Source organism: Euleptes europaea, chromosome 13, assembly GCF_029931775.1.
Source record: "Euleptes europaea isolate rEulEur1 chromosome 13, rEulEur1.hap1, whole genome shotgun sequence".
NCBI lineage: Eukaryota > Metazoa > Chordata > Lepidosauria > Squamata > Sphaerodactylidae > Euleptes > Euleptes europaea.
This window is the reverse complement of record NC_079324.1, coordinates 35632326-35704414: the sequence shown is the minus strand read 5'-3', so window position 1 is coordinate 35704414 and position 72089 is coordinate 35632326. Positions and strand designations below refer to the sequence as shown.

The 72089-nt window shown below is 43.3% G+C and overlaps 2 protein-coding genes across 2 annotated transcripts in view; one reads left to right on the top strand and one right to left on the bottom strand.

Moving 5' to 3' along the window:
* The window catches only part of FHL1 (four and a half LIM domains 1), a 16445-nt gene extending 3217 nt beyond the window's left edge, over window positions 1-13228 (top strand). The window contains exons 2-6 of the mRNA XM_056859366.1: window positions 6375-6556; window positions 9476-9653; window positions 11165-11334; window positions 12025-12211; window positions 13052-13228. Coding sequence (XP_056715344.1) covers window positions 6375-6556; window positions 9476-9653; window positions 11165-11334; window positions 12025-12211; window positions 13052-13206 — 872 coding nt within the window. The 3' untranslated portion in view covers window positions 13207-13228. The remainder of the gene's footprint in view (window positions 1-6374; window positions 6557-9475; window positions 9654-11164; window positions 11335-12024; window positions 12212-13051) is intronic.
* Window positions 13229-18475: 5247 nt separating this feature from the next.
* On the bottom strand, window positions 18476-66157 carry MAP7D3 (MAP7 domain containing 3). Its single transcript, XM_056859943.1, has 20 exons — window positions 66082-66157; window positions 51354-51458; window positions 50443-50523; window positions 47759-47922; window positions 46152-46263; window positions 42308-42403; window positions 40330-40428; window positions 39317-39415; window positions 38086-38211; window positions 36625-36764; window positions 35911-36041; window positions 35113-35360; window positions 26254-26389; window positions 25717-25897; window positions 24958-25062; window positions 22896-22949; window positions 21360-21438; window positions 20807-20978; window positions 19115-19410; window positions 18476-18483 (listed from the first exon to the last, which is right to left on the bottom strand). Exons 1-20 carry the CDS (start codon window positions 66137-66139, stop codon window positions 18476-18478), a joined length of 2490 nt encoding a protein of 829 aa, XP_056715921.1. The 5' UTR covers window positions 66140-66157.
* Between the last annotated feature and the right edge of the window lie 5932 nt (window positions 66158-72089).

The following is a 72089-nucleotide window of genomic DNA, read 5'->3' as shown; positions in this document are numbered from 1 at the left end:
AGCAACAAGCTTCCTGTGCTATAAGTCTCTGGTTATCAGTTAGGTCCCTGTTCTATTTGTTGAATGTGTTCTGAAAGCCGTTGCCATGACAAGGTATTCTTTATATAGAGAGACCAAATTCCGGGTAATCGAGTTAAAGGGCAAGTGAGTCAGGAAAACAATGGGGTAATGTGCTTATATTTAGACTGGAGAGAGAGAACGTTGCAGGAATGAGCTAGCAATTAACGCATTTGTTTTTCTTAGCCGTCCCTTGCTCTACAAGGGAACTCTGTAATAGTATTAATTTGTTAGCTTCTGTTCTTAGATTTCGTTATCTTATATTTTTTTGTAACCTAAGGCTAGAGTGGCAATTGATAAGCCCACGGACCAGATCTTGGTCTCAGGATCCAAGTGGCTCTGAGAAAGCCAAAGAAGTATGAAAGAGGAAGCACACTGAGTTTATGTGTCCCCTGTGTTCCCTCTGATGATTGATGAGGTGGCAGCTCCCGGATAAATGGAGACAGGTCAAGGTTAGCATAGCTGGAAATTTTGGCAAACGGGAAAGGTGGTGGTATCCTAGCCATGGAAGCAACATGTTACTAAGCGGATTTAAAAAGCAAACTATTTCATATCCAAGAGCTGCTGGAGCCTGTCCAGAAGGGATTCAGTTGCCCGTGCTTTCCCCAAATGCCTCTTTCACAGTGAGATTGGCTTTGGAGACCACCGATCGGATGGAGAGCAATGCAACGGCACCTTAACAAACATTTCAGATAATGATGAATAGAGCCAGCACTCCTTTCTCGAATGCAATCTGGTAGTTCTAACTGTAACCTCTCCCACTGGTGCCCTTGGGGCCTGATAGGACCTGCTCACAAAGCATCTTTTAGGACAAGGCACTTGCAAAAGTATTTTCCCCCCGTCCGTTGCAATCACATTCTTGAGTGTAATGAAAACAAAACCACTGATGTTTTAAAAAGGGGTTAGAGAGATTCATGAAGGAAAGGTCCATCAACAGCTGCGAGCAATGGTGAGCAAAGGGAGCCTCCATCTACAGAGGCAGGAAACCTCTGAACACCAGTGGTGGGAGCAAGGTTGCCAATCTCCAGTTACTAGCTGGAGATCTCCTGCTATTACAACTGATCTCCAGCCGACAGAAATCAGTTCACTTGTATAAAAGGGACGCTTTGGCAATTGGACTCTATGGCATTGAAGTCCCTCCCCTCCCCAAACCCTGCCCTCCTTAGGCTCTGCCCCAAAAACCTCCCGCCGGTGGTGAACAGGGACCTGGCAACCCTAGATGGGAGGCAGCAGCTAGAAAGGGTCTCAGCCTCTGTGCCCTGTTTGTTTGGCCCTTCAGGGAAACTGGTTGGCTGCTGTGTGAAACAAGGCAGCGGGACTAGAAGAGCCATTGGTCTGATTCAGCAAGTTCTACTTATTTTCTTATGATGTGTCATTAGGGTTGCCAGCCTCCAGGTTGATGAATGCATGATTTATCAAGATAGCAGCCCGTTAGGGAGCTCCATATTAATCCTAAGAATAGAAATACTAAGCCTTTGTGGCTGATGAAGCTACCTTTGTAGCGAAAACGCTGGAATACGTCCGGAGCCGCGTTACCACCTGCGTCTCCGTTGCCTGAAGACGAACTGTATCGTATGAACTTTTTCATAACTATTTATCAGCACTCGAGCTGGTTCCTTTTCTTATCGTTGTTGTCACTCTCCTGCTTTGTAACCTCGGTTGCTTAGATCGGTTATAACTTTGTTCTATTTGTAATATAGTGACAGCTTTTGCTGTTTTTGCTGCTTGCATTCCATTGCCTATTGCTTTATTATTTAAAATTCTTTAGCCTACTACTGTCCAATTTGTTCCTATACTTCTTACAGTAGAGTGAGTTGTTTGCATAACCTCCAGGTGGTGGCTGGAGACCTCCCTCTATTACAACTGATCTCCAGGCGACAGAGATCAGTTCCCCTGGAAAAAATGGCTGCTTTGGCAACTGGACTCTATGGCAACGAAGTCCCTCCCCTCTCCAAACCATGTCCTCCTCAGGCTCCACCCCCAAAATCTCCTGGTATTTCCCAACCTGGAGCTGGCAACCCTTTGTTTCATGCTGACTTTTCTAAAGCAGCTTTAGTTATTCTCCCTCTAACCCCTTGAAAGAAAAAAATCAATAATTGGATCGATATACAGATTGTATTTTATGATCTGGTGATGGAAGAGCACTTTTGGTGGAGAGGAGAGAAATTTCTGCTGACCCCTCCCCTCGCAGACTTCAGTCCTCCCCCATGAAAGTCCTCTGACATGCAGGAACAAAATTCTGGAGGCTCAATGGGCCACAGCAGGAAGAGGATGTGGGAAAGCCCTACCCCACAGGCTCTGGTTGTGGATGCAATTGGATAGAGGCCCACAAATTCAGTAATTTCAGTTTCTATCCATTTGTTTTTTAAAGAGTTTGGAAGACCTCTATGTCCTGACCTGGATAACCCAGGCCAGCCGGATCTCATAAGATCTCAGAAGCTAAGCAGGGTTTGGCCCTGGTTAGTATTTGGATGGGAGACCACCAAGGCAGTCCAGGGTTGCTACACAGAGGGAGACATTGGCAAACCACCTCTGAATATCTCTTGCCTTGAAAATCCTACAGGGTCACCATAAGTCAATTGCAACTTGGCAGGAAAAAAAATCCATTTGTTTTTTTGTAAGTGTTTGGATGGAACTTACAGCAAGAATGTTTAGCCTGTCACCACTACCCACAGTAAAATCAGACTATCCAGCTGAACTCTGCAGACTGGAATTCAAAGAGGTATTCAGGCACTGCTAAGAATGGATTCCCGATTCTCCTCCCACCTGCCCCCAACCGCAAGCATCCTTCCCATACTACAGACTGAAACTCCCTTCACATTCGTTCCACTTTGTTTTGTTTCTTATTGTGTATTACTGAATCCTATTGATTCAGAGATAAGCTACAAAGCAAGACCATCTGGGCCCGTTTGGAATACTTTCTGCCATCTTGTTTTTGTTGGCAAGTTCTGTGGTTAGGAAGAAAAACAATCTTTTTTTTTTAGATTACAAACTTCAATAAGGTTTAACCACAGAAAAGGGCTGCAAGTTGGCTCTTATGTGTAAGCGTGATATTAAAGGGACCGTAAAATTAAGAAAGCAAAAATGATCTAGGGAAGAATTCAGTCTTGATCTGGAACAATCAGAGTTCCATTAAAACAAGAGAGAAATAGGCTGTGGGCAAGAAAAGCCATTCAGTTTACAAGGCAGAACATAGTTGGCTCTGTAACAGCATAACTTGGATGTTTCAAGACTGTTTACTTGTTTATGGGAGCGAACCCTTGCCTTGATTTTGTGCATCCTGTCTTGGCAACAATACTGGGGGAGAGTAACCTTTGCTGCTTGGCCCAGTGGCACTAAACTTTGAAGTTTGTCTTCAAATACGATCTTTCAAAACATATTTTTGGAATTTTATTACATCCACGTGAATAGAATCCATGTGGTTTCTGGATAGATCAGTAATTTTTTTTGAAAACTTTAACCTTCCCTGGTTAGTTTGCTTCCAGAGTCTTCTGGGGTTAGCAATTTCTCAGTCATTGCTCAACACAAAGGGTGAGGGTCTTGACCCGGGGTGATGTTGACAAAGGACAAAATTAATGGCCTGTTGTAAGATCTGCTGCAATACAGCCTGAGATTGAGTCCCAGATGCAAGACGGCTGTTGGGTGGATGGAGCCAAGGGTGGCCAAGTGATACTTGGGGGGCAGTTGCAATAGAACTCTTTCCAGTTGCTCGTATTCTGATGAAGGTAACTACCACCCTAGAGATCAGCAATCGGTGGCCTCTGTTTCTCCGAATGATGTCATTCTCTCATTTTTTTGGGAGAGGGAAATGTCTCAGTTCCAGCGAGGTGTGGTGCTTAAGAGTGGCAGTAGGGTTACCAACTACCAGGAAATAGCTGGAAATCTCCTGCTATTACAACTGATCTCCAGCCAATAGAGATCAGTTCACCTGGAGAAAATGGCTGCTTTGGCAATTGGACTCTATGGCATTGAAGTCCCTCCCCTCCTCAAACCCCACTCTCCTCAGGCTCTGCTCCAAAAACCTGCTGCCAGTAGTGAAGAGGGACCTGGCAACCCTAAGTGGTAGACTCTGATCTGGAGAACTAGATTTGATTCTTCGCTCATCCACATGAGTGGTGGACTCTAATCTAGAGAACCAGGTTTGATTCCCCACTCCACATGAAGCCAGCTGGGTGACCTTGGGCCAGTCACAGTTCTCTCAGAACTCTCTCAGCCCCACCTACCTAACAAGGTGCCTGTTGTGGGGGGCGGGGAGGAAAGGCGACTGTAATCTGGTATGAAACTCTTTATGGTAGAGAAAAGCAGGGTAGAAAAACCAACTCTTCTTGTTCTTCTTTTTTTCCCCTCCCAAAGAAGCATGGCTGAGCAGCAGTTAGGGTTGCCAACCCTAGGAGATTTGGGGGTAGAATTTGGGAAGGGTGGAATTTTGGGAGGGAGAGGAGTCGTGTTTCAGGAGGCAGATTTAGAAAAGCCATTAATAAAAAGCAACAAATATGTAAACCATTTAATTTATAATTAAAGTATTACCATCACTGGAGGACACCATTTGAATTTTCTGCCTCATACACCAAAAGGTTTTGGGTTGTCTTACTTGGCCATTCTGGTCTAAAACTGGTTTTCCACCCGGTGCAAAGTGTCATTAAGCCTGTCATTAGGGAAAGGACGGTTTTTTAAAAAAACAACAACTTAAATGAGCAAACATGGTTTTTCACTATACAGATACCAAGGGGGAAAAACCACTCTGTGCCCCTAGTGTCAAGAATCCACAAACTTTTGCCAGGAGCCCACACTTAACATTTTTTATTTTCAATTCTCTGTGGTGACCACAGCATGCTCTTCTGTCGTGTTTCCTGGACATGTGAACTTTTCTGAACCCATGTGCTTTCTCTCGCCCTTTTTTATCAGCTCTTCCTGCTGAAGAGGAAGGATGTAGCCAAAGACCTTTTACTGCCCAGTACTGCCCAGCCCATTTCTGGGGACATGGGTGTCTAGAGAAAGTTACGAGAGAGAAGGAGGTGCAGTGAGAGAAGGGACCCTTGCCTCGGACGTGATCTCTTAACAGTAGCTGGGGGATACCTCCTGGCTCAGTTTGTCCCTGTTGATTTATTGCTGGTCAGTCATGAGAGGCCAGCAATGGCACTGCACCACCCCCTGGTGACACAGGATGGGAATGCAACCACAGTCATGCTTTTGAGGCGCATTAAAACGTCTGCCCCCAGATTCTACACATCTGTGCTTTGCATCATAAGGCTAATGATGTACGTGCAAAAACTCATGAGTCTGATTCTTCTCTCCCCCAATTAACCACCTCATGTTTTTCTTTTTAATCTATTGATGAGTTGATCAAAAATAACTTTAAACACTCCTCTTTACAAAGGATGCTTTGAATATATCTACCAGTAGTTGTGGTAACAAGCAGGTACACTCTGCCTATCGTTCAATTGAAAAGAACAGGAATGGGATGCTGGGGGTTGTCTATAAACCACCTCCAAATTGAGAAGAAGTCCCATCTCCCCAACCCAGGTCATTTCCACATATGTAGCCTCAACTGTTAGCTGGAAGGATGCTTGGTATTGAATGCAAATAGAGCTTCAAATACTGGTGTAATTATTTTCTGTAAACTCATCAACATTGATTTTCAGACCACATAGGCAAGCAGTGTGGTGGTCTCTTGGCAGGTGTTCAAACGAGGGTGTACTTTGTATGCTGAAGGTCCCAGATCAGTCCCCAGAACCTCCAGTTAAAAGCGTTTCAGATAATAGAAGAAGAAGAGTTGGTTTTTATATGCCGACTTTCTCTACCACTTAAAGGAGAATCAAACCGGCTTACAATTACCTTCCCTTCCCCTCCCCACAACAGACACCCTGTGAGGTAGGTGGGGCTGCAAGAACTGTCACTAGCCCAAGGTCACCCAGCTGGCTTCATGTGTAGGAGTGGGGAAACCAACCTGCTCCATCAGATTAGCCTTCGCTGTTCATGTGGAGGTGAGGGGAATCAAACCTGGTTCTCCAGATTAGAGTCCACCACTCCGAACCACCACTCTTAACCACTACACCATGCTGGCTAGGAAGGATTCTGTGCAAGACCTTCAAGGGTTGCCACTAGTCAGAGCTAATAATTTGGGCTGGATGGACCTGTGGTGTGACACTAAAGGCAGTGTGAGTAAATTGGCACACCCAATTCCCATTTGTGTGTGTGTGTTGCTGATTGGGTAAAAGGCCAGCCGAGCATTCAGCGTTTCCAGCAGTGCTTGCTGATTTCCTCTGTTCCTCACAAACTAACAATGGGATTTGCTGTTCTTTTTCTTGACCCCACAGGGCCCGGCAGCTATACTGTGGGCACCATGTCAGAACGCTTCGACTGCCACTATTGCCGTGACGCACTGCAGGGGAAGAAGTACGTCCAAAAGGAAGGCCGCCACTGCTGTGTCAAGTGCTTTGAGAAGTTCTGTGCAAACACCTGTGCGGAGTGCCGAAAACCCATCGGAGCTGATTCCAAGGTGGGGGACCAGGGTTGTCCGGAAGCCTAAATTATGCACGATTAGGAATACGACAGGCAGTAGAACAAACTTTATCCTAGATGGGGTGAACATGCTTCGCTTGTAAGAAAGAGAAACCTATAAGCTGTCTGGGAGGAATAGGGTTGCCAAGTGCCAGGTGGTGGCGAGCAAACCCCCGCTAATCCACCTGGCTGCCCGAGGCGACATGACACTTCCGGTTGTAAACCGGAAGCGCCGCTAGGGTTGCTAACTGCCAGGTAGTAGCAGGAGATTTCTTGCTAATTCAACTGATCTCCAGCCAATAGAGATCAGATCACCTGGAGAAAAATGGCCGCCTTGGCAATTGAACTCTATGGCACTGAAGCCCCTCCCCTTCCCAAACCCCACCCTCTTCAGGCTTTGCCCCCAAAATCTCCTGCCGGTTGCGAAGAGGGACCTGGCAACCCTAAGCGCTGCATCGCAAGGGGCCGTTTACCACTCAAACTCCCAGTTTGAGTGGTGAAGGCCTCGTTGCAATGCAGCACTTCCAGGTGTAAACCGGAAGTGCCGCAATCGCTTTGGCATGGCCCTGCGCACGCGCAATCTCACCTCCACCCAAAAAACCTCCCTCCGGAGCAGAGGACCGACCTGGTAAGCCTAGTGAGGAACGTATTCCATGCTATAACATTACATTTCTTTTCTGGTGTTATGTGCCATGTCTGATAAATATGTGTGCCCTTTACTAGTAATCATGGAGATTCACACCTTCAGTCCATCAGCAGAGTTATGTCAGGTGGTGCAATGTAATTTTTATTTACTTAATTCATACCTTGCCTTTCTCCCCAATGGGAACTCAAAACGACCGACATTATTATCTTCTCCTCCATTTTATCCTCACAACAACCCTGTGAGGTAGGTTAGGCTGAGGGTGTGTGACTGGCACATGGTCACCCAGCAAACTTCCACGGCAGAGTGGGGATTTGAAGTTGGATCTCCCAGATCCTAGTCCAACACTCTAACCAAAGTGGGTTGGATTCAGCCAGCTTTTTTGCTCAATCTCAGCCAATTCCCCTGTTTACTACAGCCTAGGTCCCACATAGTTTTTGTCTATACAGGCCCATGATCATCAGCATAACCTTTTTGGTGGCCAAAGGGAACTGCTCCTCCATTATCACCAGCAGAATACTTGGTCGGGTCATCCAACTCAGTGTATTTCCATCCTCACCTGTCAAACGGAATGCTTCCGCCCCAAATATAGATTTCTGGCCATCCTTGCATTAAATTCTACACCAGATGCCTTTCATAAAATTATATGATCACCTCTCTGACAGATGAATCCCCACATAATCTAGATTACAGACAACTCTGGATGTGATGAAATAAACACATCACTGATAGGCAAATAGTGCCCACAGAAGACTGCTCATCTCTTCCCAAACAGAAAAGTTATGTTGGCTGAATTTACGGGGTTAACCTGAGAAGAGAGGCTGAGCATGTGTTCAGCGGTTACCTCTTTAGTCTACCTCCTAGCCCTCTCCGCTCAACTCATCTTTTCATAGAATGAAGCCGGAATAGCCTTCTGTTTCCTGTGCCTTCTCCCCCAGGAAACCCAGGTTTGACTTCAGTGAGCCTGCCAGTCGTCAGATGACTGCAAATGTTTGTAGTGCACTTAATGCAGTATAGGTTACTGCCAAACAATTGTTGTGATCGCTGGGGACAAGATAAAATTGGCTTGTGGGCCAGAGCTCTTCTACATGCGTCTTTACACATGCTTCCTTCCTAATCTAATACAACTCAGTTCCCCAGAACAGTATTTTCTATAGCTGAGGCAGCCACAGTAGTTGACTGATGTGAAGGATTGCATGTGGGAAGAGCCATGGCTCAGTGGTAGAGCCCAGAATGTCCCAGGTTGGATCTCTGGCTTGTCAAGTTAAAGAGCCTCATATAGCAGGTGCTGGGAAAAACCTTTCTCTAGCTGAGATGTTGGTGAACTGCTTCCAGTTTGAGTAGACACTTGATGCAGCCTACAGTCTGACGCAGAATGAACAATTTCCTTTGGAGGAGAAGGGACATTGTTTGGTAGTAGAGCATGTGCTTTTCATTCAGAAAGCCCTCAGTTCAATCCCCCAGCAGTGTCTCCAGTTAAAAGAATCCCAGGTGAGGGAGCTTTCTCTGCCTGAGACCCTGGAGACACACTGCCAGCCAAAGTCAACAATACTGAGCAAGATAATCCAATGGTCTAACTCAATATAGCCCTTTTCAGCCATGACCATTTTGCCACTCAAACCACGGATAAGGGGAGAATGTGTTACCCATGATCCTCCTGTAAGACATGGTTACCATTTATATTAATAGGGCACCAAACATTTTCCAGCTTCAGTACTCGTGATTAGATAACCGGATTTTTTGTGGGGATGCGTTCATATGTGCCTAAACTGGAAAATACACCCACTGCCCTGCTCACACAAATTGGCAACCACACTGATTGGGATGGTCATGGGTCACACAATCTCCCTTACTTGCAGTTTGGGGGCTAAAATGGTAACAACTGAAGAGGGCTTACGAGGTACACATGAACACACATGAAGCTGCCTTATACTGAATCAGACCCTTGGTCCATCAAAGTCAGTATTGTCTACTCAGACCAGCAGCAGCTCTCCAGGGTCTTAGGCAGAGGTCTTTCACATCACCTACTTGCCTAGTCCCTTTAACTGGAGAGGCCAGAGATTGAACCTGGGACCTTCTGCATGCCAAGTAGGTGTTCTACCACTGAGCCACAGCTCCATCCATTCAAATCTGTGCTGGTTTCCCAGCCCCAAGACTCTCTGGCTCTTCAGTCGTGGCATTCTGACCTTCCTGCAATGGGAACCCAAGTCCATCAGGCCTGATTTCCCTTCGCCCCACTCCCCAGTAGCTGATGTTCTTCTTCCCCGCCTGCAGGAGCTGCATTTCAAGAACCGCTACTGGCATGACAGCTGCTTCCGCTGCTTCAAGTGCTCCACCTCTCTGGTGAACGAGCCCTTCATGCTGAAGGAGCACAACAAAGTGTGGTGCAGCAAATGCACTACCCTGGAGGAGGCGCCCCGCTGTAAGGGATGCCTGAAGCCCATCGTTGCAGGTAGGCTGTCCGGTGTGCCTTGGGAAGACAGGGTAGTGGCCTGCTTCTGGTGGCTGAAAGTGGCATTGCTGTTGCCCTGGGACATACGGAACACATCCTGCATGGCTACAAGGTCAAGGGCTGCTCTGTGCTCTTCACATTCGGAAAGGTCACTTGTTCCTTGGTGGTGGTGGGGACAGCACTACTTCTGGATGCAAGTGATGATGGGGGTGTATGTTAGGATGCTTTCCTGCATCAAAATCTGGTTAAGAGTGGTGGGCTGCTTCTGGGCAGTCTTCAGGGGTAGCACCATGTAGAGTACATTGCAGTAATCTAATCTAGATGTTACCAGGGCATGCATCACAGTGGCAAGACCTTTTCTGCCCAGGAAGGGCTGAAGCTGGTGAAAGGTGCACCTGACCACTGTTGCCAACTGTTTATCCAATAAGAGACCCTGTTCCAGCAACATGCTCCCCCCACCGCCCCCAAGCTATGAACCTGCGCTCCTTTAGGGCAAGGGCAACCCCACCCAGAACAGAAGATGTTGCAATCAGACAACCCCCGCATAGCATCTCTGTTTTCTCGGGAGTAAGTTTCAGCTTGTTAGCCCTCATGCATGTCAAAACTGCCTACAGGCACTTGTTCAGTTTCCAGAGCCTCCCTGGCATCTTCTGGAACAACAAAATAGAGATGTCATCTGAATACCAGTGGTAACTCAGTCCAAATCTTTGGATGACCTCTCAAAGCAGGTTCAAATAGATGCTAAATAGCATAGGGGACAAGAAGGAACATTGTGAGACCCTGTAGGCCATAGGCCAAGGGGCTGAGGAGCAACCCCCCAGCACTGCAGTCTGAAAAGACATACATATGAAGCTGCCTTATACTGAATCAGACCATCGGTCCATCAAGGTCAGTACTGCATACTCAGACTGGAAGTAGCTCTCCCAGATCTCAGGCTGAGGTCTTCCACTTCACCTACTGCCTGGTCCTTTCAACTGGAGATGCCAGGGATTTAACCTGGGACCTTCTGCATGCCAAGCAGATGTTCTGCCACTGAGCCATGGCCCCTGCCAGGGTCCTAGCTTAGGCCATGCTGGTTTTCTAGGTATGGGGAGTCTTTGACATGGGGGAGCGCTCAAACATCTTGGTCCCCATCTCCATTTTAAAGTGTTACAATCTCAGGAAGGCTATACCATGTGACTTTCCCCCTCTGGTCGTGTCCCTTGGCCCTGAGCCAGGGCCCAGGCTAGCCCGATCTCGTCAGATCTCGGAAGCTAAGCAGGGGTCGGCCCTGGCTAGTACTTGCATGGGAGACCACCAAGGGTCTAGGTTTGGTGTGCTGCCGTTGCCACCTCCGCTCATCTCTTTCCTTGAAAACCCTACAGGGTCGCCATTAGTCAGCTGCGACTTGACAGCGTTTTCCATCGTAATGTCCATGGGCTGAAACCATGGCTTTCGTGGTTTTGTTTCCACCGCAGCTGACTGTATACATGCTAATGGTGGGTCCCCGTCTTCTCTTTTCTCCTTGAAAGGCGATCAGAATGTGGAGTACAAGAAGACCGTCTGGCACAAGGAGTGCTTCACTTGCAGCCAGTGCAAGGGGGTGATCGGCACAGCCAGCTTCTTCCCCAAAGATGACGAAATCTACTGTGTCTCCTGCCATGAGCATAAGTTTGCCAAGACCTGTGTGAAGTGCAAGAATGTAAGTTGTAGTAGTTTCTGTTGTTGCAAATGAAATCGTTATCGGTTTCCCTTTCTGACTCCCCTTCCGAGGGTGTTCCCATGGACTCTTATTCCCATTTTGCAGATGGAATTCTCTAAGTTCTATGAGAGTGACTGGCACAGTCAGGAAGCCTCCGTGGCTTGTTTGAATGCAGGTCCTTTGCGTTCCTTTCTAGCACCTTGTTAACTGGGCCACATGCTGGCCCTGACATTAAGGACCGAATGGAAGAGCAAAGCCTTCCTCAGCCAAAAGTCTTCCTCAGCCAGGCAACATCAGGGGAAGGCCTCAGCCTGTGTGCCCTGTCTGTTGGCCCTCTGTAATAACTGGTTGGCCATTGTGTGAGACAGGATGCTGGACTAGATGGTCTGATCCAGCAGGGCTCTTCTTATGTTCTTAATAGGGGTTGCAGGGGAGAGGGTAGGGTTGCCAGCTCTGGGTTGGGAAATACTTAGAGATTTTGGGGATGGAGGGACTTCAGTGGGGTATAATGCCATAGAATCCACCTTCCATTTTCTCCAGGTGAACTGATCTCTGTAGCCTGGAGATCAGTTGTAATAGCGGGAGATCTCCAGCCACCACCTGGAGGTTGGCAGCCCTAGGAGAGGGTGGGAAAATGTAGCCAGGATTACAGACAAAGCACCAAACCACTGGCTCCTTTCCCTAATCCAGGCTATCACTTCTGGAGGGGTCTCCTATGAGGAGCGGCCTTACCACGCAGAGTGTTTTGTGTGCGCCACTTGCACAAAGAAGCTGGGTGGCCAGCGCTTCACTGCTGTGGAGGACTTGTTCTATTGTGTCGATTGTTACAAGAACTTTGTTGCCAAGAAGTGTGGTGGCTGCAAGAACCCCATCACAGGTAGGCAAACAAGAGTGTGTGGGCAGACTTCAGAGGGGTTGAAATGCCGGTTAGGCAAAGCATCGCTTGAAATCTCAATGGCTCTGATCCTGTGGTAAATCTCTGCTAATCAAAGCCATTTCTGTCAGCAGTATGTAGGGTTGCCAGGTCCCTCTTTGCCACTGGCAGGAGGTTTTTAGGGTGGAGCCTGAGGAGGGCGGGGTTTGGGGACGGAAGGGACTTCAATGCCATAGAGTCCAATTGCCAAAGCGGCCATTTTCTCCAGGTGAACTGATCTCTGTCGGCTGGAGATTAGTTGTAATAGCAAGAGATCTTCAGCTGGTACCTGGAAGTTGGCAACTGGGGATGCCAGGTCCCTCCTCGCAACCGGTGGGAGGTTTTTGGGGTGGAGCCTGAGGAGGGTGGGGTTTAGGGAGGGGAGGGACTTCAATGCCATAGAGTCCAATTGCCAAAGCGGCTATTTTCCCCAGGTGAACTGATCTCTATCGGCTGGAAATCAGTTGTAATAGCAGGAGATCGCTAACTAGTACCTGGAGGTTGGCAACCCTAGCAGTTATGGGACTTTTTCACTTCCCTCCACTGCCATCCAAACGTGCTCCCTGAAATGAAGCTTCTGTGGGCTGGAGGCTTTATTGCCTTATAATCCTCCATTGACCGTTGTCAGGTTTACTAGCTGAGTTAACAATATCTGAATTTGTGCCTCCTGGATCAGGGCCCACCCTTTCTCCACTTGGATAATAGCTGCTCTTATGTCCATGGGAATACTGCAGGTGATTTTTTTTTAGCTGAAAGGGTAGCACCTTCCTCTGTCCTAACTCTCCTCTTTTATGAATTCAACAGGCTTCGGGAAAGGCTCCAATGTGGTCAGCTACGAAGGTCGATCCTGGCATGATTATTGCTTCAACTGCAAGAAATGCTCCATCCCGCTGGCTAACAAGCGTTTTGTCTGTCAAAACGAGCAAATTTACTGCCCTGATTGTGCCAAGAAGCTGTAAGGGATGATCACAGGGGTGCCACCTGGGGGCACTTGCTGCAGCGTGGATTTCGAACCTTACCCTTAGATATGATGTGCTGCCTGGCTGTGGATTTTGCATTGTAGAGGCCCACTCTCACTTGCTCTTAGAAAATGTAGGGTAATCTCTTCTCTCTACCCCTTCCTGCCTTCTCCCCGCTGCCTGCTGGGGATGTTAAATAAAGCCTCTGTCGTAACATCTTAGTTGCAGATAACTTTGCTTTCTTGCACTTCTTAAGGGGCCACCTGAAGTTTAGGGTAGAGCCGTGCCTATCTAAATATACTTAACTGCCTGTTCTGCATGATTGTTGAGCAAAGTCAACCAGCGCTGATAAAGAACTAACAGTAGACAGTAAACGGTGGGTGGATTCACATGGCTGCTTTTCAAGAGGACTTGCTGGTCTCCCGTTCATGGGATAGTTCCTTAGGAATGAGTGAGAGCCTGCCTTTCCAGTACTGCAGACCTGGGCCCTTTACCTTAAACCAAACATTTGTTTTTAAAGCGGTGTCTGCCTTTCCTTTATTGTGCACGTTCCTGTTGATTTGCCTAGAACCCCTTTGTGGTAACCACCAAACTGTAAAACGCTGAGTTCCAGATAAGTATATGATTGTAATATGTGCCTTGTTTCAAAAACATTCCTGTTCTACCAAGAAGAGATTGCTGTTTCTAGGGAACAGGCTCTCCACTCAGTGTAAACATCTTGTTCTTTCAGCAGTGAACCTGGAACACAGGCAGGACGGTGCTGCTGCAGTCGTCTTGTTTGTGGGCTTCCTAGAGGCACCTGGTTGGCCACTGTGTGAACAGACTGCTGGACTTGATTGACCTTGGTCTGATCCAGCATGGCCTTTCTTATGTTCAATCATCACCATGAACGTTTTAGTTTTTACAGAGTCTCTCAATGTCTCCATCCTTGCAAGGTACTTCAGTGGATCATAGCTACTTCTAGCATGTTATGAGCTGTTGTTGCTGTCATCACCTCCTTTCCTTACTTCCTTTTTTGGCCTAGGTAGGAGAGCATCCCAGCCTGCACTGTGGTAGTCTTCCTGCTCTTACTGCCTTACTCTTCCCTTACTCATGTTGCCAGATACCATAAGAAGCATTTTCCTGAGCTTGTCTATCTACCAGTCAAGTCAATTCTTTGTAACTCAATTTATTAAGGTGCTGAGCTAAGAAGAAAAAAGGATAGCTAAAAGTAGACAGCCAGAGTAGTGTAGGTAGACTAGGATCTGGGAAACCCAGGTTCGAATCCCCACTCTGCCATGGAAACTTGCTGGATGACCTTGGGCCAGTCACACACTCTCACCCTCGACTCTGGCCAGTATTTGGATGGGAGACCGCCAAGGAATACCAGGGGTGTGGCGCAGAGGCAGGCAATGGCAAACCACCTCTGAACATCTCTTGCCTTGAAAACCCTACAGGGTCACCAAAGTCAGCTGTGACTTGGCAGCAAAAAGAAGGCGGCAGCTTCTAGCTGCCTACATACACATTTATAAACCCGGGAAGATCATAAAATGCTTACTGAGCTTCATCACAGGCCTCAGAAAGGTTATATTCCACCTCACCCCACATCACACTTTGTGAACCCTGGAGAGTTTTAGAGAAAGGCGGATGGGCTGAAGAGAATCGATAGCCCAGTACTTCCAGGGGTAGAGAAGAGTTCCCTTTAAATACTATGGCGCCATCATCCTTGTTCAGCGGAAAACAGAAAAAAATATAATCTTTGAGTGTGTGAGGAAGCTTCACTTACGTAATTTGAATTGCCTCGGCTGAATTAGGTGGTGATTAGTGCTTCCTGATGGAACCAGAGCAGAGGGACACTTCAATAGATTTATTTTGCCTAATGTCATGATTTAAACCACAAACTTATAGGTAGCTTAAAAAGATGGTGTTCATCACAGTTCCTCCCAGATTCTTTGTTAGCCTTTGACCAATTTAAAGAGTCCTGGATTTCAGCATGCCTTCAACCTCCCCCCACCCTTGCTAGATGAAAGGCAAATAAGAGCAAGCTAATTTACTCATGGGATTATGTCAGTCACCTGGACAGCAGCTAATCATCTTGCAGGGTACAAAACAAATGGCCATTTGACTTCACTCTCCAAGGAAACCAGATTAAGTATGATGCTTCCATTAAGCATGCCTTCATAATAATCCCATAGGCAGTTGATAAGGATATTTAAACATGTTTTCTTAATCTACTATATGAAAATACAGGATAGCAATTGTATTAGTAGTACTCAGCTTTGTTTGTGCCCACCCTTTATGGTTGTCACTGCTGACATTAGAATAACCTAGCCATAAACACATTTAGGAAGCTTACTCCTTTAATTTTGCTGGATGGCCTGCCTTACTAGTTTTTGTACTTTACTATGCCTTCTGCAGAGGCTTTCATCATTCATTTTCTGTACAAGTTGTTTGCCTGGGTAGCCTGCTGGAAAGATGAGGATGCTGGGCAGGTGGAATAGAGGAGTGTGGTGTGATTACAGCTGTGTTTATCCCATGGCATTTTCTCAAATAAACAGATCACTGCTTGCTCATTTTCACTGTAGTGATTTCTTCCCACTACTCCTTTTGTGTTCAGGAGACGTTTATCTCCACAACAGGATCACTCAAGCATACTATGAAAACCCCTGTTAAAACAAGTAGGCAGAGGACCTTTGAGTAAGGGAGACCTGGGTTCAAATATCACTGGGTGACCTTGCGCCTGTCATTCTCAGCCCAACCCAACCCACCACACAGGGCTGTTGTGAGAATAAAATGGGGGAAAGGAGATCCTGAACACCACACTGAGCTCCCCTTGGAGGGATAGTAGGTGAGCTCTTCAACAAACAGCCACTGCTCAAGCAAGAGAGAAACTGCTGTGAAGACCACAGATCTTCACAATGAGTTTATGCTGCTGATCCTTGTGGTGAGAAAACCAAGTAGGTAGCATTACCTTTGTGGCTATCTAGTCAGTTGTAACACATAACTTGCTTCTGAAATGCTCGGGTATGCTGGTGTCATTTACTTGCTAACTCAGTCTGAACACACGGTCTGGAAGCAAATACATCTTTTTGTAAAGTAAGGGTTGCGAAAAAAAATCAAAGTGCAAAACTGCAGGATGAGCATCAGGCAGCTTTATAAGCTGTATGCCCTACTTTCTACACATGCGCGCTTTTTTGGGCCTTTTCCCCTACATGGTTTAGGAACAAAAGGAGAAAAAGTAACTCTAGTTTGAACCTTACAGTGTACTACAGAACTAGACAACTGAAGGCCAGTATGTAACATTAGGGCTGAGGGAGTGCCTGTTTTTTTCTCAGAAAATGGAAGGCAAGCTCAGACATTGTATTTAAAAACAGGGGAAGCATCTTTGAGATCCCCCCAAAACCTACCACAACCAGACACCTTTCAATTGCAAAGTTTATTTAACAGTGCATATGCATGTACATATAGCTGTAAACAAAGCATTCAACAGGCAACAGTTTGGACAGAAAAATATCAGCATCATGCTTATTAGAGCGATTGTCTCTGCCAGAATGGAAGAGCTTTCATATAAAAATACTTTTTTTTTTAAACCTAAGGCACTGCTCTAGTTTCTAATAGTTCCACAATATTTGGAAACAGCAAAAGGGTGGTGGGCAAGGCAACGGGAAGGGTCTGGCTCCTAATTTCACCAGTGTGCCGAGAAAGGGAACTTCCTTGGTTCCAGTTGGAAACCCCAAAACACTGAGAAGGCAGTAGCTGGGTTGAAATGACTGCTGCTGATTCAAGCAGTCTTTTGTGGGAGCAGCTCTTTGAGAAGGACAGCTAGCTACTTAAAGACAGTTGTCAGAGCACAACACGGGTCATCTCTCAAGTATCTGCACAGCAGCCATGGAAGTCATTCCTCCATGCTGGACACAGTTGGGGCTAAATAGGTAGCTCAACAGAGACAGCAGCTTTGAGGACAGCGGCAAGCATGATAAAGCCAGCAGACAAACACATATCAAATAATTAACATGGACAAAAAGAAAAACACACAACTGGAAGGGTCTAATACTGGTTTTATGTACACAAAAATACTTACATGTGTGAAGATGAACTTAAATACATGTAATTTTTTTAAAAAAAGGAAAAACAAAGCTGTTTAAACTCAACCAATGACAACAGCACAATGGGAAGAATCTGCCAAGCGCTGCTCCCATGCAGATGCCACCAGTTTCACTGGGGTTTTGCACAGAGATCCACACAAGCCCCATGAAAAGGACCAGAAGCTGCACAACAGCAGCACAGCTTGGTGGACTGTGCATGGCGCCAACACAACTTGCTTCTCCTCCACATTTTAGAGTGCACGCTGGCTTAAACCGAGATATGGAGCTTCACCTATTAAAATGGATTATAGAAAGGCTGCTCTTTGACAGGCTTACGTGACTTAAAGATATGGGTTAAGGTACGTCAGCTGTCATGCTCATTCGACTGGTTCCCCTGGGCCCGTCAAAGGGGGCCTTGGTTCCTCCCACTCCGCGGAGCAAGTTCTAACCATGCCTCACTCTGACACTGTATGTTGCGCGACGTGTGCAGGCACTGGGGCTAACGAACAGGGAAGATACTGGAGAGGATGACCCCAGAAACTGGAATTCTGACCATGTTCTAAAATGTTCAACAGATGCAGAAGAGGTCTGCCTCTGTGGCTAACAGGATTTTTTAAAATCAAAACTCACCACTCTTAAGGACTTAGTGCTTGATTTCAAGTGTTGACAGAGACTCCTGAACCTATAAACTTTTTTTTGTCTTAAACAATCTTTTATAACAGTTGCCTGGCCCACACTGAGGGGAGACACCGCCCCCTGTAACAAGTGGGCAAGGTTACGCCAGTAACGGAACAGTGAGCTTGGTTTTAATTATCAATAGGATTAGGTCTCCCCCCCCCCCAACTGTCTGTGCAATAGTTAGTAAATCTCCAGAGTAAGCCACCATATCTCATGTTAAGAGGGAAATTAAGGACCCTTAGGCAATTTAGTGAACATTTCCTCAAAAGGAGTACAAGTTGCATTATAAAAGGAAACTTTGTTAAACAGATCCAAGAAAGCAACCAGAGAAACAACAATGGCAAGAATCTCCCTGAAGAAGTTTCAAGGTGCAAGGTGAGGTGGGGGAGCCCCCTCGGGGAGGGTTGCGAGGAACTTGGAGGCGGGCAAAGGTTCACAAAGCAGCTTTTTCAAAACAAGGCCTTCATGACTTGAAAAAACCCTGAATTCCCGAAGTGCAACCAGGAGACTTCCAGGATTTCTAGTGTTCACAGTTCTGTTAAAAAGAGAGACGCATTTTTAGCACCCTCGTGCCAAACAGAAGGACTCTACATGAAACCATTTTTGACTATAGACAGGAGACCAGAACCAGTTTGGCAGGCCTTGAGGTCTAAGAGCCCCTGCAGAGGAAACACTTCTGCCCAATGAAAACCAGGAAAACCGCTTTCCCGCCAGTGCGTGTGACAATGTTAGCCTGTTAATTTTTCTGCAATGCGGTGGAGGCATTCGCTTTTCCATTGAGAAAACCGCCAAGTACTCAGTTGATGGGTGACTTTCCACCAGGAAGAACCTTCTAGCAAAATGGCCCTAAGGGGGATAGGGCTAGGCATGCCATACATTATTTTGCAGGGTACAGCAGAAAAATGAGAGAGGTTAACATGGCTGACTGCTTAACCAGCCATCTCCATTAACACACTCAGTTTCCTTCCTGCCTCTGGCCAGTTTGTGTCCTTCCTTTTATCATTCCCTCCCGAGCTCTTTGCCCCAAGATTTCAACTTCTTTTTAAAAAATCCTTGAAAACAATTATCGTTCAATACAAAGTTTAAATTAATAAATGACTGAGTTTCCTCTGCTATGAATGTAATTTGGCTTTAACTTGAGAGACCCTGTTGGAAAGATAGATTACCTGATGCAGTCTCTATTGGTTTGGTCAAGGAGTTCATTGTGCTCTCTTCCTCAAAAACCAGCTTGGGACTTGGAGGTACTGCAGTAGCATCTTTCAAGTTCTGGTTCGATATTTCAGCAGCGATGCTATCTGCGCTTTGCCTGGTCGTCTTGGGAATCACTCCAAGATCAATTATCTCCTCAAAATTCCATGCTAGAGATTTTCCATTCAGATTTGACAGGAATCCAATTGGGTGATTGGCTTCATTAACATGCAAAATTCCAGAGTTCTCAATTACTGCTTCCTTTGCTGGAGGACTGAAAAAAGAATTGGGCAGAACAAGATTTGTTTTCAAACTATTTATTCCACTGAGCTATTCAGGCAGCCCAATCTACCTTCTCTGGTTATCTCTATCTGGAGATAAAAACAAATCCAATTGCTCGTAGTTCCTGCCCGTTAGCCAAAGAGCTGCTACCCTGTAAGATGGTATTTCTAAGAACCAAATCTTCACAATCCACAAGCATCACCTTAACTATGGTCTTTTATGCGTGGCTGTTTCCCTCACGGTCACCCCTCCGACAATTTTGGGGCTTTGTTTGGATTATGCATGCCGTTTCTGACTGTCAGAGGCTGCCTCGCTCTCCCCCTGCATTTTGCCTGCGTTTCTGAAATTTGAGATAAAACAGGTCCTTGAAAATGCAGGCAAAATGCGGGGAATGGCAGGGGGAGAGCGAGGCTACCTCTGATGGCCAGAAACGGCACGCATAATCCAAACAAAGACCCAAAGTCATTGGAGGGGTGACCATGAGGGAGACGTGTGTGTGTAAAGTGCCGTCAAGTTGCAGCCGACTTATGGCGACCCCTTTTGGGGTTTTCATGGCAAGAGACTAACAGAGGTGGTTTGCCAGTGCCTTCCTCTGCATAGCAACCCTGGTACTCCTTGGTGGTCACCCATCCAAATACTAACCAGGGCTGACCCTGCTTAGCTTCTGAGATCTGACGAGATCAGGCTAGCCTGGGCCATCCAGGTCAGGGCAGGGAGACAGCCATGCGTTAAAGGCCTGAGTTTACTTCAGGGCTTCTGTGCAATTCTTACATTTAAACAACTTGCATTATTTCATAATTAACTTGGCACCCCCAAACCCTTGCAACTCAGGTGAAGGCTTCCTTCAGCCAGTCAAGGACGACTGAAGTACAAAAACTAGCTACACTCCAAAATCAACATGGCTTTCAAGTAAAGAGCTGCTCTGATGCACCAGGAAACCTCAGCAGCAGCAGTTGAAGGCAAATCAAATAGCAGGCACCAAACAACCGTTGCTTCTGTTCACCAAATCCCCAATATTTCATTATGAACAAAGTGACTTTGGCTAATTCAGACAGGAATGTCCTGTTGCCTCACCATCGCCACAAATAATAAGTCATGCACCAACACAACTGACAGAATTCACTTCCAGAAGATATGTGGTCATAGCCATTGGCTTTGGTGGCTTTAAAAGGGGATTAACCAAGTTAATGGAGACTGGATGTACAGTGGCTATAGCTAAAAATGGAACCTCCAGGTAAAAGTGCTGTGTACCTCTGAACACCAGCTGTGGAGAAAAAACAATGGCAGAAGGGCTGCTGTCTTCATACCATGTTTCTTAAATGTCTTGTGCACACCAGGTTTACCTTTCACAACTGAGAATGCTGAAATCTATTAAAGTAAATACATACCTGGCCTCTTTTAACTGGGTACAATGCTCAGAATTCTCATCTTTGTCTGTCTGATTAACCTCCAGCTGCTCATCACCATTTATAAAGACATCATCTGGGTCTATTTTTGATGCTTCTTGTAATAAACTCTGAGGAGCACCTTCTAGGGGTGAGTCAACGTAATTCGCTTTTTCTGAAATTTAGAGTTTTGCAAATAGTTCAAATTCAAAACTGAGCAAAAAGGAACACATGCCTAGCTATTGCCAAGCAAATTATGGGGAGCTACCATAAACTGCGCAAAAAGATGGAAAAACAAACTACATGTTTACCTTTCCCCATTTTGCTTTCCATTGTTGAGGTGAGACTGGGAATTAAGGTTTTGTTTGTTTGTTTGCCTAGAACTACTGGGGGATCACTCTAAGGCCTGGCTCACACATGCAGAGAAAGAAGTGGCAGAATCTACCACTTGCAGTTTGAGATGATGCAGCCCACCCTACAACCTCCTGTGCCAACCAGCTCTTAGATGCTGCCAATGTGGGCCTAGCAACTTCATATGCCCAGAGCTGCTACTTACCAGGCTGGTCTTGCTTTTCAAGGCCCAGGTCATCCTCCTCCTCAACATCCTCATCCTCCTCATTTGATTTCTCTTCATTCTGTGGCAAAGACAACAGTGACAGCTACCTGCAAGGAACTACATCTAGTTTTCACATGTTGAACCTTGAAAAACAGTCAAATCTCCAAGCTCTGCAGAACTTTCAGAGACATTCAAGCCTTAACAATGACATGCCTACACATGAGTTGGCACCACATGGGGGAAACAGAAAACCTAGCTCTCCTTGCTCGATTCCTATTTACTAGCTGAAGCAACTTATATATCCAGGGAGGGAATCAGCTGTGTGCAGGTATGGGGAGCGGGGGGTGGGGGGGTCTCAGAGGAAGGGTGAGAGTTTTTGAGCTCCGAAATGAAGCCTTCATACCATTATAAATACCTAATAATTTACCTGAAAAATCTACAGTCAGTCTACAACAGGGATGGGGAATCCAGGCCCGGGGGCCGCTGAGGACATTTTTTGTGGCCCTCGGGAGCTCTGGGAACCCTGCCGCGGAGGCGGGGCACAGGGCGGCCCTCCCCGATGGTGTTCCTGGGGCCATGGCTTACAGCGCCTTTGTAGTGCCCTTTGGACCTCCTCTCACCGACTGTCGGTTGTTGGTCGGCGAGAGGGGAGGGGGAGGGACGCTTCCCCCAAGGCTGCCCCCTACAGCTGCAGCGTGCAGGAACGCTGCGGCACATTGTAAGCCCCTCTCGCTGCCTGTTGACTATTGAGAAGCGGGGGGGGGGGGGGGAGGCCGGCAGCTCCCGGCAGCAGAGCATGCATGCGGGAGCCGATTGGGTTTGGGGGGGGGGGGGCTTTTATGGACTCTGGGGGGGGAGGGCATGGAGCCTGGGGCCGGGTTGCTTGGGGCTCCGTGTGCCACCGGGTGTGTGTGTGTGGGCGGGGGAGGTGGGGAGGCTGGGGCCCGGTCGCGCAGGCCGGCATGCACAGGTGTGTGTGTGTTGGGGGGTAGGCTTTTCTCTCTTTTCTTCCTCTTTTTCTGTCACTCTTTCTCCTTTCTCTCCCTCTCTTTCTCCCTCTTTTTCTGTCTCTTTCTTTGTCTCCCTCCGTCCTTTTTTTCTTTCCCTCCGTCCTTTTCTTTCTTTCTCCCCCTCTCTCCATTTCTTTCTCTCTTTCTTTTTCTCCCTCCCTCCCTTTTCCTCTTTCTCTGTTTTCCTTCCTCCCTTCCTCCCTTGCCGATCGACTGTGGGCTGCGCCCCCCTGGCGCCTCGTTTGCTGGGGCCCACCACTGGCTGCCCTCCCACCTGGGAGGGGGGAGCGGGGGCACCCTGCAGGCCTTCTCTGTGTGGCCTCCCCTGGGGTTGCCAACCTTCAAGTGGTGGCTGGAGATCTGGCAACCCTAGCCTCTCCCCCCCCCCCACCGGGAGATCTACACCTGGTATGGCCCCCGAAAGATGTTATAAATGTGCAAATGGCCCTTGGCAGGAAAAAGGTTCCCCACCCCTGGTCTACAACAGCTCCTTGAACAAGGGGTTGCAACACATTACAAGCCTTACCCTGGCTTCATTCTGTTCTGCCTTCCGCGTCCTCTTCATTATTTCTTCAATTCTCTGTTTGAACGACAGATAACATCAAGAGTAAGTTCTGATCTTCTTCCCCAATAACCAATACTTAAGAGCACTGGTTCCCAACAGGGGTCCGTGGACCCCCAGGGGTCCGCGAGAACTAAATTAAGATCCGCGAAACAAAGTTATAAACCCATAATAAATTAATATTTTCAATTAAAAGTTCTCTATTATAAAAATATATATTCAAATATTATTCTAAGTTTAATGTTTAACTAACAGTTATGATTAAAGTTTATTTTCAAATTTTCGGAATTTTTATTTTGAACCTTGGGGTCCCTGCCCAGAACAAAAAAGTCCTAGTGGTTCCTGGTCAAAAAAAGGTTGGGAACCACTGACTTAGAGGAACCAAAATACCAAGAGTTTGCTTTCAGTCATAAAGCAAAAATACATAAGCACCAATTTTAAGAGATGGCAAACTGCAACTGGTTTGTCTACTGGTTGCATTCACATGGCATTGTTCACTCAACTGTTTTCCCATAAAAACTTCTGGTCCCTATCTGGAAAGGAAAACCAAGCAGAAAGCAGTACATTGGTTCTTGTAGGTTATCCGGGCTGTGTAACCGTGGTCTTGGAATTTTCTTTCCTGACGTTTCGCCAGCAACTGTGGCAGGCATCTTCAGAGTAGTAACACTGAAGGACAGTGTCTCTCAGTGTCAAGGGTGTAGGAAGAGTAATATATAGTCAGAAAGGGGTTGGGTTTGAGCTGAGTATTGTCCTGCAAAAGTATTGTCCTGTAAGTATCAAGATAATGTGCTAATGAGGGTATGGTATGTTAATATGGAACCATTGTATCCTGAAGTGATCTGTTAATTTGTGTAATCCAAAACTAATCTGTATGGCTATTGTTGAATGTTGTCTTTGTCTGGAGGTTTTTCAGGGCAGGAAGCCAAGCCTTATTCATTCTTAAACTCTCCTCTTTTCTGTTAAAGTTGTGCTGATGTTTATGAATTTCAATGGCTTCTCTGTGCAATCTGACAAAATAGTTGGTAGAATTGTCCAGTCTTTCAGTGTCTTGGAATAAGACCCTGTGTCCTGTTTGTGTCAGTCCATGTTCAGCCACTGCTGATTTCTCAGGTTGGCCAAGTCTGCAGTATCTTTCATGTTCTTTTATCCTTGTTTGTATGCTGCGTTTTGTGGTCCCGATGTAAACTTCTCCACAGCTGCAAGGTATACGATATACTCCTGCAGAGGTGAGGGGGTCTCTTTTGTCTTTTGCTGATCGTAGCATTTGTTGTATTTTCTTGGTGGGTTTAAACACTGTTTGTAGGTTATGTTTTTTCAAAAGTTTCTCCATCCTATCAGTGACTCCTTTAATAAATGGCAAGAATACCTTTCCTATGGGAGACTGTTTTTCTTGAGTTTTCTGATTTTTGTTTGGTTCAATGGCCCTTCTGATTTCATTCTTGGAGTAGCCGTTTGCTAGCAGTGCGTGATTTAGATGGTTAGTTTCTTCCTTGAGAAACTGTGGTTCACAGATCCGTCTTGCACGGTCCATTAATGTTTTGATTATTCCTCTTTTCTGTCGGGGGTGGTGGTTGGAGTTTTTGTGTAAGTAGCGATCTGTGTGAGTTGGTTTCCGGTAGACCTTGTGACCTAACTGAAGGTTTGATTTACGGATGACAAGGGTATCAAGAAATGGGAGTTTACCCTCAATTTCCTTTTCCATGGTAAACTGAATGTTTGGATGGATATTATTAAGATGGTTTAGAAAGTCCATTAATTTTTCTTCACCATGGCTCCAAATGGTAAATGTATCATCTACGAACCTGAACCAGACTGTAGGTTTGTAAGGTGCTGATTCTAATGCTGTCTTTTCAAAATATTCCATGTAAAAGTTTGCTATTACTGGACTGAGTGGACTTCCCATAGCTACTCCATCAATCTGTTCATAAAATTCTTGATCCCATAGGAAATAACTTGTTGTCAAACAATGGTGAAATAAGGCTGTTATATCTTCTGGAAAAATCTGGTTAATCAATGAAAGCAGTACCTTCTTCCTCTCCAGCCTCTCTTGCATGTTCTGCTGCATAATTCTCTCTTGCTCTTGCCGGTGCCTGTCGGCTTCTTCTTGGGCTTTTGCTTCAGCTTCTTCTCGCTAAGAGAGATAGAACGAGAAGGAAGTGACTCATTTTCTCTCATGGCAAGAAAATGAAATAAATCATCCTCCATCCACCAGAGAATCCCCAGGGCATTCAAATGGCTAAATAACCAAGTGAAATGAGGTCTCCCCAAAATGGAGAGAAACTGCAAGCTTCCATACCCACTCACAATCTGTTGACTATCAGCTGAGACCAATCTTTATTTCAGAATGAAGGACACCAGAAAACAAACAAGATATCCGGTTCAACAAAATTCACAGAGTTTTGGATAAGCATTCCTTATATTAAAACACATCTGGTTTATTCTTTAAATGCCATCCCATAGAATTACACACAAAAGTATATGATTATCAACAGATATTTTTACAACCTGAAGTTATCACTATTGCTTTGCTGAGTCTTGTAATTAAAAACGGAACTAAAAATGGACAATAACGCTACAAAGCCAAGACCAAAGGAACATTTAAGGAGATTCAAGACAACCATCAAAGGAAGCACTGCCTGCTGAACCAGGCACAGAAGGCAGCCTTTTGCAGGATACTAAAATTGTGAAGACGCAAGTGTTCAATATTCCTAAAGCCACTTTAAAAAAAAGAAAACCACCCAATTTCTCTAGCTCTGCCTGACGCCACTGCCTTTTGAGATCAAACCTGCTGCTGAAGCTCAGCCTGCTTCTCCTGTTCCTCTTCCTCCCTCCGAACTCTCTCCTTCTCAGCCAGTCTTTGCAGCTCCTCCTCTTCTATCTTCCTCTGTTCTTCTAGCTGGCGGACCTCATTTTCTCTCTGTGCCGACTCCTCAAGTGCTCTCTTGGCCATTTTTTCTTTTTTGATCCTAAGAATCCCAACAAATTGGAATCAGATCCATGCCATTTTATCCTGCCTTCATGAAGCGTACTGAAGAGAGGTCTCCGTTTCCAAATGTATTTATTTATACAGCACTCTGGAGCATGGAACTCTGGCAGTGAAAGATTGGACAGACAAGGAAAAAAACAAAGATGCTCCTGTTTGGCTCACTTGTAGCAGATCCCTACTCACCACAGACAACTAGGTGAGTTACTTCTAGGCCTGTTATTAGAAGCTTAAATTCCTCACGAGGAATTGGAAATTAATGTGTATGTAATCTCATGAGGAATTGGAAATTAATGTGTATGTAATATACCCAAGTCATTTTTTTAAATCCAGGGTTACCTTTCCTCTTCTTCTTTCTGAGCTCTTTCCAGGACTTCACGTTCTCTTTGCTCTCTTGCAAGACGCCTTTTCTCTGCCAAGACTCTTGCTGCTTCTTCAGCTGTTGTGGTCCCTGAAGCACTTTTACTACTAGCATCTGCAGCTGAAAGAAAGCATTTGAGAAAGTCACCTGAATGTAGCCACAGCACCATGGATTTTGTTTGGCATACTTGATCCTCTGAAAATAATACTCTGTCCAGCCACTATTGCTCTTTATAATGGGTAGCGATCTTCCTAGCTGCACAAACAAATTTGATAATTCTGTTGCATATGCCACCATGTTAAGACTCAAATCAATCATGTTAAAACTCAAATCAATCAAATCAATCAACCTCCCCCCAAGACATTAACTTCTGAGGAAGTGGATTTCAGAACAAGAAAACGGTGCAATGTTTTGATAACCAACAATACTTCAGACCAGAGATACAGAATTTATGGAAATTTTGAAGCCATGGAAAAAACCTGAAAATTTGGGGAAAACTGAAGTTTGTACAACACTTACTTTAACTAACTCTAAACTTATTTAACCAATTTGATAGAAAATGCTTTATTTGTAACCTGATTATCATATAACATTGCATTATTTGATATGTTTCAGAAATGTAAAAGAATAAATGCCTTTGTTTGTTACAAAACTACAAATACACACAATAATAGAAAGAGATGCAAAACACTACACCCTCTGCCACCTTATCACATATATCTTCGAGGCAGGAAACTGAAGTTGAAAATAGAAAACACAAATTTTGTAACAAAATAAACTGTATTATACAGATATAAACAGTCTTATACAGTCCTAACAGAAGTTAGAAGATATTTGGGTATTGAGTTAAACTTTGTAACACCGAACTCTTAAAATAGCGGGGTTATTGTCAGACAAATTATAGCACATTAACACTGTATGAAGCCATATGTAAACTCTATATAATTTAAAGTACTGTATAGGTTTATGGCATTTAAAGAATAATTTCTGTTATGCAATAGTTTGTCTTTTTATACTCTCTTTATACTTTAAAGTCTCTTTATACTACATTTCCCCCACTTAACACATTTTGAGTCCGTGAAAACTGTTAAGATAATCCAATTCTTTCCAAAAGAGAAAATATTCAAAACCCGTTTTTTCTGGGTCTTCAAATTTTTACCCCAGCCACTGCCATATGAAAATGTTATGCAAGTTGAATTTACTGCATACAACAGTGTGCCAATTATCCCTCCAACTCACTAGATATTTTTGAGGTGCCAGCACAAGTTATCCACCCTATTCCAGCAATGGACAACGAAGGGAAAAGTTTCAGCCATTCATCTAGGATATTTTAGAGACAACTATTTAACAAGATAATAACCTGATCAATTTCACCAGGACTTACTTTCATGGAAGTGGGCTTAGAATTATAATCCTAGTCCCCTGCAACAGTTTTGTGCCAAACCCTAGCCAGGATTTTTTGGGAACAATGAAGAAAACACTTTAGAGCTGTACAGTGCTCAAGCAATTTAACAGTAATACTTTGCATATAGCTTTTTCAGTATTCAAGGTACTTCACATATATTATGACAAGAATCTTCTCAACAGCCCTGCAAGGTATGTGTATGTGTGTTGTGTGCTGTCAAGCTGCTTCCAATTTATGGCGACCCTATGAATTAATGACCTCCAAAACATCCCATCATTAACAGCCTAGGTCTTGCAACTGAAGGCTTCCTTTATTGAGTCAATCCATCTCACATTGGGTCTTCCTCTTTTCTTGCTTTCTACTTTTCCTAGCATTATTTATTCTCCTTTCCAGTGAGTTTTGTCGTCTCATAACATGAAGAAAGTATGATAGCCTCAGTTTAGTCAGATGGGGGAAATGAGGTTGGGTGAAGGGCCACTTAGGAAGTTTTGTGGCCAAGACATAAATTTAAACCAGAACCTCTCACGACTCATTCTCTTAGTTACCACTTCCCTCCTTTTTAATTTATTGCAAATATGTTATGTAAATTCACCATATCAATATTAAACACTCTTTGGTGTTAAGAACTCTGAACATCTTGCACCTGCTTCTATGTCAACTCAGCATGCAAAATTTATGGCAGGTGTTAATTTTTCGACACCTTTCCCAATGCTCTCATATTTAGCAAGTACAAGCAGTCTTGCTGGATCAGACAAAAGGGCCCCTCTAGTCCAGCACCTTATGTCCCACAGGGTCCAATCATGTGCACCCAGAAAGCTCACAAACAGGTTATAAATGCAACATTTTGACAATAGGCCTTCCTCACTATCCCCTCAAGTAAGGTACAATACCCGAGTATGGAGACTGTTTTTAGATAGAATGACTAAATAGCAGACCTTATATCTCGTTAGTACTGGTTTCAGAAGATGATCCACATTGAACATAGGCCCACCTACTATGTTTGCTGCTAAATCTTAGTTGGAGAGCATTATGGCACATTCAGAGGACCAGTGTGGTGTACTAGTTAGTGTCAGAGTAGAATCTGGAAGACCCAGGTTTGAAGCCCTGCTTTGCCACAGAAACTTGCTGGGTGACCTTGGGCTAGCCACACACACCCAGCCTAACTTACCTCACAGAGCTGCTGTGAGGATAAAACGGAGAAGAAAATCATGCAAGCTGCTTTGGGTCCCACTGGGGTGAAAGGCGGGGTATAAATGACGAATATACATGACTAATTAAACCTTGTGTATAAGAAACTGGGAAGCAGACACTATTACCTCAATTCCTATAAAGTGTTCCGTTAACAAGTTTCTGTTGTAAAACCAACTGTGACATGATCCCTTCTCTAGAACACCGGGATGGCATCAGTGTGGCATGAAAGCTTTTAAAGTTTGATTTTTCTTAATATGAATAACCTACACAGGGCTCAGTTTTTTTCTTTTTTCTTGGGCATTTGTTGCCAACATGGAATTCTGGCTTATTTTTTAAGGTAGTATATTCAACTGACAGTATGCACTTTTGCATCTCAGTTGTCCTTGGGCAATTCACAGAAGCGTTTAGAACAGGGGTAGGGAACCTTTTTCCCGCCAAGGGCCATTTGGATATTTATAACATCATTCGCGGGTCATACAAAATTATCAACTTTAAAATCAGCCGACCAAGCCCCAAGCAGGCAGCTGCCCCAGATGACCACCACCACCCCACACAGGCAAGCAGGCAGGCATCCAACCAGTGGTGCACTCGCCCACCTGGTGGCACAGGATGGTCTGTTGCACCAGCTGAGCGGAGCCATCCAGCTGCACGCCAGAGTTGTTCCTGCCCTGCATGGTCGGGCCAGATTCTACAGCCGGCTCCTGCTACCTCTGCCTGCAGTAATGAAATGAGGACACACTGGCTAAGAACTCCCCCGCCATCATTCTGGCCCTGCCTCATTTAATCCCTCCATTGTTGCCACTTCCACCCCGGCCCTCTTGTAGTACAGACGGCATACATTTCTCCATGGCCCAGGTGGGAAAGGATTAACACAGTTTCTTGGGTGGTCCTAGCAGCTCCATAGCTAACGACTCTTCTGCAAGGGAGAAAAAGGTTCCTTTTCTCGGCAAAACAAACTCACATCTGCCTTGAATAGAGGCAATTCCTGTCCGCGGGAGGGGGTGGATCACCAGTCTAAGATCCTTCTGAGCTTGAGATCTGCCAGGACCCATGAAGGGCCAGACCAACGAGAACCTTAAATGGCCCCCGGGCCTAACGTTCCCCACCCCTGGTTTACAACAATGGGACCTATCAAACTAGTATAAAGAATCTGCAGTATTCTGGTACTGTATAGCAAGGAGAGGCTCAGAGGGTATCCACAGCTCTGCCCAGCCAACATTACTCCTGCTTCTGCGGGGGCAAGCAGAAGAGGCTAGAACTGAAGATCAGGCAAAAAACTCCTGCAAAGGATCCCCAGGAGTTGCTCATTAGGTAATTCAATTGCTAAAGGGATATGTGGCACAGTAAGGAGAGAATCAGTAATAAGTTCTTCGACAGTTCAGCCAGTACACTTGGCAATTACTTTGATTTAAAAATATTTTAACCGCAGTAAATGGCTACCTTCCCCTTGAATTAATTCATTCAAAGCAAAGGACCAATTAGCACATTCACTATGAGATGTTGGTGGCTAAGGGTCCATCAGGCAGTGCAAGAGAACATATTTTACTTAGATGAGATCACAGACTTAACCTCCAGTAAGTCCAGTTTTTTTGTTTTTTAAAATGGAAGTCAGCCAACAGGAGTAGACAATATTGGGCCATGTGAATAAGGCAGGTTCATAAGGTCATAGATGACAAGCAAGCCCTAAGACATGTGCTATCACCTGTGGTAGAGTGGGACTGAAATAGGAAGCTAAAAGGCTTATTTGTCTTAGACTGAGGTCAGAGAACTCAGACCTTTAGAACATTTTTGTAAGAAAACAAACCACTGAACAAAATCTCTATTACTCCACAAGATTGGCCCATAAAATGTAAAAGACCCCAGAACCAATCAAGAGAAATGTAATCTCCATCCCACAAAAGAAAAAAAAATCTATTAGCCAAAAACCACAAGGGTAAATAGCATGAAGCACACATATGCCAGATTATCGGATCACAGGTGTTAACTAACAGGATTAGGAAAGGCTTTCACACCACAGTAGGTAGCAGATTTTAGTAACACAACTTTTCAGAATGGAACTTGTCAGAAGGATAAGGAGATGCTGCTCAAAATCTGTTCTGTGCTACACGGAGGATCCAGTTAAACATGCATCATCTCAGGAAAAGGAAGTCAAAATACTCACTCCACAAAGAGGAAAAATATGACTGTAGAATTCATGCTCTTGAGATCACAATGGTCTTAACTACATACTGTTTCTTTGTTGGTCATTCTTTCCACAACTGTCACAACTTCTGTGTGTTTGGTTTGCCCCACCAAATAAAGCTCTCCCCTACTCCCATTATTTATGTCTTTGAGACCGTGAAGTGGCTGAGGGACTTGGGTGGACTTTCTTGGTGCCTGTGGAGTGCTTGAGTTTCCCTGACTGTGAGTTGGAACCCCATAATGGTGATAGTCATAAATCATTATCCCAATCGAAGGTATAATCAATAAGCAAGTCAGATAGGAATGGATTGCACTAGCTACCATAATGCATGAAACAAAAGCATGAAGAAATTCACAGCACAATACCCCACACGCATCTTAGTGCTTTTAGCACATACTGAAAGTATGGTTGCTGCTTTTCAAAATGACTGCTGTGGGTTTTAAAAATATACTTTTATTGCCAAAAACCCAACAGGAATGACAAGAACTCAGAAGGTGACAATTACTAGGTTTGGTTTTTCCCTTCAAAAGGCATGGCAACGTGAGGATCAGACAAGTTCAAGTAATATTATGATATACCAAGCAGTTCTCCATATTTGGAAGCTAATACTATGTATGGTGACTAATACGTATGTTTATACAAGGGCGCAGCCACTCCGTCCCCCAAAGGTACAGCCTGTAGTAGGTGCACAAAGGGGTAAAGAACTTGATAAAGAAACTACGCGACTTTTCCTCCATAGCATTGCTTGGCATTAGGTGTACAAGGTGTGAATCCAGACTGATCTCATGAGGGTCGAGGCTACAGGTCTGAGATCCTGAAGTGCTGGGCACCTCTTCAGAGGTGGCAACGTGGGTCATTGTCATGAGGCCTCAGACTATGACCAGGATGAGCTAGTGCAAAGTGGTGGGAGAGATTGGCTAGATGAGTATTTAACACTCTGAGCTCCTGGCTTATGTTGTCGACGCTGCACCTCATAGTTTGGAAGGTATGAAGCAATTTCTCCATAACAAAAGGATCTGTCATCCCAGCCTGGACGTTTGGTAATCTTCCACCAAGAGTGGTAAAAGCCGGGCCAGTCCTCTGATAGGAATACGGTGTACCAAAGCTCCTGCGCAGGTTTATGCCCATCCCATCTCCCTGCCTTTCAGCCTCCAGAGCAAAGTCAGCTGAAAATCTACTCCTGGCTTCTTTTGCAACCCGGCTACTTCCAGAGTTCTGGAGATTAGCACCCAAGCGAGGTGGAGATGCGCGTGAGGAATAAATGCGGCCAGTGATATCAGTCGGGAAGGGGGCAGGAAAACCACCTGATGAGCTGCCACTAAGAGACAATGGATTATATCCCAGAAGTATCTTCCTTGCTGCAGAGGAGGTGGACTGAAAGTCACGAGAGTGGAAAGGCGATGTAGCAGAAGCAGAGGGGCCCAACACTGAGGAAGGCAATTCAGGTAGGATCCTGAAGGGCAACGATGGTTCTGTAAAGGAAAACATGTGCGACTGAAGCTATGGTTGTGTATGCTTCCAAACTGAACTAGCTAACACTTAAACATTTAGCATGCTCTAATCAAGATCTAGATGTATTAGGGGATGGGTCAGAGGAACATTATGGTGTACACAACAGGGGTTAGTTACAAAGCACCCAGCCTAGAAGCATTAATCCAGAGAGCCCACACCCGGCATCATGCTTTCTCACATGCAACATACTAGCCAAGCAACCCACTTACCAATGGCTGTGTAGAATGAGATCCTTCCACCAGGTGCCTGATCAAATTCCTTCTCCAGAGAGAAGTACCCAGGACATCTCATCCAAAAAGTCTCATTTTGGGAGATGATAGAGGGTGTTCATCCAGTTCAGGGGGGTAGAGGATGTGCTCATTAAGCACAGGGAACAGGGGCTAAGGAGGGGAGACGATTGATGCATCCACTCTGTTAACCTTATTTCTCAAGGGAACAAGAAAGTTGACTATTGCCTGTAAGCAACTGCACACACAATGAAACTACTCAGTGGAATTCTTACTATTCCATTACCAATAGTCAAATTACTGTATTGATGATCCCCCCCCCCCATCTGTATGTATGTGAAACACAATCTTTTCTTTTTACCAAAGTGTCAAGTGGTAAAATTCAACAGGTATCAAGCATGGAAAACCAAGATTTAGTAAGATATATTAAACCAGTCAGCAAATATGTGCTAATTGTTCAAGAATCTGGCCAAGTACACAGCGAAGAAGTGGAAAATAAATTTTATAAGTTAACAACTCAGCCTCTATCTTCATGACAAGCTAGCATTCTATTCTTTACTGATTGGCGACTGAGAAACTAATTTGCGCAAGCCAAATCAAAGCTGGTATTCCTGGTCTTAGGCATTATAGCAGTCTGGCTTACCAGAATGTCTAACCATTATAGCATTCTGGCTCACATGACACAGATGCACAGCTCAGTAAACTGAGGCACCCTTCTAGCCCATCTTTCTAGAACCCAATATTTTTATGCCTAATACACATTATGGAATGTACTATCCTAAAGCCTTTGTGAACTACTATACAGAAACGTCAGTGCTTTAGCTACTTGAACAAACCATTTTCCCTCTAATTTTGAGAACTGAGTTATGAGGAAAGGTTTTTTCCCGATTTATATTTATTTCATATCACCAAGAGGAAAGCAGTTACGAGCAAAAGTAGTTCGCAGGGGGGGGGGGGGAATCTCAAATGTACAATGTCAACAGGTTCCTCTGGATACACCGCTGCAAAAGGGGGACTCTATTCTCCTTCCTTGCTGCAGTTTCCCTGCAGGAATTTCTGACATCCATCAATCTCAGCCTCCCTACTGTAGTCTCCTTCTTACATGGCTTTTGTCGATGCAGCTCCCATGTTCCCCAGCAGAGCCTTTTTGGTGGTCAAAGAGGGTTCCATACTTTCCCCTCCCGTAGAAAGGTTGGTTGGAGCTACCCCACAGATGCCAGTTCTACATCTTTTCAAACAATGTGTGTCCTAAAAATAACCCCAAGCTGCAGGCCTCTTTTTTTTTTGGAGGCGTATGCAGGTTAAACACTACTCCCATGGCTTGATAAATCATTAAACAGAACCACCATCTCACCTGGACTGTTCACCCTTAATAGAGCCAACAACCAACTATATAGTACCTGCTAGGAACGGACATATCTGCCCCTGAATTAGATAAGAAGGGTAGAACTGGGTGCTATCAATATACTGATGGCCTCACCCAATGGTTTCATGCAGGTGTTAACTAGCACAGGGAATGAGGTGGGACCTTCTGGTACCCTGCAGCATTAATGCCAAAACGGCACCCTTCCAGCCCATCTTCTGGAATCTGTTGCTAAACAAAAGTGGGACCACCAGAATGGGCAGTTGATACAGAAGGTTATCATAGTTGATGGAGAACCAACAGCACTCCCCTTATCATCTGGTGGCAAAGATCATCCAATGGGCCGACCAAAACTGCCTCTGCACCAAAACGGGTTGACAGTCAAATTGAAACGGATCCAAAAATCAGGCTCATCCAGGAACACCTAGACCTGAGGCACCAACAGTAAACAATGCAACAACAGTACAGGTCGAAAGAAAGTTCAGTTAGTAGCTGTAATAAATAAATAAAACAAAATAAATTAGGAGCTATAAGACTGCTAGCAAATCAGTACAAAGTCAAACATATCTCTGGGCATTTGTTTATTTTTCTGATGCACCCAACACTTTATGAATCACCTGTTACTTTTCCTTATGTGAAAGCTATTAAGAAGTTGCAATGACCTTTGGGTATGAGTGAAATTGACAGTTACTGATAAATTACAGGTAAACTTGGCAGCACCTTACAGGTTTAACCACTTGTACCCCAGAAGACACTCACCACTACCGCAGATCATCTCCTAAAGCTCCAAACTGTAATAGCTACTGGCGTGGAATGCACCATGAAGTCACTCCGGCCACTAAAAAGACCTTGTAAGCTGCCTACCAAACACGCCCTGCACTCTCTTCCACTCAGGAACAGATCTGTGATCAATGCATGACAGTCCATGTAAATGACCTACTCAAATAATAGACTTACCTTCTTTGGTCTTTAAAGCATTTACAGCAATTTCTCTCTCTGAGGTTTGTGGAGAAGCCCCTTGCTCCTGCCCCGCAGTTTCATTCATTTTCTCCTTTGGTTTACAGTCCACCTCCGTTTTCTTTTTTGGTATATTGAGGACGTTAGGAGTGAGAGATGGGCGTTGAATAGGTGCTGGTTTAGAGACCGTAGCAGGAGATGGCTGCCTTTGTCTTAAGATGCTTGGTGAAGGCGGTCGAGGCTTTTGTCTGCTGAGAAAGTGGCGCTATCAGGACTACAGGATTCAGTCATGCAACACATAACCCTCCGCTGCCATTTGCTTTATCTGCCCACAGCAAGAATGTGCATCAACAGGGCAGAACAGACCTTGCACACCATGGCCCAACAGATGTTTAGTTTCATATTACACTCTGGCTCATGCTCAGAGTTGTTTATGGTATTAAACCACTGAGAGTGCTTCCCTGACCAGTGGTCCTGCACTCAGGTGTATCAACCCATATCCATACCTTTAGCCTACCACAAGAGAGCTCCTCCCCTCTTACCAGACAATCACACTTGTTAATATGGGTCTCTCATTTTTCAGCCCTACCTAAGGCAACTCCCAGCTCCACAGGCATGAGGTCTCTTACCCTATTCTGATTCTTTACTTCTTCCTCCTATTGGAACTGGGTATATATATGTTTCCACATATTCCTTAATAGTTTTAATCCATTCAAAAGCAGACACCCAGCAGACAAAGCAAAGCTGCTTTTATGAATTATGGTTTGGGAAGAGCAAATAAATTTACTAGACAGAAACCTGATTGCAGCTGGAGATGGAGGGCGTTTACCCAATTTAGCAGGAGAAGGAGATCGTCCAGAGCCAGACAAAGATGGTGATGGTGCACGTCTCCCAGCAGGAGATGGAGACGTTCTTCCTGCTTCTGGTTTCTGGGGAAAGAACAGAGACATACAGATAAACTTACCTTCTGAAGCATATATAGGTGCCAAGGAGACGGAGTGTCACTAAGTAAGAATCTTTTTTAAATCTTCACTTTACAGCATTAATAAAGACACTTTAGTAGATGTGAGCTATAGCAAATATTGAAAAGTTTGCCCACGTTTGTACCTGATCTCACAGCACAATGAGGTTGGATAGAATCTGCACTGCAGGACTGATAACGCTAAACCCCTCTCCATGGATACAAATTCAAACTCCACAAATGAAAACAGCATTTGCAGATCTAGTTTAAGACTAACTGGAGAACAGACAGCTCTTCCCTATCATCAAAAGGGACTCTCTAATTAGCATTCAGTTTGATTCAACATTACTAACTCAAGAGACCAAGCAAACAGATAAAAAATACCACTTCTCAAATTGCTATTGAGCAACAGAAATAGCTAAACATTATATTATCATCAAAACTGCTGAGATTCCATCAGCATGAAGCCATCAGGTTGCTCTGGCATCCTTAAAGGTATTTTTTAAAAAGCACAATCCATTATTCCAGTACACATAAAAAGAACCACCAACCTGTGCACGTTCCAGAGAAATGTTATCTGATGCAGAGGCGGTTACTGTCTTCAACCTGTCAATGCTGCGGCTGCGTACAGGTGCTTTGGGACCATGAGCAGGGAAACTGTTGGAAGCTGAACGAGGACAGAGGGGAGATTCTATAAAGTTAGGAATTTGACAAGACAAACAGGCCACCAATGGCATGGCATTGGAAAAGGGGAACACGATGGGAGGCGGGAGGGAGAAGACAAAAAGAGAGGGAAAGAAAAGACAGCACTTGTTAAGAACTGTATCAAGGATCACCATGGGAAGTTCACAGTGTGAAAGATCACAGTGACAGAGACCACCATCACAATTAGCATCCGCTACACAAAAGCACCACCACAAGAAGGAAAAGAGCATGAAAAGAGCAGGCTGCTAAAGCTAAAAATGAACATTTCCCCTATTGCAATCCCAGGCTCAGGTAGCAATACCATTCTTTATTCAAAACTAGATGCAAATGAAAAGGGAATGCTTCTGCAGGACCAGAATCATATTTAACAATGACTAGAAGAGACCACAAAATAACCAGGTTATTTTGTTCCTCTTCTGAGAGAAAATTAACAACAAATGTTGGGTGGCACAGTCCAAATACAGGACCCTTACAGGCAGGGCCCTGATTTTCTTGCTTTATTTTTATTTATAATGTAACTCTTGTGTTCTAAAAGCACTTCAGAAATAGTGAAGTAATTTTTACTGCTGTTCAGCTTTATGTTGTAGAGAGAATTTAGATGACCAGGAGGGCCAGTGTGTGCAAAAATCAACAAGCATTGTAATTAAACAAAGTTAACAGTGAAGTGATTCTGCCCAGTGCCAAAAGGAGTGATGGACAGATTTCTTGCATGGCTGGCTTTAAAAGAATGGTAAAAGGGAAAAGGCGTGGCAGGATTCAGATGGCAGTATGATAGGCAAGGAGAAGATGCTCCAGCTGCAAGCTAAGGTGGCAGTTCCCTGATTGAGCTCTAAGAATTTCGTGAAAGCATTCTCCAGGAACAAGAACAGATGGCAAGCTAATTGTCCCTTATTTGAAACACATCAAAATCAGGGCAGTTAAACAAAGCATCTCCCTGGGTAAGGGATCCAAACAGAACATGGCCGTGTAAATATTTGAGCAGGCACCTCTATCTGCAATCACTTGTTCTACAAGTGCCATTTTGTGTGACAAGCTTCCTGCGGCTCAAAACTTATGGGGATGCAAGAAGTCTTAGAACCGGGCTGTTACATGCTGCACTGAATTTCCTCCGATGCAGTGTCCCAGTCTGAGATTGGGACAGATTAGAGCAGATCCTGCGGTCGTGTGGAAATGCTTCATTCACCTATGTTTACTTTAATAACTCACTGTCCTGCATATAATGGGATTTTGTTTAGCAGGCCCTTGCTTCAGCTCTGCCTCCAAGACCAAACGCTGCCATGTCTGGCTTTCTACTGCATGCCTGTTACCTGAGGGATCTTTCCCATCAGCTGACAATGTGGCGGCACTTTTACTCCTAGCTAAGGAAGCTTGGGTGGGGGCGAGCAGGCGACTGATCACGTTACTGTCCAGAGGGTTGAACTGGGTACGACGAGCTAAATGATGAGAACAAACCAAAGAGGATTCAACACAAAAGTTCAATCATGAAGAAAGCAGCATAAACAGAAAGAAGGAAAGAAGGGGAGTTACTGAAAGTGATAGCAGTTGCAGAACATCATTATGGAGAGAGGAAGACCAGAGTATGAACACAGCATCGCAAGCACTGTTGTGTACTCATTACAAACTCCTGTTTATACCAGACAATCACCAATAACCCTGTGTATATTTTTAACTCTTCAATCCTTCAAGGAGTCCAAAGCAACCTCTTTAAGGATGGGATTTTTTGGGCTGCCATCCAAAACTAACTTCAAAAGGTCTGGTATAACAGAAAAACATGGAATGCCACAACAGGAAACCATAGTGCAATTTGAGAGTATTGCATTGTTTGCCTGTATTAATGGTTTAAAGGGCAGTAAATGACATGCAGACAGAACACATGAATGAGGGTTAGATGACAGCTGGAATAGATGGTCAGGTTAGTCCAGCGGTGGTGGTTTCCTGGAAATTCAAATGTAATGTAGCAAGTCATGCAGCACAAAGACAGAGGAATGTGATTTCAAAAAGTGGTTAAAAAGTTAAAAATTTTTTTTGCCCATATAGAAGTTCTGATACAAATTTAACTGTTAGGTTAACATGCAGGCATCATAATGAATACCTTGGAATGCCAGTAGTAAGTGTAAGGTTTTTATTAGAAAGGAGAATTGCAAGAAACACTGATAAGGTGGTATCTACCAACTCCATTCAAATAAAGTAATGATATTACTAGAAAAGAAGCCTTGATCTTGAAATATTAATGCAGAGACAACTTTAGTTAATTATCAGGAGTGAACACAACTGAGTCAACCAGCAGGAAGAGATGTTTTAGATACACATGTTACTATATAAATAGCAAGAATACTAACATTTAAATGTGCAACAGACCTCTGGAATGATTTTATCAATTGCTAAGATGTCCCTAGCAAGGAGCTATGTAGTAATGCCATATGATTTAAGAAATCTTTAACAGTTTCCCCAAGATGGGAAAATAATCCTAAACCAATGCCTAGCCCCCTTCACCCTTAAAGGTACTGGCAGGAGTGAGTTGTGTAAACCATTATCCACCTGCTTTTTCTTCCTTTTGCATATTTTCTAAACCTGGTGAAGACTGAAGTTTATTGCCCATTCTATTCAAGGATGAGCTCCTCTTCTTTTCCATTGCTCCTAAATACCAAACACAAGGGATATTTTCAAAATACGTTCATGCAGTTCACGTACCAAGTTGTACAACTGCAAGGGACTATCAGAAACATCTTTTAACCAGGAACGTTTAATCAAGGCCACATCCCTGCTTTCGAAGATATTGAAAGAAAACAAATTCGATGTGAAACACCAGAAAATCACTGTATATAGTTACAGGGGAGACTGATTTTAAATCAACGCGATTCAAATCATTAAGAAATTTAAGTCATTTGTTTAAAATAATTCTCCACCTTCCTAGTTTTCTGAACACATGCATGAGCTGCTGTAATAATTTAACACAATTGTCTGAAACTAATTAGTCTTTATAGTACTAAAATTCTAATATAGTCCAAATATTCATAATTTGAGCAGTAATACATTCATGCCCTATTTATGTTACTTCAAAAGTCATTTATTTTTGCTCCCAGTTCATTCTTTTAGATAGAAAAGCAGGCTCAGTGATTTTGGATAAACAGTCATGGACTCAGTTTTCAATGAGCTTAGACTTTAATGTGTGTTTGCAATGAATACATGTGAAAAGGATAATGGTGTGTGAGGGGTGGGCTACAGGCTAATAGTCAAGGCCTACTGGAAATGGCCATAGCAGAGGGAGATAAAGTATATTTTGAAGTGCTGTAAACCACTTTGAGGGCCTAAGAATTTTTAAAAGGATGCAAATCGTTTTAAAACCCCCCACTGAAATGAATTCCTATTCATGGGACCTGTAAGGAGAATTCAGCAGATTGAGCCCAAATGGACAATGAATATAGTAATGGTAACATCGTTCAGATTAAACACGCTTATTGGTACGTTTCATTCTTTTTTTAAAAAGCAGTTTTCATCAGCAACAAATATTCCCACTTGTCTAGCTGTATTTAAAAGTTTGCCTGCTGCACCTTTCTGTTCCATCTGTAAATCTTTGGACACTGGCTGCTCAGAATTCAGAGGAACTTTGTTATTCAGTCTGTTTAATGAAGCACTTCTTTTAGTGGTGCCTGTAAGGAAAAAAATCAAGCCCTGATCAAGAATGCATGCCTTAATGCAATCCACCCGAGGATTATGATTTACAGAAGATAATCAGTTTGTCTGATTTAGATACAATCCATATCAAACCCCATGTATCTAGAAAAATGAAAATACAACTTTGATTAATTCAGAGAACAGTTACTTTTCAACCAGAAGATCTCCATTACACAAATTATTTTCTCAAATGGCAGTCTTTGTATTCACCTTCCATCTGATGTGAACAGTACGCATCAATATGTTTTTAAGGCTTTTCAAGAATACTTATAGCCCATTGCTGAGTTGGAAGGGCGAAAATGCTTAGGTGAGCATCAGGCCCTTAGGTGAAGGGCCTGTGCCAGCGCCCAGGCCATTTGTGCTGTCAAGAGTGGCAGAGATGCCAGCATTGGGGCGCTTATGCCAGCCTCCCCACAGCCCTGGGACACCGGCTCAGCTTGCCACCGTTGTCCCAGGGGGCATTCCCGGGGTGTTCTGGGGGCAAAGCCGCCTTTAGGCAGCTTCCCCTTCAGGCCGGGAACACCCCCTTTGCCATTACCTGCAGTTATGCCACCTTTTTAGGTGGTGTAGCCCCGTGGAACACTATGGAACAGTTCCACAGGGCTTACAGGTAAGGGCAAGGTTTTGGCTTCAGTGGGGGGAGGATCCTCCTTTGGAGGTGGCACGGCTGCACTGCCTCCAGCCAATGGCTCATTCCTCCCCCTCAGGAATGGGCTGCCTGACTCCAGGCAATTACTACAAGTGCAGAAAGAGCAGCGTGAGCAAATACACGCACATTCAGACACTTTTTTCCTAATGCTTATGCAGAGATTTCAGAACATGTGAAAACTTTTAAAATGCTTTCCTCTAGAAATTTTTACCAGAATCATATCTCTTTCATTATATGAAAGTTGCAGTTTCTTCACTTACTGAATTCAAGGAATGATAACTCAACTGCATGTGAAAAATACACTTCAAGCACCTGACAAAGTGGCCTCTGGCTCAAAAAACTTCTGCACAATAACTGTTATTTTTTAAGGTGCCACAAAATTGTTTTTTGCCCCCCACCCTGTGAATTGCAAAATATTATTTAATTTTTAAAATTATTTAACTAAGTGACCTAGAGGTAATAAAAATGTCTATATGGTGCCATTTTAGATATCTGGGGGTGGGCTGCATGATCAAATGCTCTTATATGCACACCCTTTAGAAGGTCCAAGCATTTTAACTGATTTATTAAGAAAAGCCAAATATAGTTTTAAGTGATAGTGATCAGAGGTAGTTGAGTTTCTATCTTCCTAATACCTGAGGTAATCCAGTTCCGCTGTAAATACCTGAGGTAATCCAGTTCTTCTGAGTTAAAACCTATTACGTCACAGCAAGACCATGGACGGAACACTCAACAGAGGCATACTGCATGTTATGAATATGTGCTCCACTTTACTGCCTCTTTCAAACACACATCAACTTAGTCCAATATGCACTAAGATATCCCCATGCACCTCAAGAATTCAAATACTGCTTAAAGAAGAAGAAAAACCTCATTATCATGTTTTAGAAAATTGACTAATTGTGGATCAAGTGAAATGGGTATGATTGAAAGCATGCAAATCCTAAAAAGGTAGCTAAGAAAAGTTGTGCAGAAAATCATTTGTCATGATTTGGATTCCTCAATCCCAGAACTTAGTAGAGGGACTGTGAAATGTTTACCATGGCTCTTCTGTTCTAACAGACATCACATTCAGCAACCATGGGTGGAGAACTGCACAGTTCACTGGATAACAGAATGGGTGAAATACATTTAGGACCAAATATCAGGAAAACATGATAAAGAAGGAAAAGCCAAATTAAACTTCTTAACAAGCACAAACTTACTCTTGCTTGGAGAATTAAGAAGTGCTGCTGAAGATGAGAGCCGTTTACTGATTTCTGCATGCTTGAGGTTTGCTGAAGAAGTAGAACGTTTGCTGGCTGAAGAAAGAAATTGTGGGTTTTTAGGGTACTTTGAATATTGTAAGTATAAGATAGTATGAATTTTTTTCTTTAATAATTTGTATGTACCTTTATGTATTGTTTATTTTTATTCTTTGTTTAATTTTTAATTTTTGTTTTGATTTATGATATAATTTTTAAAAATTTTTTAAATAAAATATTTATATAAAAAAAGAAAAAGAAATTGTCATTTTAACTTTTGGCACCAAATAGTCATTTCGAACTTCCCTGAAGCTCTTCCTGGAAGCTATTTCCCCCACAGATTTATGATTAAACTTTGACTCACAAGAGAAAAAAAACAACACTGAAAACTTCAGGCATGCAAAATCACATTACTATGTAGTCAGCATCTAAAAGGTTTACAAAAATGCTATACAAATACAAGTATTTATGTATGATATGGCTTTCAAAATCAAACTTGATTTCTTCTGATTTATCCATCTGGCCATTCAAGAATATCGACAAAAACGCAATAGCCAAGCCACCAACAGTGGCCACGTACTTTTGTACTCTATACCTCGTATACATTCAAGAATATCAACATACATTTTAAAGCAAATTTAACATACCACAAATATTTTCTACTTATAGGTTGATAACTTGATGATGGAATTAGATGATGTGCCCATGTTTGGGTTAATGGGCCTATATCCACCCATGCAGTTAAGAAAAAAAATGTAAAGGCATATTTAGGTTAAGAGCGGGCAGCAATTTCTGAAGATTCCTTCCTCCTGCTACAGCCCACTGAACCTCCAAAATATTGCTCCCAGGGGTCAACAGGTTCTCTTGAACAATATTGTGGAGAGAGGTATCCACAGAAATTGCCCTTTAGAAAACTTTAGTGCCCTTCCAGTTCGTGGAATGTGCTTGGATACAGGTCATCACAGTGATTAAGAGAATAAGCTGTGATCTAGAGGGCCTCTGATTCAAATCTCTCCTTTGCTACAAATTTGCTAGAAGGCCTAAGGTGAGCAACAATCTCAGCTTCAGTTCCCAAACTTCAATATGGAAATAATTATACTGGCCTAGCTTACAGAGCTGTCATAAAGATTAGTGTACATGAAACACTTTGATTATTAAGAAGTACGCAGCAGAAGAGGAAACTGAAGAATATCTTCCTGGCCAAGTTGTCAACTGTTAGCTCAAGGCAAAAAAAAAACATGCCAAAAATGAATTTGCCATTGAATACAGGTTCAGGACACAAATGATTTTGCATACCTTTTCCAGTTCCCAACAGAGATTCTTTGGCTGAAAACTCAGACATATGAAAGTAAACTCTAAGAGTAGTTCTACATGTTGAAGCATTTCATTTTGGAGAAGTAATTTTAACTGGGGTCTTCTCAAGATGTAAAAGCGCTTAATTTTAATGATGTGTTTGGAAAATGTATCAATGAAAATGCTGTTAGCCACTTACATAAGCAAGCTGCAGACAATGACGCAGAAATCTCAAATTCTGCACAGCAACACGATTTAATACGTACTAGCTAACAGTGCAAACACACTGAGGGCAAAGCTGTTAACTTGTTAGTAAGTAAAGCCACACTCAAAAAAATATTGAGACTGAATAGTAAAAATGGCATGCCACCACTCCAGTTGCTTAACTACCCCCTCCCCACCAAAGCTGGATGTTCTATATACTGAATTTCCATGGTCTGCTTGCAATGTTTCTCATTACATTTAGAAGATATGCACGCACTCTTAAGAGTGACTCCCATGCCTAAAAATCATGGGTAAATAACATGTGAATTGAATCTTTCTGAAACATTACAGGAACCCAAGAGCCACTTCAGAAACCATCCTCCCATTTCTGTTCACCCTAAACATTTTTGAACCCTTAAACATAGTTAAGAGGCAGATGACTGCAGTTTTCATAGGATTAAGGGTCATGACAAGGTCCTAAATAGCTGTCTGGCTGCTGTGGTTAAATGGCTAACAATGAACAAATTGAAACTAAATCCTGGAAAGAGAGAAGTAATGCTGGTTGGCAAGGCAGAGGTCTTGAGGGATTTTATGCTCTTTACATTCGATGGGGTTCAGCTGACCCTTGCCAACTCAGTTAAGAGCCTTGGGGTTATACTCGATCCAACATGATTGCTGGAGAAGCAAGTTAATGCAGTTGCAAAAAAGGCATTTTTCCATCTCAGCCTACCTCCTCGATACAGCTGATCCGGCCACCTGGATCCATGCCATGATGACATCAAGACTGGACTACTGTAATGCACTGGACATTGGTCTCCCTCAAAATCAATTCGGAAGCTCCAGCCGTTGCAGAATGCTGCAGCTTGGCTATTATGGGGGACTCGATAGAGCACATTTATTACTCACCGGCTGCCCATTAGTTACTGGGCTCAATTTAAATCATTCAGCTATCACATATAAAGCCCTTCATGGCCTTGGACCCTCATATCTCTCCCCCTACCCTCCACCACAATAGCTTTGCTCATCTGAACAGAGCCTTCTGCAGTTACCAGCCTGCAAATGGGCAAGATCAACAACAGCTCGTAAACACGCCTTCTCTGTTGTGGCCCCCACCTTGTGGAATGGCCTGCCTGAGGAGGTCAGGGAGGCTCCCACTCTCCTGGCTTTCTACCAACTATGCAAAATTGAATTATTCAAGAGGGCTTTTTATGCGGGCAATAGGGTAGCACTGTACAAATGATTCACAAAGTTACTTGGATAAATGATTGGGGACTGTGGTTTACACTACTGTATATAGTTTGCTGTAAATTGGATCCTGCTATGTAATCTTGCATCATTTTATGTGTCATGTTAACACCTATGCTTTGCTTCGATTCTGTTTTTTAGATTTCTGGTTGGTTCTACAGCCCAAATCCGATTTCATTTTTTATTGAATGTCCCATCCTGTTGATTGTACTGACTCACTCTGTGTAATCAGCCTTGAGTCCCAGTGAGAAAGGCGGACTATAAATAATGTAAATAAAATAAAGTGACACTCAAGACATCCAATTCACTCTATAGAAATCAAGGATGGGCTGATTAGGTTTTTATTGACGCAGGTGCATCACATCCACGTTGTAACAATTGTCAGGTTCAAGGAGCCATATCTAAATTTGCATTCAGTTCATGCAAAACAATAGTGAGGAAGAAGGTCCCATTAATCTCGAGGATTTAAAAAAGATAACAGACAAGCAACTACCAGCTGATTGGGAGGTTCTGTAGAGATTTACCCCCAGGCACCTAAGCAATGCAATTCTGCACAAAGAATAACACTGCTTAACTTTAGCTATTAAAATAAGGAACACCAATACAATTGTTAGTTGAAATAAAAGCGAGCAGGCTGGCATATTAGTATCACAGGACCCACCTTCAGCTGTAGTCGGTGGCTCTGTGGAAGGAAGTTTGTAGACTAAAATCATAATGATAAAACAGGTACCGGAAAATTCAAGTGAAAAAATTAACACAATAATAAACTTCATATATCAAAAGCATAGCTCCCCTTCCTTGATTAAAGAATTAGGCATCAACCTTCACTTGAAATCCAAGAACAATTCAATGCATCATTGAAGTCATGTCTGGGTTGGTTCAGATCTGCTTTCAACATTGATTCCAGTTCCCCTTGTTCCCACATATCCAACCATCGAATCAATAAAATGTTAATGGGAAAGCTATGGTTCATCTCCAGAAATTGCTATTTTAACCTGTAAATGTAAACTATTTTGCATGTTTATACCCTACAATGTGTGCGATTTTTCTGCATGTCACCTACCCGTCTTGCCATCAGAATCTGTTACAGAGCCGCCCCAAGACCATCTCTTCTGTCTGGTTTCCAGTCGCTGGCTCCGCTCCAAAGTACGATGCACCACTGCTTCATAATGCTCCTGTTAATCAAACAATCTCGGGAGTTAGGCTACAATAGCTTTGATTGCTGCTAAACACATTGTTCTGTGGAAAACAAGTGGAGAATCTCTTCCCTGAGGAGATTACTATTAACAATAGGCCTGTTTTTACATTATCACGCTAATTAGAATTCAAAAGGCAACCCATGAAGACTGCAGACACGGATTAGTAAGAATCTAGTTAATAAATGGGATTAGCTTTAACTTGTACTTGTTGGCTATTCTGCAGCTAGAGGCCTGATGGATTAGCAAGCTCATACTGCTTTTTTTGTGTAACTTCTGGCACTGGTAACACATAGCGGCACATCTTCTTTAAACAGGGATTTGGGGTGGTATTGTTGGCATGTACATGGTTATAAAATACTCAAAATTACCAAGCAAAGTTTTGAACTGATTCTACACTATAGCAACACTGGACACCTATGAGATGCAGGAAGAACAGCCAGATGCTACATGTTACAATGTGCCCATGTCTTTACATGCTTCCAAATTCTTTGTTTCTTAGTTTTATGAAAGCATAAGGGCCCTTTCTCATTTTAAATATGGCAACCTATAGAAGCATATCAGTGGTCTGCATGTAGCCCCCAACTGATTTCTCTAACCTATTTGTAGTATTCATTTTTTACACCAGAGGAAACAGTTCAAGAACTGCATTTCTGTAAATTAAATTATTCATTATAAGGAAACTTGTCAGTGTAAAAGGAAAAATTTGGTCACCTAACAGAAGATAATGGTAATTTTCTAAGAGTGTAAGTCCTCAGACAGTTTGTTCACTGACTGAACACATTTGGGATCCAATTATTTATGACAGTGGAAGCTAACACCCCACAAGTGGAAAGGGACCAATTAAAAAAGAAAGGAAGAGAAGAATATACCTTACTTGCTTAACTGAAAGTTGTACATACATCAAAATAAGCTAAGGATATACATATATATATATATATTAAAAAAACCCAGAATATATCACAAAGGACATCCAAGAAAGCTGTAGTGGGGAGGACAAGGCATAGCATAACAAATCTCTGTGTGTGTGTTAAGTGCCGTCAAGTCGCTTCCGACTCATGGCGACCCTATGAATGAAAGTCCTCCAAAATGTCCTATCTTTGACAGCCTTGCTCAGATCTTGCAAATTGAAGGCTGTGGCTTTCTTTATTGAGTCAATCCATCTCTTAACAAATCTCTAAGGACCAGAAATGAAAGACCCATAGAACAAGCCAGGCAGGAGAAAATGCCAGTGGAGGAAGTAACAAAGAGAGGGGAATGTACAGAGCTCAGTATTCCAGAAAATAAAGACTATGGAGCTGCAGAGTCATACTGCATTGTTGAAAACAGAGCAGCCTAGGAAAAAAAGAGATTACCATTTCTAAAATATGGCAGCCTCAAAGCAAAACAAACCACCACAATGAATGTTTAAGCATTATTGGCGTTGAAAAGGCAGACACTCTATGCCTTAACTGGGAAACTAGTTGCACTGTACCTTCTCTTCCTCAATCTTTTGTTTTCTCTTTTCTTCTACGGCTGCTCTTCTTTGTTGCTCTTTCTGCTTCTGCTCTTTCAGTCTTTTCTGTTTCTCTTCTATTTGCTTTTCATACTGGAGCTTTGCTTTCTTTTCTTTTTCAAGTATTTGTGTTTCTTTGGCAGCTGAGTATTTCAACAACATTATAGAAACATTAAACACCCCTAACTATTATGGTTTGTCACACAACTGAGAAGTAAATCATGTTGACCTGCACATATCAAGATCTCAAAACAGACAGATTTTACATTTCTTAGTAGACCTTAAGACCACTTGGCTTCAATAACAGCCCGCAATGCTTTGCATAGCCATTATCTCCCCTGCCCATTTCTCAACACTTTCTAGAGTCCCTTCCTCAAAGAAAATCAGAGAGGGAGAGAAACCAAATGTCATAGGCCATGCCGACGTGCCCATGCTGTCCATGATCTTCCAACCAGGACTCAATCTAGCTTGAAAGTCAAGTTGTAGGTAGATGGAAGAAGCACACCAGATATGCTTGAAGCATTGTAAGACTTTCTCTTGCAACTTCCACAACAGTGTTTCTGCTCCCAGAGAACAAGCACGAGTAGGGTTTTCCCAGCAGAAGAAAATTTCACTCACTGTTTCACTGAGGAGCAAGGTCTCAAGTGTGCCAGACACATTTCTAGGCTGTTTTCCTGGAGCATTTTTAGAGGGTCACAAATAAGCAAGTGGGGCTCGAGCGATGGTGAAACAGCTCCCATACAAAGTACTCTGGCACCCTAACACAGAGTTTCATCATCCAGACATTAACAGAGAAATAGCGCAGGTACCTATTTGCCTCTCCAGTGTACTCATGGTTTGAGCAATCAAGCCTTGCATAGCAGGTGTCAAGCTCTGGCCCAGCCATGACTGCACAAGTAGCCCAGGTTCCTTATGTCTGTTTGTTCCATGTTCAGCTTTATGCTATACTAGTGCCCCCTCCCATACTGCTTGCTATGTAACCAGAGAGAGAGAGAGTAAGGGAAAGAAAACAAACCTAAAATTTGAAAGCTTGAAAAGGGCTTAACTCTTTTCCTACTTAAGAGTAACTCAATGCTTTTTTGACCTGTGCCACACACACAGAACTAACTGCTCATGTGTTGCCAATTTCACAATGGCATTCTTGAGAATGTGTTGGTGTACTGTTTAACCAAGACTTTTCAGATAGCGACAGAAGAATTTAATGAGCACAGCTTGCAAAATATGTTGCTGAAATCTGAAAGTTTGTACATGGCAACCTTAGACAGAATGGTACATGAGGGAAAAACAAAGCTGTACTTACCTGTAACTGTTGTACATCTAGTGGTCTTCTGTGCAGACACACATGGGACTGCACACGTGCACAGGCCAGTGTGCATGCATAGTCCCATGTGGGACTGCACAGAAGCCACGCAGATGAAAAACAGAGTTGCACTTATCTGTAACTGTTGTTTACCTAGTGGTCTTCTGTGCAGTCCCATGTGGGACTGCAGAGAAGTCACGAAAAAGAACTGAAATCTTACAGCTGTTCAAAGATCCTCCTAACCGCAATTTAGCTGTCTAAGGTGAACACAGAAGACCTGTGCACACAACGTATCTATGAAGAGGGCCAACGTGTACAGAGGAGGAACAGGAACAAGCCCACACACCCCTTCACAAATGAGCATACAAGGCCCCTTCCTCTCCTATATTTGGAGGAATGAGAGAGGGTACAGTGTTAGCAGGCTTGCTCCCACCCACCCGGTCTATGAATGGTTACCTTGTACACATATATATGTCACAGGTACAGGGCTACACAAATATCCTAAAGCACTGGTACTCACTCTACAGCTCACAGAGGGCCACATTTGCAAATATTACTAACCAAAAGAATCACATAATTACTGTGTACCCTGCGCATCACCCCAAACACACATACAAAATGTAACATGTTAACTATGTAACTACAAACTTTTAAATTACCAGAGTACCTCTAAACATATGGGGTTGTCTTCCCATGCCACTGCTGAATTTGTGCCCTTTTCATAGGTGTCCAAAGGAGGAAAAGCTAGCCATGGAGAAAGGGGAGCAAACCCACCACCACCCCACTTTGGCCAGCTTGCTCTCTCCCTGGGAGCTGCCCAGGTGCTGGGATGAGAGCGCACAGTGCAAAGAAGTGTGGGTGGTTTGTAGAAGAAGATGGGCCCTTCTAATCCTCGGCACTAGGCCCACAACTCGGGGGGGGGGGGGCTCATAGCTTAGTCATCCTCTAATCCTTCAGGTGGCAGTGGCTGTTTCAAGATGAAAACTACCTGCTAATCACAGGCCTCACTAGAACAATGGCCTTGTCCACTTTCCTGGATCATGGGATGGGTGCCACACTGAGGAACAGTCCTCAGAAGAGCCACAGGTGGTATGTCACAGAGCCACATGAGGCTCCCGAGCCACTTAGTATCACTGTCCTAAAGTTTAATGTCTGTCTTCACGCCTATGCCTCTAATACTGCATTTCCTCCAAGTTTTAAAGATTTTCCTCTGTATTTGGTAATGGTCAGAAACATGTGTTTTTACTTTACAGTCTACATTTAATAGTTGTCACCAGACGGCTCCTATATATATACAAAACTGGCTTTGCCTTGTACCACAATCATTAATATTTCTTTAAAACATAATTAAATATAACCATACCATACTGCTTCTCTTGTTCTTCTCTACGCTCCCTGGCTAGTCTTTGCCTCTCTTCTGATCTCAAGATGGAGCCATCTATCACTGCAGAGGATAGAAAAAACAATCTTTTACAAATCTGAGATTTTCAGAGAAACCAAATGATCAATTCTCACAAATTCTTTAAAAAAAATAGACCACACACTCTCTCTCTTTCACACACATGGATTTGTTGCAACATGGGAATGAATAGCCACACCAGAGCATGACCTTGATACATGACAGGTGGGTTGACTTTGCCATTACACCAAACTGTTGGTGGAAAGTGCCATCAAGTCACAGCTGACTTATAGTGACCGCATAGGGTTTTCAAGGCAAGAGATGTTCAGAGGCGGTTTGTCATTCCCTGCCTCTGCATGGCTGAGAGAGTTCTGAAAGAACTGCGACTGGCCCAAAGTCACCCTGCAGGTTTCATGTGGAGGAGTGGGGAATCGAACCTGGTTCTCCAGTTTAGAGTCCGCTGCTCTTAACCACTACACCACGCTAGCTCACTTACACCAAACTAACATTCATCAAAGAACAAACAATATCTTGCCTCGCAACCAGGAAGGAATCACCATGACTGAGGGGAGGAGAAAGTGCATGAGGTTAGTGTATAAAACTCTTTCATGCAATACCTGATTTGGCATTACATCTGAATTGGCCCATAGTATTTGCAATGGGCTGCCCTCCATAAATAATAAACCGACCCTTGACTAACATCAAAATATACTAATGAGAATATGCAAACAATAATTTCTAAGGCAAATAAACCTGCTTTGTGTTCTCTCTCTCTTATAGAAGACCAGCAATGAATGAATTCAAGACTGAACAGGTGCAAAGAACCACCAAAAAGATCACAGAATAGAAATTGTTATCACAAGCAAAGATTTTACCTGGCTTTGTTGCTGTTTTTATAGGTATTGAGGGTGGGACTGGACTAACTGGACTAACACCACTTTGGTTTCTTCTTTCTTCAGCTAATGCTTGGGCTGCAGCAACTGTAAGTAATATTTCAAACACAGTTACAACTAAAATATATCAATTTCAGTATTGCATATTTTGTGGGAAACTTGCTAGTGCTTGATCCTAGTATAAGTCTTCATGCACCTCACTGCAATTTCCAAAATCCAACCTAAACTCCATGTAACTAGACATCTGGAGGCCGGCAAAAGCCCTGCTCCTGCATGTGCCTTTAGTTGAACTGATTCATGGTGGCCAGGTTTAAGTGTGTGGATTAGCACAGCATTATGTTACATTTTAAAGGTAAATTATGGGTATCTACTTTGACTCCATTCTGCCTCATTTCATCACTTTTTTCATAGCCAGAATGGAAGCTGAAGTTGGTAGAGAAGCCACTGTTCTTCTGTTTGTTCTACTTGGCTGGCTTAAATCACTCTTTGCTTGAACTGAGACATCTGACTAAAAAGAACTGTTTGAAAACCCTGATGTTTGGCCATTCAGAACTCAGCAATATTACTCACCAATGCTTAACCAAATACCTTCACCTGCAATGACATTTCTATTCATCCCACTGACCCACATATTGCACGTGGAAAAGGGTGATCCAATAGCCATCATATGCTTGAACTTCTAAAAGGTTTTTGACAAAATAACCCACCAAAGATTCCTGCGTAAGCTTAGCAAACATGGATAAGATGATGGGTCCTCTTATGGATTAAAAGCTGGTTAAATGGCAGGAAGCAGAAGTAATAAACAGACAGTTCTCGCAGTGGTATTAATTATTTGAAATTGGGGGTGAGCACTGTAGTAGGCAAGTAAGCAGATAACCCCAAATTATACAGGATGGTGAAAACCAAGATGGATTGTGAAGACCTAAAGGACGATCTCTGGGAAGCAATGAGGCAAATGAAGTCTAATGTGGGTAAGTGTAAGTTGATGCTTATTGGAACAAACAAAATATTTATTTTGAATACGTGCTGATGGTGTCTGAGCTGGCTGAGACTGAAAGATCTTGGGATTGTAGTGGAAAGCTAGATGAAAATGTCAACTCAGTGTGCAGCAGCGGTGAAAAAGGCAAGCCAGGAATTATCAGGAAAGGGATTAAAAATAAAACAGCAAATATTGTAACACCCTTAAAGCTATGGTGAAGTCTTACTTGAAGTATTTTGTGCAGTTCTGGTTGCTGTATCTCAAAAAGGATATTGCAAAGCTGGAGAAAAAGTACAGAAGAAGGCCACCAATATGATTATGGGGTTGGAGTACCTTTCCTATGAGGAAAGGTTAGAGTGTCTGGGAATTTTCCGTGCACAAAAAGACAGCTACAGGAAGACATGAGATAGAGGCTTGTAAAATTATGTATAGGGTGGACATAGTGGTTAGAGGGAACATTGTCTTCCACTCCCATAATACAACTTGGGGACACACAATGAAATAGCTGGGAAGTACTTCAAGGCAGTCAAAAGGAAATCCTTCTTTACTTGATGTGTAATTAAACTGTGGAACTCACTGGCAGTGGAGGTAGTGATGCAAACAGCTTTAAAAGGGGAGATTCATGGAGGATATGTCCATCAATGGCTACTAGAGAAGGTGACTGAAGGGAGCCTCCATATACAATCAATCAAGTTTTATTTCGATACAATACCAGCTCTGAATAAAAATCAAAGCTAGGTTAAAATAATAAAATAAAATAATAAAAGTTAATGATTCTGGGAGGGATGATTTGAAGAAGAGGAGGAAAGATCTTCTATGGGGAAGGGTTTTCAATCAGCTCTTTATGAATCCCACTAGACCGGAGGCAGCCTCCATATACAGAGGTAGCCAATCACTGAATTCAAGTCCTGGGAGGTAGCAGCAGGGAAGGGACTCAATGGCCTGTTTGTTTGGCCCTCCAGGGCAACTAGATGGACCACTGGTCTGATCCAGCAGGCTCATTATGTTCAGTCATTCTCTTCAGTCTGTGGAAGCTGCTCAAAGCCATGTGTCTTAACTTTGCCTTTTCATTATCCAACACTACCCTATCCTCCATGAGCTCTAGGAAGATAATGTCTCCTTCTTATTCACCCTTGCAATAATCTGTTGTGGGAAGCAGGTCCCATTTCACAAATGCAATACTGAGGTATAAAGATGGTCATTCCATCTATCTGCTTCATGGGAGTGACCATTACACCTACATGCTTCCTAGAAGTGATTACGGGGGGAAATTCACTTTACCAATCTACTGAAATTATGTTTTATGATCAATATATTCTGAACAGAAAACCAGTTTTCCAGTTTCCTTCTTGCTGATTTTAGGTTGCCCTCTAATTCTGGAGTGTCTGATGCAAGGCAGGAAGGAAGGGCATTTCTGCTCACCATGACAACTTGAACTGTCACAGAAACAATCCTCCCTAAGGCACAAGAACAATCACCTCAAAGTACTTAATCCTGTCTGAAGTCAATGGTAAATGCAGGTTACAGCACTCATTCAGCAACACTAAACTGTCACCCACAGCTGTCACCCTGTCTTGAATTAATTCCATGCTGCACTGTAAACAAAAGTCTTTCTCAATGCCTACTAGACATGCTACTGTGACTTCTTTTGGTGAAATAATAAGAATGACTACTGTAATAGCTATTCTGACTAATGGAAAAATATTTTTTCCAAATCATTGGGCGGTGAGAAAAAGGTATGCCCCTATTTTTCTGGAATCTGACATAACATACACTTCTGTTTAGTACAATAGAAACATTCAAAACTGGAACACTCACTGAGCACATTATGGCATGGATAAAATATTTCCTTGCAAAGCCAACACACTGAATATCCCACCAGTTAAAAGTGTCACATTATAATGATCAGAAAAGGCCTTCATATTCTATTTCAAAATACAGGCCCAAATATGATGATTTTCAAATTGTATTTTAATGTTTAAAAGGCAGATAATGGACATATCTTCCATTCAAGAGAGAGACAGGTGTAGACACCTGCAAGCAATTGATTTAAGGAAATCAAATTAACACCACCTGCTACTCTGAAAATGTACACCCCAAGAAAGCAGCATGTCCAATGATTTCACTCATCACAGGTCTAAAATGCAGCCTCCTGAAAACTTTAAAACTTGACTCAAAGTATCTACCTGTTCTTTCTTTTCATATGCAATTTATATAATTTTTATTAGCATAACATTTTCATGATGCTAATGAAAAAACAACAGAGCAGTGTTTACAGAATACTGGAACCATTTCTTTAAAAACATAATACAGTTCCCAGTGGTTCATTCCATACCGCTGTAGACAATGCCAAGTATATTTGCCGTGAGGCAAAGTTCTATAGTCCTTGTACTCCAAAAAGTACAGCGAAAGGCATAGCAAAAAGCAGAGTTTCCAGAGGAATCAACAACATGGTTTATTTGGCTGTAACAGTAGCTCTGCAAGACAATACTCGTGACGCCTGCAGGATATATATGCACATGCTGCCTTTGAAAATGTTGTTAAATTCACAGTATTTGCATAAAGTCTTTTTCCACAGTCAAGGTTAGAGAAAAACCTAGAAAAAAATCAGGAAACAACTGTGTGTGTGTGTGTTTTTTCCTGAAGACTTCCCCCCCTCAATTTTTCCAATAGAAAAACTGAAAAATTTGGGGGAAGGCAGAAAAACACCCCTATGACCTAAATTCTCTTTCAGAATTAGTGAAATGTGTTTAACACAAGGGTTTTCACACTCAAAATGTCTAACATCAAAAAGTCTAAAGACTTTTTCAATTTTTCCAACAGAAACAGGACATTTAATGGAGCACTGAAAATACCTCCTATGAACTATGTTGTCTTACAAAGCATTTCACTCACTCTAGATGTATAGTATGAAAAGTCTAAGGACCTTCTCAAGTTTACAAATGATTTTTCCAATAGGGAAAAAATGGGAAATTTGGGAGCAAGATACATACCGCATTTTGAGGACTGTTCATGTTTAATTTTTAAAAAATTGGTAACAATGTGCTATAATGTGTTTTATGATTACATTATTAAAGAGTTTTAAACGTTATACAGTTTAGCTTAATATCCAAACATGCTGGTAGTCCTGCCCATGTGACTCTGAGAAAGTTTTTGTCCAAATAATAAATTCACTTTACTACAGAAGTTGTTTTCTACCTTCAACTTTCCCCCCTATCAGATGGCAGAAGTTAAAAGATACACGTGCTATGGTAGCACAGGATGCACCAGTCTGCAATTCTTTCTCAAATATTGAATATACTTGCCGTTTATCTTATGGAAAACAAAGGTATTTATACTTTCAAATTTCATAAAAGTACAATTGAATATACTGTATTAAGCATTTTATGTTGTTAAATCAGTAAACGTTTAGGTCTGATAGCAAAGTATTGCATATATTTCTATTTTTCCCATGGTTGGCCACTGTGTGAACAGTCTGTTGGACTTGATGGACCTTGGTCTGATCCAGCATGGCCTTTGTTATGTTCTTATAAGTATGTGCTTTTTTAAAAAAGTGCTATATTTACATTCAGATTTCCAGCTGTATCTCCCAAAACAATCACACTAATATAAATAGGCTCACTGCCTTTGGGTTGGCAATCTAAAAAAAACAAGACACACAAGACTAGGCCAGTAGAGGGATCTCCATTTGAAAATTGGAATTTATACGCAATTGGGCCAGGCAGCTCTTTCATCGCTTCTAGTTTAAGCACTCTGGGTATAATCAGCCAGGTACTATGCTACTGATTTCTTTGTAAAAGATGCCAAACATCTGCAACAGATTTTAAACGTGCAATGCATAAGCAATGAGATACTAACTGGATATTATTGTATGTTGCTGTAACAATAATGTATGATAGCAGCGCCTGACCTGAACAAACTTCTTTAACTCCACCAACAAACCCCACAAACCAGTCACTCCACTTCTCCCAATGCTATAAAGTGCAGTGATTCTGGACGCCTCTATTCACAAGTGCTGCTCTTCAACTGCATCATGGCATGAAAGGGATTTGCAACGACACAGTAGAACTCTACAGACAAACTAGGCAGACTCTCCCGGCATACATTTTCCATGAATCCTGAGTAGCAAAGGATGCAATCTCTGGGACAGACTAAGATCCATTTGAACAGCGTGAATATTACAGGAATTACTTCAAATTAGGCTGGTTTAGAATGGTTTCCTTTACTCAATTTTATGATCCTCAGCCAAGAAGACACACTTCGGTAGTGAAGACAAGGACACTCATGGAAAACATAAGACCTTGTAACTTGCTTCATGTTATGCATATATATTGTTTTATATAACAATATATTTATTCTTTCCTCTTTTCATGGTCTCTCCTCTCACTGTGGATAGAAATGATGTCCTCCTTTACACAATTCTTTGTTTCTCCTTCACTATAGTCAACAGAAGGAAGTGAACTAGCTTCCTCTTTTTCTTCCTCCTCCCTCCCCCATCATGTGAGGAAAGTTTCTTCCCTTCTGGTGAATTCCCCCCTTTTATGTGTTGTTTATCCTCAAGTAAGCAGGCATACTATTGTCAAATACACCAGGGGTCCCCCACCTCTTTAAACAATAGTATGGCAAATCACAGAGGACTCCAGTCAAGCTCTGAAATCACAACTTGAATCTCTTCCCTAAAGAGAAAATAATGCTTCTATTATGAGCCACGCAAGTGGAAACACCATGGTTTTACATTTTCACTCCCAATCCTCCTAATTCCTCATGCATTTGTTATTTTTATTTATTTACAACACTTATACCCTGCCTTCCTGCACTCATCAGGGCTACCAAGAAAATAACAGACTAAAAACATATTTAATAAAATTTTATTCTAAAAACGGAACAAAACACATAATTAAACCAATTAAAACCAAAGCTAAAATACACATATACAAAATATAAATTCAAACATAAGGAAGGAAGCAGGTATCACTGAGGGAATGCCAGACAAAAGAGTCTTCACCCACGAGTGGAAGATGGCAACAGAAGGGAACAGATGTATCTCCCCCAGGGAAAGAGTTCAAGAGTTTTGATGCCACAACTGAGAGAACCCTCTTCTGGAGTTGCCACCCACATAATCTCAGAAGGTAGGAGCACCCAAAGAAGGGCCTCAGAAGAGGACCACAGTGGTTGGGTAAGTGCATAGCTTTAGCTTGCAGTATTCATGCTAACAATTATCCTTGTTCTATTACCAGTACTATCCATAGGAAGTGCCTTTATCTCTGTCAGATTCATAAGAACATAAGAAAGGCCATGCTGGATCAGACCAAGGTCCATCAAGTCCAGCAATCTGTTCACACAGTGGCCAACCTGGTGCCTCTAGGAAGCCCACAAACAAGACAACTGCAGCAGAATTGCCTTCCCTGTGTTCCAAAGCACCTAATGTAATAGGCATGCTCATCTGATCCTGGAGAGATTCAGTTTTCCAAGAGCAGTCTGCTGTTATGTACTACAGGCATTTACTTGCTACAGGAAGATACAGCATTAGTTCCAAGCACTCCAACTGAACCAGTGTTAATAGGACACTGCAACTAGTTCTCAGCAATGACAAACTACTTCTATTGTTCCAAAGAAAAAATTGGGGGCAAAATACTTCTCTTTACAACAGAACCTTCCACATTTGTAGGACAAAGTAATGGATTTGTAAAAAGAGTTGGCAATGAAATGTACAGATTTAGCCAGACACACATGAATTAAACACAATAGCTATGAACAAAGGACAGATGACTGTACTACCTACCAAAAGGCCAGTTTCTGTATTACAGGAACAAGAAATGGAATGCACAAGTAACCATCTTTGACAGTCAGGAAAGAAAATACCAAGACCACGGTCACACAGCCCGGATAACCTACAAGAACCAATCTTTGACAGTGCTTCATTGTAAAGAGAACAGCAACCTACACCATTTTTTTGGAATCACAGCAACAAGACTTCGTTACAAAAGAAGATACAGGAGTATATCCAAACACAGTTATTACCTTACTATTTTCAAAATCAAAAGCAAAGGCAGTTATCTTCAGTTTTTTAAAAAGCTGCATTTCCCACTCTGCCCCATTAGGAAATTAGGGTTCTTGAGAGATATAATTATACAGCTACCCTGCAGAATCCTGTGACTTCTAAATATTTGATACCTTTGACTCTCACCACCTATTGTGCTATATTTGGTGGTTCAACAGTAGGAGGATCTTCTCAGCCTCTCTTATAAGGCCTCATGACTTGACAGTAATGGATGGCCTTTTTAGCATGCAAAAAAAGCATTTACTCAGTACTGTATTAGAATCAGAATGAACATGAAATTCAGGTGAAAATGCAAATTTATTAGTAGCAGCAGCACAGGTAGACCTTGAAACCATGTTGTGGTAATTTGGAAAAGACATTTCCAGGTACATATTCATTTCTAATTATCTCAAAATGCACTGTTGCACTAAGTAGTAAAGATTGGTGGTGGAAAGTGCTGTCATCACAACTGACTTATGGTAACCCCATAGGTAGGGTTTTCAAGGCAAGAGATGTTCAAAGGCGGTTTGCCATGGCCTGAGAGATTTCTGAGACAACTGTGACTGGCCCAAGGTCACCCAGCAGACTTCATGTTGAGAAGTGGGGAATCAAACCTGGTTCTCCAGATTAGACTCCGCCACTCTCAACCACTACACTACCTAGAAAAGATTGCTAGGCCAGAAATGGCCAGACCCGGTTAGTCAGAAGCAAACAGTTAATTTCTATTAAAACAAATTATTTGCATTAATGAAAGGTTTTTACCTGCAAGTATACTACACACCTAAAGTGAACAAGCAGCTAATGTGCTGTAGTGGTTTAGACTGTCAGACTAGGATCGAAGAGATCTGGGTTTCATGGCAAAGAAGGGATTTGAACCTAGGTCTCGCTGGTCCTAGTCTAACGATCAAACCAAATCACTGGTGTGGTATTGTGGTTGGAGTGATGGACTAGGACCTGGGAGTCCCAGGTTCAAATCCCCTCTTTGTCATGAAACTGGATGTATACAAGTGCAAAAATTTAACAAATGCATTGAAGTGTGGCTGCAGAGAACACAACAGCTGTGGGAAACTGTTTCTTTAAAAGAAGAAAAGAAAAGTAGCCTGAATGGGTTTGGAATGGCACTACAGGGGAAGAAGAGGCTCCAGCCTGCCCTCCAAGCAGTTTTCCTCAAATGAAAACCCTGTGTAGGGAAAAGGATCTCTCTGATTTTTCTGCTCCAAGTGGAGAATTTGTGGACACGGAGCAGAAAAAATTGGCAAAATAACTCATCTCCACTCGGTTTTCACTTGAGAAAATGGCTTGGGAGGGAAGGCAGGAGCACTTCTCCCCACCCTCCATGGCACTGTTCTGAGCCCATTCAGGTGCTCCTTTTTTTGTGGTTTTTTAAAGAATCAGTTTTCTGCAGCTGCCACGTGGCTGCAGGGAACACCTCAATGCAAGCGCAAAAACATAACATCAGCTCTTGCTGAGATAACTGGGCCCAGTCATTCTCTCTCAGCTTAACCTACCTCATGGGGTTGTTGTGAGCATAAGATGGAGAAGAGAGCCACATAAACCACCCCTGATCTATCTGGAAGCACAGCAGGATAGAAATTGACTAAATAAACCAATCAATTCCAACTCAGCCATGAAACTGACGAAATGACCTTGAGCCAGAACCTCCCTCAACCTAATCTTTACAAAATTATTGCATGGATAAAATAAAATGGAGAAGGAGATAACCACAGATGCTGCTATGAGCTCCTTGAAAGAAGGATGGCATAAAAATGTAAAAGACAAACTACATGGTGAGGTCATCAAACCAAACAATATGGGTGGTGCTTTGTATAAACAATACTACATCAACTCAAGCAAACTGTTACAGCCCAGCACAAGCCCCAAAATACTACAACACACAACTATGTCAAACAAACAGGGAAAGCAAGATTTCACAAAAGTAGGATGACAACCACCTGTTTCTTAGTAACTTGTAGTAAAAGAACCTCCTAGAGTCTGGTTGGGTAGGGAATGGGACAATAGAATAGAATGCGCCACAGTGAACAGGACATGACAGAACAGGATACCACTTTTTAGTACTCCTCCATGCTTGGATGTTTTTTAAATCACAAAGATGGGCCCTGTAAGGATTGGAGAGATTCTTCTACAAACCTGGGAGAACCCCCCAAAATTACAAAAGCGGTGGAATCAGAAAAGTGATATCTGATCTTCCACAGACAGTGTAACATAAACAGCAAAAAAAATAATCCTATGTGCTTTCTGCTTCTAGCCCCCTCCATCAGCTGGTCATAGTGGGGGTGGGGAGGTGGAGCAGAATCTATGACCTGTGTTTTTCTGCTCTTAGACCCCTACTGCAACTGGCTATCATGGAAGGGGGGCTTGGGGCAGAAAGCATGACCAGCGTTTTTCACTCCTAGTCCCCTCCAGCGGTCACACAGCAGCAGAAAATGGGATTTTCCCTCCACCCGCAATTGAGGTTTCTTGCTTGACTATTCTACTACCCATTTTGCCTCCTACATAAACCAGATGTCACTGCTGGGTGGGGGAATTGTGACCTATCAAAACATTCTTCACAACTAAACAGTTTGCATCAACTACATGTGAGTGAAAAAGTATCACCTCTCCACAAGAGTTTGTGAAGGTAACAAGAGCTTGTAAGCAGCCTCCTGCCTAGTTGCCTATGGCAAACTGTGAAATTGGAACTGTAGTCCCAAATTGTTTTTTGACATGGTGGTGTCTGGTTGCCTGCCCTTTGGGCTATGTCCCGAATTAGGGTGGCCCCCCTGCCACCTCAATGTTATCCCTTCTGCTTCAGGCACTATAGGATGCCCCAAACTCCACCTGGGCAGCCCTTGCTACAGCCCCCCTGCATGGTACCATGAATTATATCACTGATGCTGCTCCCGGCTCTTGACAAGACTGACTCTCTAAGGGCTGCCAATAATAGTAACTGGCTGGCCCTGTAACTGAGAATAAAGAACATCTTATTGAACTGCACCCACTGCCTTTGGCCCTATCTATTTAATTCATTTATATCCCACGTTTCTCCCCCAACTGGGACCCAAAGCAGCTTTTATCGGTCTGCTCTCCTCCATTTTATCAGCACAAAACCCCTCTGAGGTACATTAGACTAAGATGTGACTGGCCCAAGGTCACTCAACAAGTTTCCATGGCAGAGTGGGGATTCAAACCTGGGTCTCCCAGATGCTGATGAGACACTTTTATCACTATACCACACAGGCTCTATCTGCATGGAGGCTCAGCAGTATAATGTTCCCCTACCTCCACCTGCCCCCCGCACATACACGTAAAAACTGCATCCAGGTAAACTTTTTCAAATAAGGAATAAAAGAGAGTTGGTTCTTTCCAAGTACCGGAGTGCCAATATGCCATTCCTAAGTGGTATGTGCAAGTGGACCAGCAAGAACAAGAGTGTGGGCCAGTAACTTACTTATGCCTTTTTCCCCAGGGCGATAAAACAGACAGCCAAACATTTGTTAAAAAGTCAAGGGAAACTCTTAAATATTTTTGCTCTCCTGCTAGTCATTCTCTTGCCTGGCTCATCTACTGATAAAGGTGGAGACCAGGGATAGAATACTTGTCAGCTTTTCTGCTGTACTCACAATTTGGCCACTCAGTTGTGGAACTGACAACCCATGTATCAATTTCGCTATATTGCTGATTCAGGGGAGAGACAAAGAACCTGAACAGGCAATAGCCAGTATCAGAATCATCCTACAAAAATCAAAGTAGCACATTCACATTAGCAATCTTATCAGCTACTATCATCAAGGCTGGCTGTGGATGGATTGAAAATGAAGAAATTACATCTCAGTCAGGTATATTTTACAAGCCCTACCTTTAAATACAGGGGGAGTAAAAGAGAAGGCCTAGGCAGCAACAAAAATGAAAAATATTTGCTAGATCATGCTAAATATTCCACTATTTGCATCCAGGCTCCTAAAAGAAACTAGACCTACCTGTTTACATATTGAAAGAAATGTGCTGTTGATTAGCTGGAATTTGTGTTTTAATTAGGCTTACAGGCCTGAAAGCACAAGTCTTCCTTTGCTCTAATTCATATGTTCTGCTAAACTGGAACAATTCAAGCTATTGTGGCCTAGTGACACATCAAAACTGTAGTTCTAAATGATCATTTATTATTCTAAATACATTAACAATAAAGGGATCATAAACAAAATGGAGCATCTGATTTTGCACAGGGCAGGAACAAATCATAAATAAGATGTCCAAGATGCTATAATTGTTCATCTGTAATGCTATGTTTAAAGAGAAGAACTGGGTTTGAGTGACAGCCATGAATGAAAGTTGCATTTTAACTACAAACTAATCCCTTCTCCTAGCCTGAGCTCCCTATTCTGTTATTTTAAAAGAGAAGAATAAACTACATCAATACTGCTAAGAATAAATGCAATTGTAAAGCAGTGTGGTCACAATACACAATATTGTTAGGATGCAAAATATAACATTAACTGCTTCAGCCTTTTATATCCTGTTTTGTGAGCAAACTGACAAAGCAACCAAGCTACCAAAGCAGTATTCATAATCTGATCAGAAAGTAGAAGTTTAGGTGGACATTATTTTTCTCGAAGTAATATAGCTGAGTTGTCATACAACGTAATTTGAGATGACAGATCAAGAACACAAGTAATGAGAGATAGATCACGATGGGTTAGTCTTGTCTGTAGCAGTAGAAAAGAGCAAGAGTCCAGTAGCACGTTCAAGACTAACACTAACAAAATTTCCGGCAGGGTATGACCTTTCATGAATCACAACTCACTTCTTCAGATATAGCTAGAGTGTGAGTCCATCTATCCTTAAGTAGAGAAGAGTGAATTCACACACCCAATGGCAATAGCATGTAAATATCAATACCAGGTAAATGACATTAGCAGGTGTGATTGGATCAGGTGTGATATGCAGAGGGATAGTAGACATGGAGAAATCAGCATTGGTAATGAGGTAAGAATCCCAGTCCCCTATTCAGTCCAGGAGAATGCATTGTCTTGCGCTTCATTATTAGTTAAGAACATAAGAACATAAGAAAGGCCCTGCTGGATCAGACCAAGGCCCATCAAGTCCAGCAGTCTGTTCACACAATGGCCAACCAGGTGCCTCCAGGAAGCCACAAACAAGACTAGTGCAGCAGCAGCATCCCGCCTGTGTTCCACCGCACCCAAAATAATAGGCATGCTCCTCTGATACTAGAGAGAATAGGTATGCAGCATGACTAATATCCATTCTAACTAACAGCCATGAATACCCCTTTCCTCCATGAATATGTCCACTCCCCTCTTAAAGCCTTCCAAGCTGGCAGCCATCACCACATCCTGGGGCAAGGAGTTCCACAATTTAACTATGCGTTGTGTGAAAAAATACTTCCTTTTATCGGTTTTGAATCTCTCACCATCCAGCTTTAGCAGATGAACCCATGTTCTAGCATTACGGGAGAAGGAGAAAAACTTCTCCCTGTTCACTTTCTCAAAACTATGCATAATTTTATAGACCTCTATCATGTCTCCCCTCAGCCGCCTTCTTTCCAAGCTAAACAGCCCTAAGCGTCTTAACCGCTCCCCATTGGACAGTTGCTCTAGTCCCTTAAAAATTTTGGTTGCTCTTTTCTGCACCTTCTCAAGCTCTGTAATATCTTTTTAGGTGTGGTGACCAGAACTGTACACAGTATTCCAAGTGTGGTCTCACCATAGATTTGTACAAGGGCAGTATGATATCAGCAGTTTTATTCTCTATTCCTCGTCTAATTATAGCCAGCACGGAATTTGCCTTTTTTACAGCAGCCGCACACTGGGTTGACATCTTCATTGAGCTATCCACTACCACCCCAAGATCCCTTTCTTGGTCTGTCGCTGCCAGCACAGATCCCATCAGTGTATATGTGAAGTTGGGATTTTTTTGTCCCAATATGCATCACTTTACACTTACTCACATTGAATCTCATTTGCCATTTTAATGCCCATTCTTCCAGTATGCAGAGATCCTTCTGGAGCTCTTCACAGTCCGATTTTGTTTTAACCACCCTAAAGAATTTGGTGTCATCTGCAAACTTGGCTACTTCACTGATTAACCCCAACTCCAGGTCATTGATGAACAGGTTGAAAAGCATGGGACCCAACACAGATCCCTGAGGCACCCCACTGCTCACATCCCGCCATTGTGAGAACTGACCATTGATTCCTACTCTCTGCTTCCTATTTTTCAGCCAGCTCTCAATCCATAAGAGGACTTGTCCTCTTATCCCGTGACTATGAAGTTTGCTTAGCAGTCTTTGGTGGGGGACTTCATCAAAAGCTTTTTGGAAATCCAAATACACAATATCCACAGCAGTCTCTCTTTCTAATCTCCCTTTGAAATCCCTTTATAAGAGAACTGCTACTCTTAAATCAGCAACTGAATGTCCTGGAAGATTAAAATGTTCACCCATCCGGTTTTTGAATGTTGTGGTAATGAGAAGTTGAGAGACTCCAGCAAGTCAGTGGGGAGCCTATCAGGAAACCCCACACTGGTATAAAAATTGGAAGCACCACCAGTAACTAAACCCCAGCACAAAGCTGTAGTTTTCTAAGGAAACCAAACCTCAGAAGGAGGAAGCACAGGATGGATGATCTGCACAGTGGAGGTGAATGGGGTGGTGGTGATGTGTACATCGTCATTTAGCCCCCTCTAACTGCAGCAGAAAGGGAAATCAGCAGGAAACCCAGCCTGACATTGCATACACACACACACACACACTGGAATTGCTGAGTTTGTTTCAAAATCCATGGGGAGAAGAGAGAGAAATATACATTCATATGTTGTCCAAAAGAAACTGGTTTAAAAACAAACAAAACACCCATTTCAAATGAGAGAAGGAAAAGGCTGGAAGCAAGGAAGATTTAGGAAGGTTAAACAGAGGGGATGCATGAATCAAGAACTGGGGTAGGGCCCACTCAGCATCAGTTGGAAGGGACCACCAGGGTCATCTAGTCCAAACCCCTGCACCATGCAGGAAATTCTCAACTGTCTCCCCTCCGCACCCACAGCGACCCCCTACTCCACGCCCAGAAGATGGAAAGCAAATGAAACCACAGGGAGGCACAAAAATGTATATAAGGGGAAAGCTGATGGTGGAGTACCCTAGAAATGAGGAGCAGAACCCAGAAATTAGTGGGGAGAGGTGAAGAGACAGACAGTGCGGATGAACCGGAGGCAGAAACGATGAGGAAAAGTGGGCGGGGTAAAAGGCAACACAAAATTAAAATAAGGGGAGGTCGGGGAAAAGCCTGGATCAACCTGGGAGGGGGGTGGGGGGGAGGGGGGAATATTATGGAAAAAGAACCCAAAGTGATCATAAGTAACGGCCTACGATAAAACCGGATTGGGGGATCTACTTAAGACTATAACTGGAGGCAGGAAGAAAAGAGGAGTGGGGAACACAAATTAATACAACGGGCAAAACTGGCATGAGAGGGAGAGAATGGGCCAGCAGAAGGAGTGGTGGATGGATTTAATGGAGAAGCACTTTAGGCAAAATAGGGGGGGCGGATAATAACAGGACGGAGGAAACCGAAACTTTATCTACAGGGGAGAAATGGGGGGGGGTGCCGTGCCCTTGGCCTTGCCCTGAGGGGACGGGAGACGTGACAGGGAAGCGGCCAGCCCAGAGCTCCGTCTCTCACCCATCTGTTCCCGCAGCCCCTTCAGGGACGGCGTCGAGGCACCGCCGGTCTCCGCCATCTTCGGCCGCCCGAGGGAGGGGGAGAGGAAGCCCCCTTCCCCTCACGCCGCTGAAACCACTCAACTCACAGCGGGCGGCCAAGAAGCGCCGCACTGAGCGGGAGAGAACGCCCGGCCGACTGGCCGAGACGCACTGCGCATGCTCCTCGTCGGCCGAGCCTCGCGCGCTCGCCCGCTCTTTCCCTCCCCCTCCTTCCCCCCCCTACAGCGCCGCCTCGAGGAAGAGGGAGACAGACAGGACGCGCGCGGGCGGACGCGTCGTGGCGTATTGCGCATGCTCGCAACTGACCTCCCTCGCAGAGGGTCGCGCACGCGCATCCTGCAGCGCCGCCTCAAGGATCAGGGCAGAGGAAGAGCGCGCCGTTTCCTCTTCCCCCCCCTCCCCACCCGTGGGCCGCGGCAACTGCATCTCGTCAGCCCTGCCCACTGCCGCCGGTTCGGATCTCTCCTGCCTCGAGTCAGAAATCTCGGCACGCCGAAGTGGCCTCTTTAGACATGTTCAACGGCCCAGCTTTTACTTGTGCTTGTTTAGATGCACGCCGCACAGTTCAGCTGGGTGTACTCCCAAGTATAACACGACGAGCCTCTTTCATACTTTTCCTGTGTCGGCCTTAATTCTCATTTGGGTTGTTGGTGAGGGAAGGGCAGTCACCATGTGGGGCGACGTGCTGAGTTCAGATCACTGACTAAATCCATGAAGCTCAGCCCTGTAGGAGGGGTGACTTTACACAGCCTTTGGTTCTTGTGGGTTATCCGGGCTGTGTAACCGTGGTCTTGGTATTTTCTTTCCTGACGTTTCGCCAGCAGCTGTGGCAGGCATCTTCAGAGGAGTAACACTGAAGGACAGTGTCTCTCAGTGTCAAGTGTGTAGGAAGAGTAATATATAGTCAGAAAAGGAAGAGTAATATATAGTCAGAAAATTCATAAACATCAGCACAACTTTAACAGAAGAGAGTTTAAGAATGAATAAGGCTTGGCTTCCTGTCTTGAAAACATCCAGACTAACAAAGATTACAGTCCACAATAGCCATGCAGATTAGCTTTGGATTTCACACATTAACAGATCACTTCAGGATACAATGGTTCCATATTAACATACCACACCCTCATTAGCACATTATCTTGATACATTACCTTTGTTACCTTTTGCAGGACAATGATTCAGCTCAAACCCAACCCCTTTCTGACTATATATTATATATCTTCCTACACACTTGACACTGAGAGACACTGTTCTTCAGAGTTACTCCTCTGAAGATGCCTGCCACAGCTGCTGGCAAAACGTCAGGAAAGAAAATACCAAGACCACGGTCACACAGCCCGGATAGCTACAAGAACCAATGAACTCTGACCGTGAAAGCCTTCGACAATATTTTTACACAGACTCTCCTATCCTAATCTAGTTATCGTTCTGAGGATAACCGGATAACCTGAGATCTACAAATGTGAGATTAAACAATCTGGGTGGGCAAATAGATTCCAAAGCCTTGCTCCTGGTTGGAGCCAGTCGGTTTATTCATTCAGTCTCACCCAATTCCCCTCCCCACAACAGCCCCACCCATCATGATTTTTTGTACATGCTAGTCCCTTCTTTTGATGGTCACTGGGGACCCCTCTTTTATCAGCAGCAAACTAGCTGAATCCTCTTTTATCAGCAAAACTAGCTGAATCCAACCCAATGTACTGAAATATTCTCGAGGTGGCTACTTTTTATGTATAGCTGATAACTGACACCTCGCAGCCTCCTGAATGTCTGTTCTTTTCCATCATTGGCATTCCATGTACTCCCTGATCTTTTATTTCTGCACCCAGAAATGTTATGATGAGAAGGCCAGAGGATATACTAGCATGGAAGTTTGTTTATTTTTTAAGTCAAAATAGCAAAATTTCTAAAAAAAAGGGTTTGCTGTCTTCTTAAAAGAAACTGCTGAATTACAGTTGATATTCAAACTAAAGTCAATGCATTTACCTGGGCTGAATAAAGACCTTGCATTCATGGCTCATTACCAATGCTGATTTCTCCACACCCATCTCTCCCCTGGACATCACAGACTCTTCTGCATACCACACCTAATCCCATCATGTCTGCTATTCACATTTACATACTGTTAACATTTACATACTAATGCTTGTCTGAATTCACTCTCCTCTACTTAAAGACAGATGGATTCACATTCTAGCTGTATCTGAAGAAGTGAGCTGTGGCTCACGAAAGCTCATACCCTACCAGAAAATATTTTTGTTAGTCTTTAAGGTGCTACTGGACTCTTGCCCCTTTCTACTTCTTAAGTAGGATGGGCCTTGCTTCTCAAGCAATCCAACTAATTCCTCAGCATAAAACAGTTTTACTACCACACACAAATAGGTTTGCCAACTTCATGTTGGGAAATTCCTGAAGATTTGGGGGTAGAGCTTGGAGAGGGGAGGGAAGGGAGCTCAGCAGGGATTTGAGTCCAACCTCCAAGTATGCCATTTTCTCCAGGGGAACTGAGCTCTGCTGTCTGAAAATTCAGTTGTAATTCTGAGATCTCCAGGCTTCACCTGAAAGTTGACAACCCTGCTTGTAAAACTGTATGTCAGCTGTCAGATGTGCTCAAGGATCCCTATGCAATGTCATAAAGGATGCTTGCACAAAACTCCTGGTATGTGCAATGCAAACAATTCTAGGTCACACTTTGTGCATTGTGCCCTACAGCTGCTTATCAAAATGTACCACCAAACATTTCCAAGTGTCCAGCATGGGTGTTTGCTGTAGTTGTTCTTACTATTTTCAAGTTGCCTTTAATAAAAGAATAAACATCAAATATACATCATAATTAGTTCACTTCAGCTTTATTGTTTATATCCACAGGTCATCATGATACCACCATTATCAAATTCCATGTAGAGAGAAACATTATTTACTCTCAAAACATCCAGCAATTTTTTTATTAATTACATTAATTAACAATGGATTAAAATAATATCTTGTAAATAGAGGATGAGGGAGAAAAACAAAAACACAAGCATGCAGAACTGGCTCTGAAATTGAAGATTTCCTGATTGTAGTTGAAAATGAGCATGGCATTCTTCATAGTTACATCCACAAATGGTTTAATAACATTAAAAAAAATATTTGGGAGGCAATATCATGGAATATATATATAGATTTTGCAGACAATTTCAGCTTACCTTCAAAGAATAGTAATTTGTAAAACAAGGTTTCACCAGGAAAGAACTGAGCAAAGGAGTGTAACGCACGTGGCTTGATCATGCATTGATCCAAGTATAGCCAATGTGTTGTGGTGGTGAGGGTATCGGACTAGGATCTCAAAGACCGAAGTTTCAGTCCCCACTCTGCCATGGAAACACACTGAATAACCTTGGGGGGGGGGAGTCATTTTCAACCTATAGGATTGCCAACTTCCAGGGATTAGTTGGAGATCTCCTGCTATTACAACTGATCTCCACCCGATAGAGATCAGTTCACCTGGAGAAAATGGCTGCTTTGGCAATTTCACTCGATGGCATTGAAGTCCCTCCCCTTCCCAACCCTCCCTCCTCAGGCTCCACCCAAAAACCTCCCACTGGTGGCGAAGAGGGACTTGGCAACCCTATCAACTTAACCTACTTCACAGACAATAAAATAAGAGTGGGGAGAAAAATGTTGTAAACTGCTTCGGATCCCCAATGTGGCCAAGAAATAATCCTATGAGAATAACGTATATGCATTGATCCCTCCCCAATAGGAATTAGCACAAGATTCCTAATTTGCCTAATTTGGGTTTGGGAAAATGGAAAACTCAAAATATAGCTTTCAGCATACAAATATTTCACCTGTATTTGTATTAGAATTTAATGTTTTAAATGAGCACAAAAGAGTCAGAATTAGCAAAACCAAATGTAAGTCTGAACAATGTAAATGTATAATTAATTCTTTTATTAAGTATTCATTACCCATTGCAAATGTAAACTAACATCTACTCACACTTGTAAATTCCCAATTAGGAAGTTCAGAGTTAATCCCTAAATTAATGATTAAGCAGAGGGATTTTAATTGGTTTTCTGTGTATAAATCTCATTGTGCCATGTGACTCTGTAAACATTACTTCTGGATGCTTGCATTTCATTGCCATTCTCTTTCTGGTATTATTCTTTGTAGTAGGCTATTATTAACATAATGCAATCACAACTAAATTAGACATCATTTAGATGTAATAATATTGTACATTAATACTGCAACTTTGAGATAGGAGGTGATAAGACAATCAGGAAGTGACAGGACAATCAGAATCAGTCTTGCCACATTTTGATTAAATTAATTCAAACAGTGACATTTTACGTTTGTGTTATTTTGCACCAATAAACTGCAGGATTTAGAGTTACCGACTTTTCAAAAAGGGCTACAATTTTAATTGAAAACATAGGTTTTGTTTGAAGAAGCAATGTTAATCTCTATTAGAATTCCCTGCAGCTCTCTTAGTAGTAGGGTTGCCAACTTCCAGGTGGTAGCTGGAGATCTCTTGCTATTACAGCTGATCTCCAGGTGACAGAGATCAGTTCACCTGGAGAAAATGGCTGTTGTGGAAAGTGGACCCTATGGCATTATACCCCATTGAAGCCCTTCCTGGTAAATGTTTAATAATATGGCTCAGATTTAAACAGGGAATCCAACCAGCCAACAAGTATAATGTTAAATAAACAAACCATAAATGAACAACCTGAAAACCCTGCCAGTGGATCATGACAACAGAGTCAGTCTCTGTAGCTAGTTGAAGAGCAGTCTGCTATGTTTAGGGGTAATGATGATTCCACTCTATGAATGAACCAAGGGCGACCTCACGTTTGCAAACTTCCTCCCTTAGCATGCAGCTTTATAATTAAACACTTTCTCTTCTGTGACCATCTGTAATTCATCGCTTCGTCTGAGCCACAAAGCATGGTTTGTTCTCTCTTTTTGTTTTTCAAATCAGAATTCCAAGCCAAAATTAAATCTAATCCTGCATTGGAGAAAAGAGAGCTTGTAGTTGCCATACAGCAGGGGTGGCAAACATCAGGCCCTGGGGCCGTTTAAGGCCCGCAAAATCATTTGGTCTGGCCCTTCGTAGGTCCTGGCAGATCTCTAGCTCAGAATAATCAAAGACTGGTGATCCGCCCCCTCCCACAGACAGGAATAACCTTTATTCAAGGCTGATGAGAGTTTGTTTTGCCAAGAAACGGAACCCTTTTCCCCCCTTGCAGAAGAGTCGTTAGCTATGGAGCTGCTAGGACCGCCCAAGAAACTGTGTTAACCCTTTCCCACCCGGGCCATGGAGAAACATATTCCCTCTGTACTACAAGAGGGCTGGGGGCAGAAGTGGCGACAATGGAGGGGTTAAAGGAGGCAGGGCCAGAATGCACAGGGGGGGGGGTAGTTCTTAGCCAGTGTGTCCTAATTTCATCCCTGCAGGGGGAGGTAGCAGGAGCCGGCTGTAGAATCCTGCCCCGACCATGCAGAGCAGGAGCAACTCAGGCGTGCGGCTGGACGGCTACGCCCAGCTGGTGCAACAGACCATCCTGTGCCACCAGCTGGGCGAGTGCGCCACTAGTTGGATGCCTGCCTGCTTGCCTGCGCGCGGGGCGGGGGGTCATCTGGGGCAGCTGCTTGCTTGGGGCTTGGTTGGCTAATTTTTAAGTTGATAATTTTATATGGCCCGCGAATGATGTTATAAATATCCAAATAACCCTTGGCGGAAAAAAGTTTCCCCACCCCTGCCATACAGCAATACATTTTGGTCAACTGTGATAGCAGATGTTGTTTAATTATCTGGCCATGACCAAGGGAGGTCAAGGAGGAAACCCATGAGGCTGAGTACCCCCTGAGACTCCTTCACATCAAGACAATCTTTGGGCAAAAACGCATGGTCGCTTTAGCCTCCTTTATTCCCTGTTTCAGCCAAGATTCAGCCAGGATCGAACGCATGCTTTTTGC

Coding starts and splice junctions, on each gene's coding strand:
- MAP7D3 (XM_056859943.1), bottom strand. CDS start 66,139: ATGGCGGAGACCGGCGGTGCCTCGACGCCGTCCCTGAAGGGGCTGCGG. Junction 50,524..51,353: donor AAAAACAGCAACAAAGCCAG/GTAAAATCTTTG, acceptor TATCCTCTGCAG/TGATAGATGGCTCCATCTTG. Junction 40,429..42,307: donor TCTTAATTCTCCAAGCAAGA/GTAAGTTTGTGC, acceptor TTTTCCTTACAG/GCACCACTAAAAGAAGTGCT.